Source organism: Equus asinus, chromosome 20, assembly GCF_041296235.1.
Source record: "Equus asinus isolate D_3611 breed Donkey chromosome 20, EquAss-T2T_v2, whole genome shotgun sequence".
NCBI classification, from domain to species: domain Eukaryota; kingdom Metazoa; phylum Chordata; class Mammalia; order Perissodactyla; family Equidae; genus Equus; species Equus asinus.
In genome coordinates this window covers 50,394,970-50,455,917 of record NC_091809.1, presented here as the reverse complement: position 1 = coordinate 50,455,917, position 60,948 = coordinate 50,394,970, and the positions used below count along the sequence as shown (strand labels likewise).

Below are 60,948 nucleotides of genomic sequence, written 5' to 3'. Positions count from 1 at the left end.
TTATTAATAGGATAAGGAGAAAAATCATGCGACTATCACAATCGATGTGGAAAAAATCTTGATAAAATGCAACATTCATTTATAATTTTAAGGAAAAATCATTTAGCTGAATAGAAACAGAGAGAATGTTTTCTTTTATTATTATTATTTAAGACCTTTATTAACGGGTGCTTGCAGTTTGTGGACTCTTTTGAAAAAATCAAATTGTAAACTTTTATTACAAATTTAAAATGAGACTCTTAAAAATCTCCACTTGACTAGGCATAAAACAATTTAAAAACCTTTAAAGATGTATTGAGAAAAACCAAGCTTTGAAAAAAGTTTGTCATTACCAAAAAGAGACATCTTTCCATATAAATAACAAAAACCCCAAGCTGTATAAACATTGCAGATAGTTCTAGTTATCTGGTCAACAGACAAAAATCAAGCATTTAAGGTCTTCAGCTCCAGTCTTTTCCTCATTTCTTATTGCTGGAATTTCATGTTCATCTCTTCTTGTTGGATGACTAAACCCGACGGTGGTGGAGATGGTAAGCACCAGTTACTCAGTCCCGCTCTGCTCAGCCTCGGGAGCTGACGAATTCTCAGCTGGTGGATCTGCTGCTTTGTCTCTTTGCTGTCTCGTGGTTGAGGATTTTCTGGGCTACTGCATCGGTAATTGAAGTTGCAGCGGTACCAGTGTGGAGGCGGCTGCTGACCTTGAGTCTCCTCTCCTTGGTTTTCCTTATCTTCTTCACTGCTGTCCTCTCTGAGCTGTCTTTGGCGAGGAAGGCCCCTGCGGAATGGTGGCCTCTATCCCTGATACATGTTCTGTCCCACTGGTCTACCTTGCTCTCCTGAACCCTGGTTGTCAGCCCCCTCTATCCCATCTCCCTGCACAGGAGGGTTGGAATATTGTGGTCGATGCCCAGGGAGTCTCTGCAGGTAGTAGGGTAGGCACTGTGGCCTGTGGTGGGGCTGGCACTGTTGGGCCTGGCCTTCGGGAGCACTGTCCAATCCCTCATTCTTTCTCCCACTCTCACTGCTCTGGTCATTCTGTTGTAATTGCTTGGAGCACCCCTGCTGTGTGGGTAGTCAATCTTGGTTCCGGTTTGCTGTGTATTGACTTCTTGCACTGGAACTCTAGCAGGTTCTGTAATGTTTGCTGACTCCACACCTGGTTATCCTCAATAATATCGAACTCCACAGTCCATCTCTTACGCTGTGAAGATAGCTCCTGGGGTTATCTACGGCAGTCTCGTAGGCAAATAAATACATCTTCCTTGGTGTCATTCCTATTGATGAAATCATATCCGTTTCTTACATTCAGCCATTTTACTGTTCCCGAAACTTTCCTTGTGAGGACTTTCTTGACACTGCAGAGGTGAGGGCACCCTGGCTGCAGCTCTGTAGGCCGCTGCAGGTGGCATCAGGCTTGGTGTGGGCAGTGCCAAGGGTGGGAGCGGCAGGGTGCTGGGTCTCAGCCTTGCTGCTTGTGGTTGCAGTGATGGTGCCTGGGGCTGGCTGTGGAGGCTGTGGCTCCTTCTGGGTGTCATGGTAACTAGGTTGGCAGAGGCAGTGGGGCTGCTCAGGGTTCTCTGAGAGGGAGCTTTCTTAAAGTGGTAAAGAATAGTTATAAAACGTTGACTAAGACAAGGATGTCTGGTATAACAATTACTGTCCAACGTTGTCCTAGAGATCCTCTCCAGTGCTTTAAGGCAAGAAAAATAGATACAAGCTACAAAGATTGTAAATGAAGAAATAAAACTGTCACTATTCACTGGTGAAATTATTGTGCACCTGGAAAATCCAGAAGAATCTACAATTAAACTATTAGCGTTGGTTTGCTGGATACAAAACTAATATTTTTTAAATGATACTTTTGTATGTCAGCCACTAACAGAAAATGAAATTTATGAAAGACACCTTTCATAATGGCATCAAAAATAGCATCAACTGGGGCTAGCCCCATGGCCGAGTGGCTAAGTTCGCGCGCTCCGCTGCAGGCGGCCCAGTGTTTCGTTGGTTCGAATCCTGGGTGCTGACATGGCACTGCTCATCAGACCATGCTGAGGCAGCGTCTCACATGCCACAACTAGAAGGACCCACAACGAAGAATATACAACTATGTACCGGGAGGCTTTGGGGAGAAAAAGGAAAAAATAAAATCTTTAAAAATAAATAAATAAATAAATAGCATCAACTACTGGGTCCGGGCTGGTGGCACAGTGGTTAAGTTCGTACCTTTTGCTTCGGCGGCCCAGTCTGGACCCCAGGTGCGGACCTACACACCGCTTGTCAAGCCATGCTGTGGCAGGTGTCCCACATATAAAGTAGAGGAAGATGGGCACGGATGTTAGCTCAGAGCCAGTCTTCCTCAGCAAAAAGGAGGATTGGTGGCAGATGTTAGCTCAGGGCTAATCTTCCTCAAAAAAAAAAGGAGGCAGACATTGAAAAAAAATATATATCAACTACCTAGGAATTAAGTTCTCTTCCATTAAGCCAAACATTACAGAGTTTTGCAAAAATGTAAAACAAAGTCAGCTATCTCTGTGCATTGACTCTTCAAATAAACTGGGAGATTAACATATTTACAGTGTTGAGGCTCCTAATCTATGAATGGGGCATATTTCTTCATCTATTTAAGTCTTATTCAATATTCTTCAATGAAGTTACAGAATTTTCCTTGGAAAAGTCTTGCCCTTCTTAAATATTTCCTAGGTACTAGATTTTTTTTGATGCTACACAGAATATTAAAAAAAAAAAAACATGTACTCAAGGGTCAAGATTTAATACAATTAATCGTTTTTCCTGCTTAATAAATGACATTAATAATGGAGCAGGCAGTTTTTAAACTGCAGTACATTGTGGTGAATAATACAATGACTACTGGTTCGGTCTGGTGCCACTGCCTTGATTCATGTTAAGGCACTACTAGTTTTGCCACCATTGTTTTTGCACCATTAGCACAAAAGTAAACTCAATGAAAAAAGCACATAATGTCTTATGAAAAATTTTGACCTCACGAACCCCTGAAAAAGTCTTAGCGATCCCTAGGAGTAGCAGACTACATTGTTGTAAAAAAAGTATGTCCGTGTGCACCAGGAAACACCTACTGCAATATTTGCAGAGCATTGCTTACAGTAGGCCAAATTGGAAATAACCCCAAAACCCTTCAACTGTAGAATGAACAAATAAACTATGGGCATCAGTGGAATACTATATAGCATTGAAAAAGAAATAGCTACAGCTCCATGAAACAGTAGGCGATGATGCCACAACCAAGGCAATCCAACTGGCAGCACCTGGAGAGTCCACGGAGCTCTCAGGGATCGTGTGGAAAGATAATGGGCTTTTATTCTCCTTCGATCCAGGCAAGAGTGAAGATTCCAGCAACAGAGCACCAGATTTGCATTTCCTTAAACCTGGGGAGAAGTTGGGGATTTTCGTGGTTTCAGAGAGGCGGAGGGAGCTTAGCCAACAGAAGGTGGTGAACCAACTTGGAGAGGGGCTCTAACTGCCTGCTTTGCGCAGTTCTAGAAAGGAAACTTTGCTGGATCCGGCTACTCCTAGGGGTCCAGGAAGAAATTGCACTGGTGGAATTTCTCCAAGTACCTTCTATAGACCTAGGAGCAGGGAAATACCCTCCTTAAACCTCAACAGAGGGGTAACAATTGCCAGTACAATCATCTCTGGTTCAAAAAAGCAGAAATGATTGTGTTCCACCACTTGTCAATTTGACACCGCTTGTAGAAACCCAAACAACCTGCCCTATATGGGGCTGAAGGGAACAAAAACCATAAGAAAGGAAAGCAAAATTACAAGTCACTTAAGGGATTCTGGGATCTTGAAAGGGAATGACTAAGAAGGAGGCGTGGAACAGGCAGGCCCACTGAAGAAGGGCCTAAACAATGATTACATGTAGATAAGAAATAGGAAATAATCAGAAAGAAAATACTACATATCAGAACTTATCCAGCATAGCTAAAGCTACTCACAGAAATTTTAGTGGTCTTAAATTTCCCCTTTTATTATTAATTAAATTGAAAATAGATAAGTGTTCAACTTAAAAAACTAGATGATATGATGACAAAGTAGACCAAAAGACGTTAGAAAAAATAATTAATAAAGACACATGTTTAGATGAATGTAGTGGAAAACAACAAAAAATTAGAGCAGTAAAAAGTCAAAAGGCAGTTTTTTGAGAAAAAGATCGTAAAATAAGATAATCCCTGCACAGTTGATTAAAGACAAAAGAGAGAAAGCGAAAGTACGTAATATCGGGGAAAACAGGAGTGTAAATAACCACAAATATTCAATACATGCAATAAATAAATATTATGTGCAAACACAGTTAAAACTCTAGAGGACACGGATGATTTTTCTAGTCAAATAACAACCCCCAAAATTGTCCCAAAGAGGGAAAGAGAATCTGAACAAACAATAACTGTGTGAGAAATTGGAAAGCTAACTAAAGAAGTTTCATTAAAAATGACTCTGGGTTCAGATGTGTTTACAGGCAAATTGTATCCAACCTTTAAAAAATTGATCATTTCTATGTTATTTAAAACATTCCAGACCATTGAAAAAGTGGAAAGCCTTCTAACTTATTTTATGAAGAATAAAGCTAGTTTAACTTAGCAAAATCTGACATATTGCAAAATATTAAAACGTTGACTAATTTCTCTTATGAAGAAAGACATAAAAGTTATAAGTGCAATAATAGCGAATAACACCTCTCAATGGTATGAAAAGACTCAATAAATCACAACGAAGTAGAGGCTATTCCAATAATATTAATATAAGTTCAACATCAAGAAATCTATTAATTTATAGCTTCAACCAATCAGTAGAGAAAAACCAAATTACAACAATGGATTCTGAAAAGGCATTTAGTAAATACTCACATTTATTCCTAATGAAAATGCTAAGTAAAATAGGAATAAAGTAACTCAATTAAATGTAATAAAGAATATTTTCTTAAAAGCAACAGCAAAGTAGTGGTTACCCCTTTGGAGCTGGGGAGGAAGGGAATAGGCTAGAGGGTGAACTGGTAGAACCAATAATATTGAGCAGGTTGTAGTTCTTAAGTGGGTGGTGGGTTCATAGGTGTTTGTTTTTTTATTATGTTTTATTATTTACATATCTGTCGTGCATTTCATGCATTATTTCCCACATAATAAGAATATCTAAAGAAAAAGTGAACTTTATACTAAGCAATGAAATTTTACACTATTTCCATTAAAAATCAGGAAGAAGGCAGAGCTATCATCAAGATTATTAAATATTATTTGGGAGAACCTAGCTAATGCCTGCCAAATCAAATAATCCATAAAAACATTAAAAGAGGCAAAATTATCTTTATTCGAAATTGCAATGCTTTTGTAGCTTAAAGCTCCAAGGGACCCAGTTTTAAAAAAACAAAAAATTTTTATAATTGATAACTTGATACAGTGACTAGATACAAGATAAATATATAAAAATCACTTTCCTTTCTTTGTACTTGATAATGAGTGAGAAATGCAAATGGAAACAAAAGTTCCATTCCCAAAAGGCACACAAACTGTAAAATATTGAGGAATACAGTTTATAAGAAAAGCACAGGACCTTTGAAAGAAGATACAAAAAACCCTACAATCATACAGGGAAACAGAAAAAAACGAGCTATTTAACCACATACAATTTTTTTTTTAGTTTCTGGCAAAAGATGTCATAAGGAAGTGAAAATTAAATAATATGGGGAAAATATTTAGAATGATATATTAAAGAGATAAAGTCCTTAATATACAAAGAGGTCTTACAAATTGATAAGATAGACTAACAGCCCAAGAGGAAAATGGGGCAAATGATAAGAACTGGCAGTTCACTGAAGAGAAAATCCAAATGATCAACAAATTTTCCATCTCATTGTGTTATGGAAATGCAAATTAAAGCAGATATGAGATACGACTTCCGCTCATTAAATTGGCAAAATATGTATTTAAATAATATTGATTTTAACAAATAGCCTGATTCAAGTCTCAAATTACTAGCTGTACAAACTTCGGCAAGTTACTTAGCCTCTCTGTGCCTAAGTATCTTCATCTTCAAAATGAGGGTAGTACTTATACCTACTTCACAGGGTTGTTGTGAGAAAGAAATGAGCATTTAGAACACGTGAAGCTTAGAAGAGAGCCTTGCATGGAATAGGCAGCCAATAGTGTTAGCTCTCATTATTACTAATATAATAAGTAGGGAAGTGCAGTAATGAGCACTTAATTTATTACTGGTGGGGCTGTAAATTTCTATCAGCATTTTAGAAAGTCAACTGGAAATATATATTAAAAAAATTAAATATACTTCCGTGGGCGAGGAGGGCAGGGATTATCTAGAAAGAGCCATGAGGGAGCTTTCTGGAATGATGGTAATGTTTTATATCTTGATAGAAGTTTGGATTACACCAGTGTTTACATTTGTCAAAACTTTCAATGTATGCTTAAGAAGCGAGCATTTTAGTATATGTAAATTTTACATTTAAAAAATCGTAAACAAGTACAGAACTCTACCCAATGATGCGCTTGCTGAAGTATTTAAGGGGTTGCCTGAAATTTACTTTGCAATGTATCAAAACATAAGTTGGTAATATGGGTTGAATTGTGTTCCCACCAAAATTCCTATGTTGAAGTGCTAACCTCCAGTACCCGAGAAGGTGACCCTATTTGGAGATAGGGTCTTTATAGAGGTTACCAAGTTAAAATGAGGTCATTAGGATGGGCCCTGATCCAATATGACTGGTGTCCTTTTAGAAGAGTGAAATATGGACACAGAGACAGACATTGAGGGAAGACAACGTGAAGAGACACAGACAGAAGACAGCAATCTATAAGCCAAGGAGAGAGGCCTGGAACAGATTCTTCCCTCAAAGGAACCGGCCCTGTGAACACCTTGACTTTAGACTTACAGCCTCCAGAACTGAGACAATAAATTCCTATTGTTTAAGCCACCTGTCTGTGTACTTGTTACGGCAGCCATAGGAAATCAATATAGTTGGATTGATGAATGGTGAGAATGGGTAGACAGATAGATAATAAAACAAATATAGTAAAATGTTAATGATAGGTAGAATCGAGGTGCCAAGTTCACTGGTGTTGACTGTAAAATTCTTCCAACTTTGTTTGAAATTTTTAAAATGTTAGGAGGAAAAGAAAGTATTACAAAAATGTTCTCGGGGTTGGCCGAGTGGCAAAGCGGTTAAGTTCATGCACTCTGCTTCAGCAATCGGGGGGTCATGGGTTCAGATCCCGGGCAAGGACCTACGCACTGCTTATCAAGCCATGTTGTGGCAGGCGTCGCACATATAAAGTAGGGGAAGATGGGTATAGACGTTATAGATGTTAGCTCAGGGCCAATCTTCCTCAGCAAAAAAGAGGAGGATTGGCAGCAGATGTTAGCTCAGGGCTAATACCCCCACCCCCAAAAAAGAAAGAAAGAAAGAAAGAAAAATGTCCTCTAGAACAAAAGAAAGTTAACTCCATTAAAAATAGTAGTTCCATTCCTAGAAGTTCCATGACTAGATTATTTCACAGAAAACATCAAATAGCTGAGGTGAGCAATCACCACAGTAACAATGGCATTTAAATCACACACATACACTGCCTCCCCACACACATCCTTACATGTTGACTCAGAAATTTCACCTTGGAGACTCTCTCTTATAAAAATAAAAATAGCAGCATGTAAGTATATACTTGCTTATTTCACTGTTGTTTATAATGACAAAAAACCTGGAAGCAACCTACTGTCCAACAGTAGGGGCATGATTGACTTACTGACGGTTCATCTGTGGAATACTATGTCGTTATTGTTTGAAGGAGGTACATCTATATTTTTCCTCCATTATTAGCCTCGGCCCTATACTGTGCTTCAATAAAACCTGCATTATAAAGAGCATTTTTACTTTTATAATAAAGGATTAACAGCAACATAGTTTTGAAAAATGAGGGAAATGAGCCATCGCTCTGCTGAGACTCTTACTCAGACAGGTTGCCTTGCCCTCCAGGCACATTCCTGCACCCTCAACCATTCAGGAGAGGGAGGTGGGCACCCAAGGAGAGGAAACTGCCTGCCCTGAGGTCAGATGGTCGAAGCAAAGAAGGACCCTACAGTCAGGCCAGGAAGGCAAGCCAGGGGGATGCAATGTGCTCCTCATCTCCTCCTGACAGCTGAACAACGGTGGGAGCAGAAACCCAGCTGGGGTTCTGGAGCTCAGGTCTTAGGGGACCAGGAGAAAAAGGAACAGCAAGTGGTTAGGCAAATAGGAAGAGTCCATAGCCAGAATAACCCGGGTATGGAAATTCTGGCTGTCCCACTACCTGTGAGTCTGGGCAGAGGCTTCATCCTATTTTGTCTTTTGTAAAATGGGAATAATGATATTTACCTCCTAGGTTTGATGAGAGGAGTAAACGAAGAGATGTATGTAAAATACATACCATAGATGCGCAAGAGTGACAACTGTCATTGTATCTCTTTGTACACACCCATTCATAGCAGGTGCACGGCAGTGGTGACCATCATCATCATTATTGCAATGTTTTACTAGTCTTCCCTGGAGACAAAAAGAGAGGGAGAACCTTGCTTCTGCCCTCCTTGCTCTCTGTTCCACAACCAGGGAATCTCCTGTTTCTCCTCTTATTATCTCCGCATGCAGCTGAGGAATGCAGTCTTTAAACAGCTTGAATGGCAGGAAGCCAAGGCGAGAACCCATCACAACAGTGTCCTGGTATTATGCAAATGGCTCATGTGTGCCCTGTGCCAATGAAGACATCAGGATTTGGGGACCAAGTTTAGGTATCTGGACCAGGGCTGTGTTCTGATTGTAGCATGTGTGTGTGAGAGAGACAGAGACAGAGACACAGACAGAGACAAAGAGACAGACAGAGACGGAAAGAGGGAGAGAAGGTTGGCTTGTTTCACCCAAGAGCAGAGTGAAGAAGGAAGCAGTATCATGATATTCAAAATGTTATTCATGGAGCCGGCCCTGTGGCCGAGTGTTTAAGTTTGCGCGCTCTGCTTCGGCGGCCCAGGGTTTCACTGGTTCGGATCCTGGGCGCGGACATGGCGCCTCTCATCAAGCCATGCTGAGGTGGCATCCCACATGCCACAACTAGAAGGACCCACAACTAAAAATACACAACTACGTATTGGGGGGCTTTGGGAGAAAAAGGAAAAATAAAATCTTTTTAAAAAAAATGTTATTCATGAAAATCAGAAAGCGGTAAACCTCATATTCAGGCAGATCAGTCCTGGAGGTATTCAGACAGGATATGGTCTGCTCTGATAAACTGTATGAAAAATGTCACCCACGACTATCATACATACAGGCTGAGTCTGGTTGGATGGGTGAGGCAGCAGGGGCCACACAGGGGGATCAGAAGATTGCAGAACTTGGGAATCAGAGAGGTTAATTGTGCATCCCCTTACCTATAGGACAAGCTACCTCTAACCATCCCAGACAGAAAGGAAGCCTCCTGTGTTTTAAAGATGCTGCAACCTCTCCTATACTGCTTGCCACCCTGTCTTTTTCAAAAGAAAAGAAATCTCCCAACTTTCTTGCTCACGTGGTCACAGTCTTCCTGGTCAGGAAACTCCTCCGCTGAATTTCCCTGGCTATCTTACCGCCGTCTTAAACCCTCTTTCCTCAATAGAAGTGGAGCACAGGAAGTCAACCTTTAAATAAACCACTCCCACAGAGATGCAGGCCATCTTTTCTGTCTTCCATGAAAATGTCCCAACCTCACGGGACATTTAATAGCTCTGCTCTAGTCATGAGCAAGTGCTCTGTCCTGTTCCCTGTCTCCCACTGCCCTTCGATCTGACTAACTCTGCAAGGATGATAGAGGAGAGAGAACGAGAACGGGCAGCTTCTACTGCAGGACTGAGTTTGGGGCGGTGCCTCGGGTTCACGGGGGCTGAGAGCTCTGACTCTCCTTCTGGTATCTACATGGGCCTTGACTTTGAGATTTACATGATTCTTCGATCTCAATGGCTTCCTGAACACCCTATTGCTGCCCTGTCACCTGCCTTTTCTCTAGAGCCCTGTACCCTCATCACCTACTTATCACCTTCAAGTCTGTGCCACTAGCCACAGTGGCCCTGGTGGATGGTCATTGGAAACAACCCTCTTCTGGAAGGTTGACCAGCCTCTTTCGGCTCAGCCGCTTGCCTCCCAATACCTGACGCTGGAAGCTGAAGTTAGTTTAGTTTTATCTCCCTTGGGGAAATTGTCTGTCGCTCCACTACCTTACAATTCAAGGGTACTGCCCTGGGTTGGCCCTTCCCATTACGTCTATTGCATAACAAGGGCCTTTGTTCCTGGCTGAGTGTCGACATTACTCAAATGTGACAATGCTCCCTTTGTTCTCCTCCTCCTAGCGCATCAGCGTCAGCTGTTCCACACCACTCCACCGTGAAAACCAAATCAGCAGGAGCCGGCTGGAAATTGATGCATGCAGCCTGAGAAACTCAATCCGGATGCTAAAGAGATGCCCATTATTGACACCTTCTCCTGACCGCCTCAAAATTGCTTGAGGGCTCTGTCGCTTTGTCAGCCGCACAGGTAACAAGCTGTTAAGTCTCACCTACCTTGGCCAATTGCAAGGTCATTTCTGGACTCACTTAAGTTTCCCAAGAGTTACAGATGCCCAAGCAAGGTAGTAACCTGAAGAGGTCATTGGGTCTATCCTCCAGCTTCCAAGCTAACCAACGCACCTGTCCACTGTCTAAGAAAAGAGGCATTTATTATCCCTTCAATCGTCATAAGATCTCCAGTGAAGAAGGTATTCCGTTCCCATTTAACAGATGAAAAAAAAATGAGGCTTAGAGGGAGCACAAGGCTAGTAAGTGGGGGCGTTGGCCAGGAACCCAGACTTAGAGTTTGTTTCTCACCCCCAGACGGGCTCTACAGACTTAGAGAAAAAAGCTCAAGGACATGTTCCCCTTCCCTGCTTCTCAGAGACCCCTGACAAAGAGGAATAGGGCTCAAAAGGGGGGCCTTGTCCCAGAGGCGACAGGGGTCCCAAGCCTTAACTCTGTGGAGCAGGCTCCTTGCAGAATGGGGCAGCAGAGGATGGGGTGGCAGTGAGCACGGCTGCGTTGAGCTAGCAGCAAATCCCCAAGACTTTGTTGAGAGCACAGTCCTATAAGCCAGGGCTTTCCTCTCACTACCCCAGTATGGGGGCACATGTGAATGGCGCACTCATGGGTCTCCAGCCCGAGCTGCAGCTGCCCTACTTAGGTCTTCCAGACCGAGAGGCAGCCAGGCTGAGGAGCCGGGAATCACTTCAGGCTTCCTTGCTGAAGTTGCTGGCTGCCTCTCAGGTCTCTATCCTCCCTTTGTCTGCCTCCCTCTGTGAGATGAAGCTCCCTGAGTTTGGGGAGCAAGACCCCTTCCTTGAGCTGGAGGACAGGGGTAGCCTCCCCCCATTTTGATTCTCGACTCCCAAACATCACTGCTAATGCCTTGTGGAACATTCAGGTTTGGGGGGTTGGTTTGGCTGTGTCTTAGTTCAGGCTACTACAACAAAGTACCACAGACTGAGTGACTTATCAACAGCAGAAATTTATTTCTCAAAGTTCTGGAGGCTAAAGTCCAAGATCATGGTGCCCGTATGGACCAGTTCTGACAAGAGCTCTCTTCCGGGTTGCAGCCAGCCGACTTCTTGTATCCTCATATGGCAGATAGAGAGAGAGGAAGCAAGTTCTCTCCTGATTCTTATAAAAACACTAATCCCATTCGGGAGGGATCTACCCTCATGATTCCATCTAATTGTAATTACCTCCCAAAGGCCCTACTTTCTAACACCATCACATTGGGAGGTAGAGTTTCAACCTAGGAATTTTGGGAAGACACACATTCAGTCCGTGTCAGGCTAGAAGGTTTCCTTTCCTTTTTTGTTTGTTATTAGCAACAAGAGCTGCTCCCATCTCTCTCTTTGCCTTTGGAGAAGTAAACTCATCTGAAAATCATCAGAGGTAGTGTCTCCCACCCTTCCAGCCCCCACCTGCCCCTCCCACCCATCAAAACGTGGCTTAGTCTGTGGCTTAGGAAGAGCATAAAACTGGGTCTGCCAGGGCTCCCAGGACTTGAGTAAGAGAAGGCAAGGGTGGCAGGGGAGGTAGAGACCCAGGTAGGGCGAGGGAAGAGAGAGAGGAAGAAGATGAGAAGGAGGAAGCTGGAGGAAGGAGTGGGGGAGGGAAGAGATGAAATGGAAAAGTGAGAAGAGGGGAATAATGATAAAATAGGGAAGGCATAGAGGGGAGAGAAGGGCAGAGAGCTGATAACAAGGGCCCACTATGTGACCCCATTGGTTTCAGGGGCAGATCGTGTAAGTTTCTCGCCCACTGCTCACTCAGGCCTGGCTGGAGCTGACAATGGTTTTCCTGGGGGTGATCCAGGCTGAGCAGCAGAAAATAGAGCTGTTCTTACAGTAATGACAACATTAATAGAGAAAACAGCTAATGTCGTAGGTAATTAGGGTTGAAAGAAAAGCTTGCTGCAGTGAGAGAGAAGCCATTCCACTGCCCATTTGACTTCAACTGGCATTCAGTGGGGGAATTTTAAATGCCTTAGAAACAGTATTTTTGCAATAGGAAGGAACCGTGGACATCTCAGGGGCTGCCAACCTCCTCATTTTACAGATAAAAGTCATAGAAATTAAGGGATTTTATCAACACCCCTCAGCAAGCTGGTAACAGAATCTGACTCCCAATGTGAGAGGTGACTGTGTAGGGCTGAGAGTCTGGGGGCTTTGGGGCTGGTCAGCTCTGAGTTCTAATTCCAGCTCTCTCCTCAGCCCAGCAGGAGAGGTTTGTTCTTCTCAAGTCTCCTCTAAGGGAAGGGTTTTGAGAACTGATGCAATGGAAAAACGGAATCGTTTCTCCCTGGAGTAGAGCAGGATTCAGTGGGAGGCTCCCTTCATGGTACTGGAGGCACTGTGAGAACAAGAACTCTATGGAATTAGTTCAAGATCCCAAGAAGCCACAGCTCGGAGAGCCTGCATCTTCCTACAAGGGAAAACGTTTTATACAGTATTCCACCCCACTCAACGGGGGCTTGAACTTTTTGCCCAAGTTATGTGGAACTGTACCAGTGTTTTCCTTGTGCTACCCCACCCCAGGTTCATGCCCCTTCCTCCCCATCCATTCAGCCCACCAGACAGATCTGCGCTATCCCGTATGGTAGCCACTAGCTAAGGTGGCTATTTAAATTTAAATTCATTAACGTGAAATAAAATTTAAAAGTCAGTTCTCTATGCCAGTTGCAGAAAGGATCATTGGACATTGATAGTATAAGGTCTACTTCTCTAGTCTTATTGTTCTTTGGATGTTTGTCTTACCATTTCTACTAAAAATTGCTGGAAGCCCTGCTGTTGGCAGTTTGCAGACTCCTGGGCTTGGTTCATGCCCGTCATTCGTGTTGCTACCTGGCTGTTGAGGGCCCTGCAGACCGAGGAGAAGGTGTGTGTGCCCACAGAGCAGCAGCTGTGCCCCCCTCCGGAGGAGCAGAAGGGCCCGCTGCCTGCAGGGGCTGACTTGCTGGTCTCTTTCTTTCTTCTCCCTCACCCCTGACTTTCTCTGTTCCTCCCTAGTGTCCCTGGTGACTGCAGGCTGCAGGTTAAATGGCTTGAACAGCTCCTCAGGCTCCAAGGTCCTGCTACTGAGTTGGGGAGAGGGGAAGAGCGGGGGTGGCAATTAATCTCCAATTTCCGAAGTGGCTCATCTCTCCTCTGTCTCCCTGGTTTCCCCCTCCTCACCATGACCTCAATTTCTAATCCAATATATGTGCTAACAACAAGGCAGCACCCATGGCGACCTGCAAATTGGAATCCAAAGAGAAAAGCCCAGACTCATGCTTCCAGGCAACTATTGGCTTCTCCTAGAAAGAGGAGGGACAGGAAGGAGGAAAGAGTTCCTTCTTTCTTCCCCAGCAACTGCTGTTTATTTTTCCAATTTTCTGAAAGGAAACAAGACTAGTGGAAGACCATTCTCACCAATTTCCTAAACCATGGAGAATGCTTATCTATCTTTCCTTCTTCAGTTTTTTGGTCCCAAAACTCCTTCTATTAGCTCAGATATGTTATTCATTCATTCATTCACTCATTTTTCTTAACCAGATCTGCACATGAGAATCACCTGGAGAGTGTTTTTCAAAGCACACAAACCCAAACTATAGGCAGACGAACTGAATCCGAATTAGCGGATGATGGGGAGGATGATCAAGGGGCATGGAGAGTAGAGGGGGTCATGGGCCAGGCCTCATATGTTTTGCAAAACATTCCCAGGTTATTCTGTTCCTCGCTCCTGGGTAGAAAGCCCTGCGTGCATTCATTTCTTCCTCATCCTTCATTCATTCATTCAACAAACATTCATTGAATGCCAAAGACTACGTAGGTAATGGGGAGACAATGGAGCTGACACAGAGGTTCTCAGGCTTGGCTGCACATTAGCAACACCTAGCCGGGAACCCAGACTTAGCGTTCTGATGCCCAAGCTGTGCTCCAGAGAAATTAAATCAGAACCTCTTGGGAAGGGATCCAGGTATCAGCATTTTTAAGATGTTGCAGGTGATTCCAATATTGCAGCTTACGGGTGAAAGGATTTTATGAAAGGATAGGTTTGAGAGGATGGGAAAGTCTCACTCAGCCTGGGTGGGGAGGTCAACAAAGATGGACACAGTCACAGCGCACATCCTGGCCAGCTAAATGTCTTCAGTATCCTTCATCAGGCAGCAATTAGGGCAGAGAAGACGGAGAGGACTGAACCAGGGCAGAGTTCAAAGGACATAGGTCTCAACACTGTCCCAAAGAAGGAAGAAGCTCACCTTAGCCCCTCAAGTTGGTCAGATCACAAACTGGAACTTGAAATGGCCTCACCCTGTTTTAACAACATGAACTCTGTTTTGAAGCAAGGTGTTCTTGTGCTTACAGAGACGCCACCATTTCTACGGGAACAGCCGTGGGACAGGGACAGGGGCAGACATCTCTCATCTCATTCCACTATTTTTACCCTTTTGTCAATATTTTTGTCCATGTGTTTGTCATCATTTTTTGAGCTCCCACCATGACTCAGGCACTCTGCCAGACAATGAGGGCCTAGAAATGAAAAAGATCTGGTCCCAACCATCAGTGAGCACGTGGTCTTGGGCAGGATACAGACTTGGCCTCAGTTTCCTCACCCAAAGATTGAGGGAACAATGAAGGGAAATCTCTGAGGTTCTGGAAAGCTCTAATGTCCCACGCTTCTATGGCTCTCTGATGGGGGTTAGAATGGAAACCTGTTCTTTGCCTCCTAAGCCGACTTTTCTAGTGGCTGGTAAATAATGCATACACTTTTGTGTTGTTGTGAGGCTGGCCCAACTGTCCACTTTGGAAAAGCAAAGTAAATCCAACCACATGTTTACAGCCAGAAGTTCAGCTCCGACGAGAGTTATGCATTCAGCTGAGCCCGTGGGATAGGCACATGGCGAGACCCAAGCCCGTTCCCTTTCCCTGTCAGGGGTCTCTGTCTCTGGTCTGCCCCGTCTCAGGAACAATGCTGTGCAAGAACCTCTATCTACTCGGGCATTGCCCAATGCATTTCTACTTAGACAGTTGTTTGTTTGTCTGTGCTGTTGTGGTTCTTCTGAGCCCAAAGTCCAGCCAGTTTGCTTTTGCCCAGCAGCCCTTAGAGATGGCTGCTGCTCAGGAAAGTCTCACCAGGCCACTGCTTCTTAGAGCAGGAAAGTGGCCTTCCAGAGTCGATGGAGAAGGTTAGCAGAGCTCATGTTCTATTCTGCGTGACACCAATTCTCTTCTATTTCATCATACAGTTTCAAAAAAGCTGCAAAAGGAAGGCTGTGCTCTATTGGGGAAGAGAGGAATTGGGGAATTAAGAAAGAACTGGGTTCAAATCCTGGCTACTTTACTTATAATTAGGCTGAGCCATGTGAGGTTGATGATTTTTTCCATTTTCTACCTACAAAAGTAGAAATTTAATATGGTTCAACTTGTAAATACACTTAATTTCTGTAAGTCCCAGTTTGTTCATCTGTAAAATGGGAATAAAGTTCTTATCTGGCAGGATTGCTGCTGTGAAGCTAAATGAGATGGGTAGTAAAGTGCCAAGACAGTACCCTGCATGTAAAAACTGAATACTCACCATATATTAAATGTTGGGCCACTGGCTGAAAAATGGCCACTGTCATTATTGCAATAAGCTATTTGATGGCAATCTGGTCATCCTTTCTGTCCTAAGCCCCAGGTCCCTGTAAAGCCCATGTCACATCCACAGTGGAGTGGGAACTGGTGTGGTGGGAGTCTGGGGACCCACAGAGCCAGGGTTGGTCTGAGCTCTGCCCTTTCTCATCTGTGGGGCTATAGTAAGTCATGCCTTCTAAGACCCTCGGCTGCCCCTCTGGTGAAAGGTGGGGGTCACTCTTCCTTGAGAGCTCATTTTGAGAATTAAATGACGACATATGCAAAGTTGCCAGCACAGAGTAGGTACTTACTAAGTGGCCTAAGGCCACAAAGGACATGGAGTAGGGACCCTGAGGGGAGCAGGGGAGGGGCTCAGGGGGGACAGGGAAGTTGGGGGTAGCTGGAAGCCTGGCTGAACCCAGAACTTGCCCCACTCACACTCTGGGACATCACCTTGGGGAGAGGTCTCCTGCTGCCAGGAGCCGGAGGCAAGGATCCCCTCCCACTGGAAACCGTGCTGGAAAGTGAGAGAGAAAGGGTGAGAAACAATTACCCTAGCCATCGGCTACCAGATGCCGGATGCAGCTGAGGCCAGAGCCTTAATTGGGGATTAGAGGCTGAACTTTACCGACGCACTGCTTCGGTGGCTTCATTAAAAGCTGGAAAATTCTCCGTGCAGGTACAGCAGCCTTTTGTGAAGTGACCTAGAGACTAGCTGGGCCCCAAGGAGCAACCTGCCCAGGCCGGACACGGCAGACATCTCCCCATTGTCCACTCTCTTGCCCAACACAAGAGAAGCCCACCCACCCTCGCCCTCCTCTACTCCTGCAGCACCTACCCTGAGTGACAGAGAAGGGACACAGACCGACCAAAGACTTGCGCCTACATGTGTGATGTCACTTGCCTGGGCCTGAGCAATCCTGGTGTCCCCATATTTCTCTTCTTTCCAGAAAAGAAAGGTCTGAACTTGGTCTGAACTTCCATCATTAGGTTTAGTAAAACTGCTTTAAAACTCAAAACCTAAAGGTTTCTCTTTAAAATGCAGGTAATAATGACCCCTCAGCTCTGTTTCACATGGTCCAGGTGGTAAAGCCCATTAACACGTCATCTTGTTTGATTCTCCTAATGAGCCCAGAAGGCAGGATGGGAGTTACTCTTCAGAGGTGCAGAGGCAGAGCTGGGGCAGGTCCAGAGTCGGATGCTGGTTCTGATGCTCAGTCCTTTCCCACGACTTAGTGTGGATGCATTTCCATCTCAGTGGAACCTGGAGTGGCTGAAACCCTGGGGCACCTGGGAGGGAGGAGATGCTGCTGACCAGGAGGGCGAGTGAAGGAGAGGATGTGAAAGGCACCGCTCTTGCACTCAAAGGATGTTTCGGAGAGTAAAGCTGGGAAGAGGGCGTAAGACCAAGAGAAGAATTTTCAAAGAACAGGAGTCAGAACTCAGGACCTCCTGGGAAAAGTAGATATTTCTACTCTCAGGCCCTTCAAGGAAAGACAACTTCTCCTTACCAGCTGGGTGTGGCCGATGGCAGGAGCCAGACGAAGTGACCTCAGTGAGGCCCTGTTGACTGGACCTCCAATGGCGTTGACCTCTGACCAGGCAGCCTTTCCTCTGGTCCTTTTGGCTCTGGAAGGGCAGTAACCAATGAGTGGACAATCTTGGAATGACACATACTTTGCTGAGGCCACCACAGAAGACACAAAGAGGGACGAGTCCTCTTCTGATTCATGGAGCTTGCAGCCTCAATGGGGAACCAAGAGGGACAGACATCTAAAGGTGAGTAGTGGTAACAAGGTCATCTTTAATTTATTTGCGACTTTGTCTAATTGCAAAGCACTTTATTACTTGGTATTTCAATCTCTTTTATATTTGTCTGTATATAAAGCATTTAGCCCAATGTGCCCTGGAGAGCATAAATGCGAAGCTACTGTTGTTGTTACTATTATTATTTAGATTGTTTCCCACTGAACTACAAGCTACTTGTGGGTGAAGCTGTTTTATTCACTTTTTTGTTCTCTGCACCTAGTCCTGTATGTTTTGAACTAAATATAGAATAAATGCTTGCAAATGTTCAATAATTGAAGTTCTTTCAAATTTCATGAAAAGTCTGCAGAGAGATATTCTTTCCTTTAAAGACAAGGAATCTGAGACACAGGGGAAAGTGACAGTTAGTGACAGAGCTGGGCTAGAAGACTTTTCATGCCAAATATAAAAGGAGGACCTGGGAATTCTGCACTGGGGGTGGTCAGGGAAGGCTCCCCAGGGGAGGTGTCACTTTTATAGGCTTTTTCACAATGAGTGAGCTTCAGAGAGACACAGAAGGAAGAGGAATCAATAAAGGGGAACTGCATGAATGAACTCCTGGAAGGAAGCAATGTGCTGCAGCGAGGGGTTTAGAGAACGAAGTGTCCAACCTGGCCAGCCAAGACCAAGCCTACAAGGGCCTTGAATGTCAGACTAAAGCCCATTAGGACTGGAGCACCACCTGGACCACCTTCTACCCAAAGACACCAACTCTGGGCCTACGTCCATCCAATGTGGAGGCTCTGGGTTGGCCACTAGTTCCAGATCCGGAAAGGACGGGAGCACTTTCATGCCTGGACAGCACAGGGCCATCTGCTGGGCAGCATGTTTCATTCATTAGCCCCAGGAAAAGATGAGCCATCTGCCTGGGCCCCTAATGAGAAAGATTGAAGCCCACAAGGTGCATGTTTATTACTGAGGGCACCACATTAACTGCGGGCTCTGCAGGGGAAGGGGGAGCTCTGTGCTCGGGGTGGGGAGCATCTGGAAGAGGTGGCTGGAGTCAGGTGCATATACTCCGAGCCCAGCCTCCAGGGCTCACTCTCAGCCCCCCTGAGGAATGTTCGCTCAGCTCTGCATTCATTCATTCACTCAGCAAATATTTCTTCAGTATGGACCGTGTGCAAGGCCTGGAGGTCTGTGCCCTGGAGGACCCCAGACTCTGGCGACTGCTGCAGACAGATGCACAATCTGACACTGAGAATAAAATCTGCTGGGATAGACTCACCCAAAGCACAAGTTCCCAACAAAGTCTAGGGGTGACCCAGGTGGGTAGGAGTTAACTGGAGCTCCTTGTAAGCCACTCGAGGGGCTGGTTCTTTAACTTCCCAGCACGGGAAGCCACTAAAAGGATCAGGAAGGGGAGTCAGGTGGTCAGATCTGCTCTGCCTCACCCCAGACTGTCTCCTGCCTCATCATGGGGCCTTCTCTCCTTTATCCTTCCACCTTGCCTGTCCTGGGGTCCAGGGTGCCAGGATGCTACCCCACGGGGCTTCTGCAGTTGGGGTGTCCAGTGGCTGGGCAAGTTTGAGGGCAGAACGACCAACGGTGGGAATCCTGCTACACGAGCTAAGTGCCCCCTTCTGTTCCCACAACCTGACCCCAAAGGGCTGCTGAGGCTCCCCCAGACCTTAGGGAAAAGGCAGCTGTGCCAGACCAAAAGCCATCGTAGGACCTAGAATCTGAGCTGTCATAGGATCTAGTGTTGGGACTAGAGAGTCCTAGAGACCATCTGGTGAGGGAGAGTGGAACGGCTCTGGGCAAGACTCTGCAAGGTCTAAGCTCCACGGGCACAGGAGCCCGTCATCCTATTCACCACTGTACACCCAGCGCCTGGAGGAATGGTGAATGAATGAATGAATGACTGTTTGGGTTTCGCCTCAGTCACTTTCTAGCTCTGTGACTTTGGAGGGTCATTTCACCACCTGAGTCTCCTTCCACATCTATGAAACACTGATTAGAAAGCATCCTGCATAGAATTACTGAGATAATTAAATTTGGTGGCTCCGAGTCTAGTACCACACCTGACACTCAGGAAATCCTTGAGAAAAGATGGCTCTGAAGGTGTGAATTCCTGGAGAAGGATTGTGTCTAAAGCAGGAAATTCAACCAGCTTGAGGGGAAACGATCCATTTCGCAGTTTGGTTTCCCAGGATGGTCACTTTTGTGACACTTATTTCCACCAAAATTGAGATTTAAGGAAGCACAGTGATTTGAAAAAGGTCATACCACGGGGTCTCAAATCTAGGTCCTCTGTCATTCTATCATTCAAGGACATTCAGCAGATGTTCACTGTGGCCCCATCAGGTGCCAGGCACACTCCGCATTCTCTCCACTACCTGCCAGCTTGGACAGGGTGGGAGCCCCCAAATACCCATCCTTGGAGACCATCTTGTCCACCCTCCTCCTATCACAGGTGAGGAAAGGGGCTCGACAGGTACAAGGTCACTGGACTGCGAAGTAGTAAAGTGAGCCCCAGGGGCCGGCTTTCTGACTCCTGGTCTGGGCTCCTCCCTTGCACAGCCCCCTCCTCTCACTCAGACCAAGGGTCTGCTTCCCAAGGATTTGAGAACAGCGGTGATCGCATTGCCCAGGTGTGTGGGGAGTGGAAATAAGAAGGGAGGGAGCGAGGCGGAGTGAAGAAAAGGACCAGCTAGCGAAACCAGAGCTCGTTAAGGCCCTGTTGTCCCCCAGGCAGGAGAGGTGATTCAGCAGTGCCCTCAGGGAACATTCCAGGAGGTCTGGGTAAGGCTGAAGAAACTCCAGGGGGGCCAAGCTCCTCCAGATGGGTCTCCCAGGGTCAGTCCCAGGGTCCCCGGTCTGCTCCTGGGATGTTGGGTCTAGAATTTCCACCTCCATTCCTATCCATCCTTGGGCTCCACAGGCCTGTGTGGATAGGCGGGACATAGAGGAAGGGAAGCAGGGAGGGAGGGAGGGAGAGGGGAGAGACAGTTAAGCTGCCAAATTCCATTCTGCACTATGGCCTCAGGGGCAAACTCTGTGTGTGTGTGTGTGTGTGTGTGTGTGTGTGTGTGTGTGTGTATTGACAGAGTTCTCCAGGGAAAGGGAACTAATAGGATATATGTGTGTTTGTATAGGAAAAGATTTAGTATAATGAATTGGCTCACATGCAATGGAGGAAGGCAAGTCCAAAATCTGCAGGGTGGGCCCGCAGGGGGAGACCCCGAAGAGCTGATGCTGCAGTTCTAATGCAAAAGCCATCTGCTGTGGAGCTGGGAAGAACCGATGTTGCAGATGAGATCGAAAGGGCATGTACTGGAAAATTCTCTCTTGCTTAAGGGAGGCTGGTCTTTTTGTTCTATTCTGGCCTTCAACTGATTGGATGAGGCCCACCCACATTAGGGAGAGCCATCTGCTTTACTCAAAGTCCACTGATTTAAACGTTAACCTCATCCAAAAACACCCTCACAGAGACACCCAGGAAAATATTTGACTAAATGTCTTGGACACCCCTTGGCCCAGCCGAGTCGAGTTGACATAAAATTAACCATATCACAGAGTGTGTGCGTGTGTATGTGTGTGTCTGTGTGTGTGCGTGTAGTGTTTGGGAGAGGGGTTGAAAGCATAGTCTCTCCCACACCTAAGCCAGCTCCCAGCACCAGGAAAGGTCCCTGCCATGGAATTCAGTCGTGAGAAACCCAGCCTCACCCTTTCAGCCAAGTCTGGGAGGACCACGCTTAGGCCCGTGATGTGAACATGTTCCCGTGCCAATGTGGCACTGTGTGTCTCCTAGATGCGGTCCCTGTCTGTGGGAGTCACGTGTCACTCTGTGTCCAGGTCTGGGAGTCAGGGAGTAGATGTGGCCAGATACTAGTGACAGAAAGCATGTGGCTCTCTTCACGCTGGCCAGAGAAACGAGCAGCTGTTCCTCACGTCCACACTGCCTGCCACTTTCCCAGTGCTAATGACACATCACTGTCCAGAAAGGTTCCCATTCCCCTGCTGTGCTGGGCTCTCTTTGAGAGGTCACAGAGGCACTAAGCGGGAAGCGCCAAGTCAAAATACTCCGCAACAGGCTGATGCATGGATCAGGGGACCAGCTGGAGACGCGAGTGGTGTATGTTTATCAAACCAGGAAACAACACACAGAACAGAGAGTCAGGCAGGCCCCAGCATTCTCAAAAGAGAAGCTCCTAATTATGCCACTGTTGGCCTCAGTCCCCTGGCCTCATACGTGACCCTCTTTCTTTTACCTAAGCTGCACCCCTCCTGCTGGAATTCAAGCCCGTTCCCTTTGCTCCAGTGTTGGTAGAAATGGACCACAGCCGGTCACCCTCCCTCCCCAAGGCCCTTCCCTTCCTCTTGACTGGCGATGCTACCTCTTTTGCACCCGCATTCCTGGCCCTAGCTGTCTATCTTCCCCAGGGTCTACTTGCCCATTTCTGTGCAGGGCCATGCTAGTTTATTTCTACAGCTTTGAATTTGTCTTGGTATATGGCCAAGCGAGGTTCCCTTCTTTGTTCTTCTTTCTCACAATTGTTTTAGCTATTTGTGCCCTTTATTTTGTATGACTTTTGCGATCATCTTGTCAAATTTCTGAAATATCCTACTGAAAGTCTAATTAAAATTGCATCAAATGTAAAGATTAATTGGGGAGAAAGGATGGTTTTACAGTCCTGAGTCTTCATACCAATGAATATGTTACATCTCTCCACTTGTTTCTTTTCATACAATTTTCTCCATAAAGGTCTTGTACTTTTGTGGTTGGGTTTATTGGTTTGGCTTCCCCCAGAAGCAGCCTCTGAGCAAAGGGTTCAAGTGTAAACAGTTTATTGGAAGGTACAAGAAATGCAGGGAGGAGCAATGCGGAGGAGGAAGGCAGCCAGTAAGGGTGTGTTAGTAAACCAGCTTCTCAACAGGTGACTGGAGCTGAATCCTGCAGGAAAACTCCAGAAAATGGTGCAATATAAATGCCCCAGAATTATCCCAGCCAAGGGACAAGGGATCCCTACATCCATCACTCATTGGTTAAGGGCTGCCCTTGGGAATATGTTAATTCCCAGGCACTTCCGTTGGGGGCATGCAGACAAGTGGGTTTCCACAACCCTGCCACAAAGAGGCAGGACCTGGTGTTATGAAAAAATAGTGATGACAACTGAGGTGGTCTGAGCAGAGCATCTGCTTCAGGCAGCTTGTAGCGGAGATCCTCTCTCTCTGGGAGGGAAAACTAGGACAGTGGGGGAAACCACAGACAGTTCAATATGCTATGAGCTTTCTGTCTAATCAAGCTGGTTGCAAAGGCCACCATACTAGCTGTTTTCAAGCAGAGACCAGACCATGTGTCAAGGATACACAGAAGGGATTTCATCGTGGACAAAAAGTTAACTACAGCAGTGACTGTCAATCTTTTCCTACTGAGGTCCCTATGGCCATGCTATTAATTTGAGACAGTCATACGAGCACAATTTCCACCTCTTTCTCTTTCACCCAAGAAGGCTATCAGAATGCAGTGAAGTTATCAACTGGAACTTCAGATCCACTGTATTGCATCCATATGTGGTTTTGATGCAATAAATCATTTGCAAATTCTATTACTTGGTTGTTTGTCCCCAACTGTGTGCAGCACACACCCCGAGTCCCAGCAAAACACCAGCTGTCCCGACCCCCCCTGGCTGGGATCTTCAGGGCCAGACAACCTCTGAGGGCCTGTCCCATGTCACCAGCTCCAGCAGGTAGACAGGCCAGGGTGATGGGCATGGGACCTGGCTCCCCAGTCCCAAAGCCTCCTCTTTCTCTTTTGGCAAACTGCTTGGCATGTTGAACAATTTCACATTCTTCCATTTGAAGTAAACATCACAATTAATTATTTGAGCCTGAGCAATCGGGGTTTTGAGCACAGTGGGCCCCTAGAGGGGCTGGCGGCTGGATAGCACCAGATGGATCCTCTTTATAGCAACGCTTTCGGAACATGGCTGCAAAGCGGTGATTTCTCTTTGGGAAGCTGAGACTGAGTGAAGGGGCAGGAGGGGAACCAAACAATTTCCTGTAAGGAGCGGAAACAACAAGGCACTCCTGACCCCAACGAGTCCATTTCACCAGCTGCCTCCATTCTGTCAATGAACCCCCAGAGCTCTCACGATTACTGGATGCTTCTCTTTCCCAGCTCCTCTAGCAAACGCCTGTGTGTGTTGGGAGGGCGAGGAGGAATCAGTCAGAGGACAGGCTGGTGGGTAGCGCCAACCCCACCCACCTCCACTCACTGATGGGCAGAGGGGTGGGGACAGGCCTTAGCTAGCCCCCCTGGAAACACTTCTGATCCCTGATCAAATGAAATCTATTGCTTATAGAAAAAATTTTTCCATATCACAACTGATGCTTTTGCAAATAAAGAGCACCTGGGGGGGAGAGGGGTAGATGATGGTGGGTGCCAGAGCAGATATTTCTTACCCTATCCCTCTAGGCTTCTGCAGATAAACTCCTGCACTCTGAGATTCATCTGGGGGCAGAGATGCTGTGTTTGATTCATTTCAGTAATATACATTGAGCTTCTACTGTGCAGAGGCAGGTGTTATCCATGGCACTGGGATGAGGCACCCTCAAAGATGTGACAGTTGAAAGGGAGAGAAAGGCAAAACACAATGCTAGTTCAGTGCGATGTGTGAACACAGCGATCCTTCCTTCCTCCCTGTAAGATTTCGGTAGTGTCTATCATGGACCATCAGTTTTCCAGTTGCTAAGAATGTGGTGCCATATATGACAAATAAAACCCTTGCTCTCGTGGGCTGTGGAGAAAAAGGAACCATCATACACTGTTGGTAGGAGTGCAAACTGGTGCAGCCACTATGGAAAACAGTATGGAGATTCCTCAAAAAGTTAAGAATAGAACTACCTTATGACCCAGCCATCCCACTACTGGGTATCTATCCTAAGAACCTGAAATCAGCAATTCCAAAAGGCCCATGCACCCCTATGTTCATCGCAGCACTATTCACAACAGCCAAGTCATGGAACCAACCTAAGTGCCCAGCAACTGATGATTGGATAAAGAAGATATGGTATATACATACAATGGAATACTACTCAGCCATAAAAAAGGACAAAGTCGTCCCATTCACAGCAACATGGATAGACCTTGAGGGTATTATGTTGAGTGAAATAAGCCAGACAGAGAAAGACAAACTCTGTATGACTCCACTCATAGGTGGTAGCTAACATATGGACAAAGAGAACTGATCGGTGGTTACCAGGGGAAAGGGGGGGTGGGGGGAGGGCACTAGGGGTGAAGTGGTGTACCCACAACACGACTAATAATGATGTACAACTGTAATTTCACAAGGTTGTTAACTATCATAATCTTAATAACAAAAAAAGAAACCTAGTTCTCATGAAGCTTGTATTCTGGTGGGGAAGGTAGACAATTGACAAATGAAGACACCTATTAAATAACTTGTATGAGTGGAAGTAAATTGGTTAGAGGGTCACTAACGATGCTATTTTATATGGGCTGTCTGAGCAGATGACTTTTGAGCAGAGACCTAAGTAAGATGAGAGAGAAGAAACAATGGGAAAGAGAATCTTAAGCATAGGAAAGAGTAAGGGCCAAGGAACAAGCACAGAATCTTTCAAAATAATTTGAAGTAGGTAAGTAAGAGACACCATGGAAGCTCGAGGCCAGGTCACCTACTTAGACCAGGACAAGACAGAGTGCAGAAGGGCCAGGAAGGCTGACCTCCACGGGATGCGTGAGAGGATTGTGCCTGGCGGGGGTTGGAAATGGAACTGGTGGGAGGAGAAGTCCACGTCCAGAGAATGGTGATGCAAGGTCCAGACACTGAGTCTGCAGACAACCTTCAGGGCACTGCAAGGGTTCCCTCCAGAGGAGCCCAAGCTTAAGACCCAAGGCTCCTGGAATGATTTGTGAGGCAGAACGTTCAAGAGGAAAGAGAACTCACGGCTGGAAGTCAGGATGCTCCTTTGCTGAGACATTCTTTTCCCTCTAGCCCTTGGTTGCCCCATCTATAAATGCAAGATGAACGCTCTTGCTCCTCTGTGCACGGAACTTGGTGAAGGTCATGGAGTCCCTGCCATGCACAGAGGGGATGCTGGTCCTCAGGAGTCAGAGCTGCATCTGCTCCCTCAGCTCCCACCCCTGGGGGTGGTTGTCAGGACCTGACAGTCCATTTGTGAGTAAGACCATTCTCATCCTCACCTGGTCTCCTATCTCTCAGCCTGAAGACTCAGACCCTCCTGACATCTGAAAGGGCTTCCGAGGAGCCATTCGCCTGTCTCTGGGCTGGGCAGCCCCTTACTGTGACCCACTGCTTAGCAGCACGTCTGTAATGATAATAATATCAGCTAGCACAGTCAACTTCCAGTGTGCCCAGAGCAACATAAAGCTGGCATTTCTTCCTTCCCCTTTCAAAAATCATCTCAAAGCAATGAAGCAAATGAGAGGCAGGAACATAAAACTCTATGTTCACAAAGTAGGAGAGACCTGAAACTTGGACCCATGAGATAGCTGGAAATGTCATCCCGAGAATGAGGACTCAGTGGCAAGAAGCGGAGAGGGGAAGTCCCAGCAGCAGAGCTCAGAAAGAACTTGCAAAATGCATTTCTGGAAGGCCAGAAGCCCTCCTTGAGATGAAAAACCTAAACCCCATGATTTCAAAAGCAAGAACCAAGTCCACGGGGTGGGGCCAGGAGAGTCTCTGGACCCAATTCCAGGAAGCAGAGAAGGTGGGCCAAGACCAGGCGTCATGCAGACAAGCCACGTTTGAGAGGAAAAGTGCATCTTCGTGACCGTGGGGAGGAGTGAGGCTTTGCCCTGTGAATTACCCCAAAGATGCCTGTCCTCTGTTGGCGCAGAGAATTAAAGCCCAAGCTACTCATACACGAAACCCTGTGTCCTAACGAGCAATTCCGGTGGCCTGGAGCCCCGCCCAGGCCTCCCCACGCACGCACGCACCGACTGCATACAGCTGGTTCCGGAAAAACTCTCTTCCTTCAAATGTGAGTATTTACAAAGAAAACAACACAGGGTCTATACAAAGAAAACACGAGAAAAGGAGGAAAGAAATAAGGACGACAAATACTAGATGAAGAGTCAACAGGAAAATGTTTCCACAGAACTGAATAAATTGTGACTAAATATTTCACCGTGATTTTAAAAAAGAAAGTAATGAGGCAATTATCTTGGAGAAGCAAAAGCACTGAAGAAAGATATGAAAGAAATTACTACCTATTATCTAAAGAAATAGAGGATTGAATGTATTATATAATTAACTAAGGAAATGGGGGATTGTCTAAGGAAATAGGGGATTGAGAGTATTATATGAAGTTAGAGTTATGAAGGTAATTGCCAGAAAAATACAAACTTTCCAAATTGCCCAAAGGAAAGAGGAAAAGTCCACATAGAGAAAGTTTCTAAAATAAAAAACCAGAAAACATAACACAAAACAATGACAGAACGAAGACCAAACATACATGTCACATAAATCCATGTCACTGAGCTAAACTCACTTATTAAAAGAAGACTTCAGATTGTATCACAAAGCAAACCCAACTTTGCTGCATTTTAAATCCACCTAAAATAAAGGGATTTGAAAGGCTGAAAATAAAAGGATAGACAATGGTATACCAAGCACGTCACAGAAAAATAAAACAGGTCATGACCTAAATGTCAGAGAGGCTGAATCCGCATGAAGAGCACTGAGACAGAGAATGATAATTCATAATGCGAAAAGATAGAACTCACAGTGAAATAAAAATAGTTCTATCTATGCATAAATGACAAAACATCAATAATTACAAAGCAAAGTAAAAGAAGCTACAAGAAGAAACAAGCAACAACACATCAGTAGTAAAAAGCATTTTTGTGTTGTTTTTTTGCTGAGGAAGGCTAGCCCTGAGCCAACACTGTGCTAATCTTCCTTTATTTTATATGTGGATCACCACCACCGTGTGGCTGACGAGTGGTGTAGGTCTGACCTGGGATCCAAACCCACAAAACCAGGCTACCAAAGTGGAGCACACCAAACTTAACCACCAGGCCACAGGGCTGGCCCCAAAACTCTCTCTGATGAAAGATCAAGTGGATAAAAATTAAGTTACTGAAGATCAAAATAACATAGTTTAATAAGTACATTTAATTTATATATTTCAAAATCTGTATCCTCAAAACAAAGAAAACATTTTCATTTGAAATGCACCCAAAGTAAAAAAGTACAAAATTCATTCTCTGGTCACACTGCACTAAAACGAGAAATGAATAATAAAACCAAAAACAAAAAACCCTCACCACTGGAAAAAACTGTTTAAAGTCTTTTTAAAACAACTCTTAGGTCAAAAAAGAAATGCAAATAAATACGGCAGAATAGCTAGAACATGATAATGAAGACAATATATACAAATCTGATGAAATACAGTTAAAGTAATATCAAGAGAGAAATTTATTTCCTTAAATAATAATAATCAATAGTATATAAAATAAATGAGTTAAACATTTAATTCTAGAAGCTATAAAAATAACCCTTAGGAAAGTAGAAGGAAGGATTTAACAGCTAAGAGCAGAAACAAATATATTAATTTAAAAAGGAAAATATTAGAATAAACTCAAGAGCTGACTTTTAGGAAAATGAATAAGTAAGTAAGTAATTTAATTAATAAAAGAAAGAAAAGGCAAAATTACCAAGTAAGGCGTATGGGGCAGGAGGGAGAACCACAGAGACAAAGGAAATTAAAACACTACTTTATTCAATTCTATGTAAATCCATTTGAAAATTTCAAGGGACTGAATAATTGCATAAGTCACATATTTTCCAAACTGACTCTCCAAAAGATAGAAAATCTAAACAGACCAATTATGAAAGAATAAATAGAAAAAGTTGGCAAACTTTTCTCTCCATAAAACTACCAGGCCAGGAATTTTTACAAGGTAATTTTCTAATCCTATTTTTAAAAGAAGAAGAAAAAATAGATTCTAAATGCCCTTAAACTTCCTTAGAGCATAGTAAAAGAAGGAATTCTTCTAAATTCTTTTGAATGAAGCAAGCATAACACTGATTCCAAAACCCAACTATAGATCAGCACCCTTATAAATGTCATTTGAAAAATCCTGAGTAAAAGGACAGACCAAGACCAAGTGAGATTTTTTGCAGTAATGCAAGGGAGATTCAATGTTAGGAACTCCATTAACACATTCACCATATTAATAGAGAGGAGGAGAAAGGGACATGATCATCTCCACAGATGCCAAAAAGGCATATGATAGAATTTGATGATGATTCTTTTATTTTTTCTTTCCAGTTCACAAATACCATATATACAGTGTAAGTGCAAATTTTAAGTGTACAATTCAATGATTTTTTTACATTTATATATGTACATACGTTTTGTATAATCACCAGCCATATCCAGGGACAGATTGTTTCCAGCCCTCCGGGAGACTCCCTCGTGTGCCTTCCGAGTCAATAATCCCTTCACCAGAGTCACCCTTGTCCTCACCTCATTGCCGTAGATTAGTTTTTTGTCTGTTCATGAGCTTCATGTAAAAGGAATCACACAGTATATGTCCTTAGCCACATTCATTCATTAAAACCTATTAGCTAAGTAAGAATATATGAATACTCCCTCAACATGATAGAATCTCTCTCTCTCTGAACCCCAAAGTTTAATGAGGAAACATCAGAAGCGTTTCCATTAATGACAGGAATGCAGAAAAGATGTCCACTCTCTCCACTATTAACACTGTTCCAACAATCCTAACTGATGCAATTAGACCCAGAGAGAAATTAGAGTTATAAACATTGGAAAGGAGCGGGTAAAATTATTACTGTTTTCATATGTGAAACTCCAAAAATCAAACAAGGAGAAAAATACCAAACACACCAAATATATTATTACACACAGAGAGAGAATTCACTAAGTTGGCTGGATACAAAATTAGTATACAGAACTTAAGAGCCTTCCTTTAAGCAAACAGCCAATTTGAAGGCATAATAGAAGAAAAGACCCCAATTACAACAGCAAAACATCCACATACAAATAAAGATGAAATACCAAGCAATAAAATTAATGATAAATAAATAAAACTCAAAAATACAAGAGAAGACTTGAACGAATGAAGAGGCATACCGTGGTCTGGCAACACTCAACATGATAAAGATGTAAATTCTGCTTAATCTTTGAATTTAAAATTAGTGCAAAACAGTACTACCCGGCTGTTTTGAAGTTCATATGGAAAAATGAACAAACAACAAAAGCCAGAATGTTTATAAAAAAAATAGTAACAAGGCGACACTAGTCTTTCTGTATATTCAAATATATTATAAAGCTACAAAAATTAAACCATTGTGATATGGCATATGAATAGATGGACAGATGGATGGAACAGAATAAAAAGGCCAGAAATAAACCCAAATCGCTTTGGAAATATAGCACATTATAAAGGAGGCATCTCAAGTTAGAAGGGATAAATAAATTGCTTGAAAGGTAATGCTGGGAAAATAGATGGAAACCCCCAAAATCAAGTCTTTTATTCATACAACACCTACACAAGAAGGAATTCCAAATGAATAAGTTGTAAATAGAAAACTGATACCATAGTAATAGCAGAAAAAAACAGGGGAGAACTTTTTTTTCTCATCTCAGAATATGAATGACCTAAGTACAATGCAAAACCCAAAAGCCGTAACAGAAAAACCGAAAGAACTCATCAACATGAACGTTTTTACAAACCTGCAAAGCAAAAACTACCATGAGTAACATAAAAACACAAGCTAAAAACTGATAAAATATTTGTAAATCATATCACAATTTCTTTAATACGTAAAGAGTTCACAAATCAATAAGAAAAGAGAAAACCTAGGGGCTGGCCCAGTGGTGTAGTGGTTAAGTTCACATGCTCCACCCCGGCAGCCCTGGGTTCGCCAGTTCAGATCCCAGGTGCAGACCTGCACACACTTATCAAGCCATGCTGTGGCAGGCATCCCACACATAAAATAGAGGAAGATGGGCACAGATGTTAGCTCAGAGCCAATCTTCCTCAGCAAAAAAAAAGGGAGGCGGAGAGGATTGGCAGTGGTTGCCAGTGTAGGTTAGCTCAGGGCCAATCTTCCTCAAAAAAAAAAAAAAAAAACACCTAACAGCACAATAGAAAAAATGGACAAATGATATGGAACAGTTTGTTGAAAGGGAGATGTAAGTGAGTTTTAAGCCTAGGAAAAAAGTGCTTAACTCCACACACAGTAAAAGAATTGCAAAATAAAACTATGCTAAAATACCATTTGTCACCTATCAAAATGTTAGATATTGCTAACTTACTCTCCATAGAGGTTACACCAATTTACACTTTCTCCAACATTGTATGATAACATATTTTCCAGCACGCTCACCATGCTTATACATTGTTGGGGGAAGTGTAAATTGATACAACCTTTATGGAACTTAGCGATAGCTAACAAAATTAAAAATGCATGTACCCTTTTGATCCAGAAATTCATCCTTAGCTATACTCCAACAGGAGTGAAATAATGTCATTTGTTCTTCATGGTACCACTGTTTATAATAGCAAAAGGCTGGACAGTAGGAGGCTAGTTACTTATCTACTCATGAGCAATTGTGGCCAGAAAGTGGGGGGAAAGTGCAACACAGTGTCATGAAGTACATCACCACTTGTGTAATAAAAAGAAGGAGGATATATGCATTTCTTTGGATATGCATAAGCTATCTTTTTTTTTTTTTTTTAGTGAGGAAGATTGGCCCTGAGCTAACATCTGTTGCCAATCTTCCTCTTTTTGCTTGAGGAAGATTGTCACTGAGCTAACATCTGTGTCAATCTTCCTCTACTTTATGTGGGATGCTGCCACAGCATGGCTTGACAAGCAGCGCTAGGTCTGCGCCTGGGATCCAAACTTGTAAAGCCCAGGCCACTGAAGCAGAGTGCATGAACTTAACCGCTATGCCACTGGGCTGGCACCATAATCTATCTTAGAAGAATACCCAAGAAGGTAGAAACATTTGTCACTGCCAGGGAGAAAACATAGCTACATTAGGGACAGTGATAAGAGAGAGACTTTTCCTTTACACATAATTTTGCACTTTTTGAATTTTGAACCATTTGAAAGCTTTACCTATTGCATAAATAAATAGACAAAACTGTTGTAATAATTATTATAGCTTCCATTTATCAAGTGCCTTCTTTGTCCCAGCCCTCTTCTAAGACTTTGCAAGCATCATCCCCTGTAATCCTCACAATAATCCTATAGAGTATTCTCCCTTCCACAGATGAGAAAACTGAGGCACAGAGAGTTTAGGCAACTTGTCTACAGTCACAGAGCTAAAAATGCCCAAACGAGGATTGAATCTTGGCTGTCCTACTTGGGGTACTTTGGAGTCCCAGCTGTTCAGCACTCAGATACACTGCTTGGACCACATCTATTTGTGGAGTGCCTACCAGTGGACAGGGTATTGATACAGACCAGCCCTATGCCCTCAACAGGCCCCTCATCTCATGCTCCAGCAGAAAGTCAGCCTGGCCCACCCTTCCCTTGGAGGGTGCCAGACTACCTGCACCCCTTGGGGACAGGTGCATGGACGGGAGGTGGGGCAGCAGGAGATGGCATCATCCTTTTCTCCTCCTCCTTAGCCCTCATATTCTCTTTGAACCAAATCTCATTTATACCCTTCCAAGCACCTCCCTAGGTCTCCCTTCTTTCTCATTCCAACTGCTTTTGACTCAGCACAGGCTGCCATCAAATCAAAACTACTTTTTGGCACCAGCCTCCTCATTCAGTGGGTGGAGGCCAGAATAATGTTTTCCCATTTATATTATATTCTACACAAGTAAATGTGTTTATTATAGGAAGCAATTTAAATGCCATTATGCAAAAAGAAGATGCCTTTCTAATGCTCTCCCTCGGTTTCAAAGGATTGAAGCATGATAAACTACTAGAACTTGCACGCTCTAGGCTTTCTTGGCCCATCTCCCACACAGTTTTTTCCTTTCCAATGTGTGGAATGAGGAGCTACATCCAATTTCCTGGTTGTTTCAAGGCACTTCTCACCCCTGGGGCTTCACACACACCACCTCCTGCATTTGGAACGCCCAACTGCAAATCTACCAGGCCCACTCCCGCTGTTGCCCCACAACTCAGCTCAAGTGTTCCTTCCCCGGGAAGCCCTCCCTGACCCTCGGTCTGATTTAAATCCCTCTCCTCTTTGACTCTATAGGATTCACAGCAAAACTCAATCCCAGTGCAGATCACACACGGTACAGGATTGCCTACTCGTCTGTCTGTAGCCAATGATCTGTGAGCTCCTTGAGAGCAGGCACAGCCTCTTGGTCATCATGGTACGCCCAGCATCTGCTACAGTACCTGGTACTAGTTTGAGTACTTGTTCCATCAAGCCCTGTATTATTTCCCTGAGCAGCTGCACTTCCAAAGCCCACATGGCAGACTGTTACATTGGTGGTCCCCACTGTACCACATTTCCTGGGAGTTATGCCCTTGCAGAGTCCCCTCCCCCAATGACTCTGGGCTTGGCCATGTGACTTGCTTTGGCCCACGAGACTTTAGCAAACATGATGCAAACAAAGGCTGGATAAGTGCTTGCACACTGGGGCTTGCCCTCTTGGAACACTCCCTCTTAGAAGCCGCCTGCTAGGCTGCAGAGCAGCTCAGAGTAGACTGCTGAACGATGAGAGGCCGCATGGATGGAGGATGAGAGGTCATCTTGGATGTTCCAAGCTCTATCCAGCTCCCAGCTGAATGCAGCCTTTTGAGTGATTTCAGCTATGCCTTGTCGAACTGAGAAAACCCACCCAGCTGAGCCCAGGCAACCCACAGAACTGCGAGAAATAAGAAGTCACTGTTCATTGAGGATACTATTTCTTGTGATAGTTTTGGGGTGACTTGTTAGGCAGCAACAGACAACTAAAACAGGCCAATCTGGAAACTCCCGTGTTCCTGACTCCTGACATAGCAGTACAGCCTCCCTGGCCCCCTGGCTGGTGACTGACGCTGGCCTCTGTGCCAAGGCCATTTGCGGGGATTAGGGTTTACAGAAAAAGCAAACCCAAGTGAGAGAATCGGAGCCCCCAGATCAAAGCATAACCATAAAATAGAATCTCCCAGAAAAGCTATAGCTGTGTCTGAGTATGCCCGGCCTTGGACAGAGACAAGAAAGGAAGGCCGGCCCACACTTTGATGTTGTCTTCCCCTGGGGCTTCCTCATCAGCACACCCAGCAGCGAAAACACATGAAACTCCAGCCTCCCAGGGCTTTTGATGTTAGAAAAAGCAAAGTCATGTTCGGCACCACCCCGCTCTGTGCAGAGACCCAGGGGGAATCCTGTGCTCTGGCCCCCTTCTCCAGCAGGATGGGGCCCACACTCCTGCTCCCTTTGCTCAGCATCCCTGTTTGCCGGGCACTGTGCACAAACCTGTGATTTTGGCTGATGGGCAGAAAGAGATGAACTGTCAATCCAGAGAGAAGACAGTAGCCTGGGAGCCCTGAAAGTTGGGGAGCCCTAAAGGGAGGGGGGATCCTTCTGTTGATTTATACAGTATCCACTCCTCCAAAAATAAGCTAGATTCCTTTTTTATGCCTTCTGGCTCTTACTTCAATCATAATTAAATCATTTTCAATGAATTTTTCTTCCCCAGTCGAAAGACAGCTCCTCGAGAGCAGAGGCTGTGTCTGTCTCATTCCACAGGGAACCACCTTGCCCAGCACAGAGCATGGCACATGGTGGGTGCTCAGTAGCTAGCTATGGAGTGACTGAATGAACAAATGAATGAATACCCAGCCTAGTGCCGTGCAGATAGCGTTTCTTCACAATGATGTCAACTAGGCTGTCTCCCATCTCTATGCCTCTACACAGGCTGTTCCTGTGCCTGGAATTCTCTTTTGCTCCTTGTCTATCTGGCACACAGCCTTCTTACTAGCTCTGGAATAGTGAGCCAGCTTCAAATCTCTTTGATAGTCAGTTGGCGCCTCCATATATGAGGGATAACACCCTGCCTTGGAAAGAGGGTGTCACGATGAGATCAGATCATGCCTATAACATGCCTGACACAGTTAGGACTCCATGATGCTGGCTGGCTCTCTCTGACTTCTGGCTGAGATGCCTATAACCATTTCTCTGTACCATGTTCTCTGCCCCCGGTGCTCAGTAGCTGGAAGTAATCCTGAGAGTTATCCTCACTGTAAAGTAGTTGGGCAGTGATAGGAGCCCATAGGTGAGCTAGATGCATGTTCCTTAGGCTTTAATGTGCATACATATCACATGGGGATCTTGTTAAAATGCAGATTCTAACTCAGTAGGTCTAGGGATGGAGGAGGGCTGAGATTTTGTATTTCTAACAAGTTCTCAGAGGATGGGATGCTGCTGACTCAGGGAGCATTCTTTGAGGAGCAACAGGCTACAGCACTGTCTGTGGGATGAGAGCAGAGAGAGCCATGGGGGTGGTCGCTGGACATAGGGATGGGCAACGGGGGTGGCCATGGTTCAGGCTGCTTTGGTGAACGGGTATCCCTGGCTAATGGGTGGTGGGAACCAGACACCAGTAGCTTTAGGGCCCCTCCCAGAGGCTGAACAACTGAACCAGAGAACAGCCTGGAGCATTTCATCTCCCAGGTGCTGGAGGTCAGAAGGAGCAGGGGAGTGCAGGGGAATTTTCTCCTGAGGGGTTTGCTCTCAGGCTTAGTACCTGAAGGGTGCGTTTTTCCAGCTACAAGCCTCTGAGCCTCTGCTCTTCACCCCCCACACTAGACGGCAGTGGAGAAGAACGCAAATCAGAGAAGGAGCCCAGGTGACAAGCATTATTCTGATGAACCAGAGGTCCTCCCCACTAATTCTCCTAATCTGGAGCTGGTATTGTCGAAAAGGAAGGGAAAAACCAAGGCCAGACTTTCCAAGGAGCTCAGTTAAGCCTGCTGGGGCCTGTCCGTGCGTGTGCGGTACGTTCTTTGTGACCCGGCAGCATCGGAGGAGAGAGATCAGAGCCCGACCCAGGTCAGAAGGGCCCTCCTTCTCCTCTGGGCTCAGGACTGGGGGAGATTAAGCGCTTTACCTGCATCATCTTCCTGGGGGCCTCTGAGGACTCTCATCTCGTGGCAAACACATCTGCAGACTCCCACGTGACAGCGACAGTGCTCAGTGTCTGTTGATTGAAGAAAACGTTATCCCAAAGCCTACCAGGAGTCCTGGGAGCTTTTCCCTGAGTTCACGTTTTATTTATTACAAAAACACCAACGTACGTATGGAAAATGGTTGACCACATGTGCGCGGGCAGTGTAAATTCAATGTGGACAGTGGGCCTGATGTGCCAACGGAGATGCAGATCCTCTGCAATAATTCCTTGCCCCCTGCGCTCCGTCGGTGTTATCTCATGTAAGCCTCCTTTATCTCCTTTTGTCTTCATGACAGCCCTTCGAGGTAGGTACTGCAACTCGCATTTTATAGATGGGGAAGCTGAAGCTCTAAATGGTTAAATAAGTTGCCCAAGTTTGCCACATGCAAACAAGAAGCAGAATCAGGTTTTCCACCTGAGCCTTTGGGACGCGAAGGTCCTACCTGTTTCCCCTATTCTCCTGGACTTCAGCAGCTACTTAACATAGAATCACTCTGGCGCCCTCTGGAGGTCACTCCTCCATCCTGCCCCCTTGTAAAGGTCAGTTAATCCCAAATTAAGACCCACTGGTTTCCTTTTTTTTGTAAGGTCTGGCACCCGGAGAAGACTTTTTTTTTTTTTTTTTTGAGGAAGATTAGCCCTGAGCTAACAACTGCTGCCAATCCTCCTCTTTTTGCTGAAGAAGACTAGCCCTGAGCTAACATCCATGCCCATCTTCCTCTACTTTATATGTGGGACGCCTGCCACAGCATGGCTTGCCAAGCAGTGCTATGTCCGCACCCGGGATCCGAACTGGTGAACCCTGGGCTGCCGAAGTGGAACGTGTGAACTTAACCGCTGCACCACCGGGCCATCCCCAGCCGAGAAGACTCTTAAGTGAAGGATAGCTTAGTAGTACAAAAATCTGTCCAAGAATGGAAACACGTGGAGAGCCTCTTAGCCCACTCCCACAGCAGAAAGAGAAGGGGAGGAGGTGACAGCCCCCTCCACCCCCACCGGTCCCCCAGGCCGGTCCCGCAGCTGTCTGTCTGTGTCAAATGTTCTGAGCAGAGGTTGGGGGCTTCAGCTCCCCACACAAAGAGAGTTCAGAGCTGTCAGCATCTTTCCCACAAAACACTAGGTGCTGAGGAGCAGGTGATAATTGTAGCCCTGTCACCCTCGTCACCTCTGAGCTGGCTGGGTTTTCTTTTTTTTTTCTCAAAACAAATGTTGTGCTGCCTGGAAATCGAAGTTGGAGTTCCAGTTGAGGAAATACACACATGCAGGCTGCTGCTCTTTCTCACAAAGCACAGAGAGGAAAACACCTCGGAGATCTCTAATCTGGCCTCCTGTCATGGGAAGGAGGCTGAGAGAGAAGATGGCTGCCCAGCCACTGCGTGAGCCCTTCCCAGGGGAGGCGTCCCCTCCCACAGCCACTTGGGATGTCAGAGCTCCACCTTTCTCCCCTTGGATGCAAAACTACCTTCACTTATTGATTTTCGTTCTGCCCTTTGGAGAAAACACACAAGAAGCCTCAGCTTCTTCCCGGCTGAGGCCCTTCACGTCTCTGAAGGGCTCTTTCACGTTCTGCCCACTGCACTTCTGAGCCAACTCTGTTCTCCAATTTAAATGCTCCCCCGCTCTTCCGACCCTTGATTTAGAAGAATTCCGTCTCCTCCCTCTTAGGATCTCCCTGTTCTCAGGACACACCACAGCATGTCTGTGTGAAACAGTAGCAATGAGACTAAAGTGTTCCAGAAGCATATACTCAGATTTTCACAATCTGATACAAACCAAAATAATTTCTCCTAAGAACAGATGTCGTTATGCATGATAATAAGATCCTAAATTAACCGAGTGTTTCACGGTGTGCCAAGCATGTGCTAATGTTTACATACGTTGTCTCATTCGGTCTTCACACACCCGATGAGATTTATGTGTCGTATCACCATCACTTTACAGATAAGAAAACTAAAGCTTCAAGATGTTAGAATCTACCCGTCTCAGAGCTAACGAAGCATTGAGAAAGCACTGAGATTTGTGTCTCTTTGTCTCCAAAGTTTCACGCTCTTAACCACTGTCTATATTGTGTACCTCAGACAAAGTCACCTAATGTTGTTTTAGATAAAAGTGCAGGTACATTCTATTAGAGTTCCTCTTGGAGCCACACACGTTCAAATTACACAAGCACGCACAGAGATCCACGCAAGTCCCTACAAGCTGTCGTATAGACGAATCAAATTCCTATCCAAAAAACCCTATAGAAATACCGTCATTTCCCGATCTAACTTACCTAATTGATTTTATTTACAACTCCTTTTCATTGCAAGGACTATCATTGCAGGCACAAGCTGCGAACATTCAATATATTCATGGTTCGCCTCAGCAATTTAATCTCTCAGAAGGCAGAGGTTGGGGATGGGGTGAGGCAACTATTTTGAACCTAATTCTCCTCCAACATGGGTGAACTGATTGGAGAAGGAAGAGGGAAAGAAATCATGAGCCGGGTCATCTCAAAGTTCGTGCTGTTCACAGAGAAAAATGCTGGGCACGGTCTGCCATGCACCTTAGTCTTTACGAAGGCAGATTGCAAAACCTTCGGAGGAAAGAAAGGCTGATCCCATGACCTTATACTCTCAAGGACGACAGCTCTGAGCGATGCCTTTCAAAAATGAAATTCTGACAATGCAATTGCAAATGATTCTGTATGGAAGAAACGTGCTTGCACAGGATGAATACAAAGGAGTGACAAGGACCTTCAAGTATAATGTCAGGGAGGCTAAAGCCAGAGTGAGTCAAGGACAATGACACAAAAGACCTTCCTGCATATAGTCAGAGCCATAAGAAGACATGAGGGCTAGATCCACCTCTCAAGGACCAACTGGATGACCTTGGGCAATTTTCCGACCCTCTCTGAACCTCAGTTTCGTCATCTGCAAAGATGGAATAATAATTCTCACACTGCAAGTTTGTTGGGAGGATTACAAGGGATGACGCATTAAAAACAAAAAACTAACCTGGCACAGAGGAAGGCTCTTAACTAGTATCAGTTGTCAGTTGCCTCCTCCCCTCCCAGGGCCGATGGTTTAAAATTAACAGCAAGCGGTACTCTTCAGGTCCTTTATTGCTTCCACCTTCCTGTCAAGGACAATGATGCTCAGGTCAGAAAATCTAGAATGAACATTGATAAGGAGAATTTAAGAATCTAGGTAGCACACGATTGTTAAAATGAGGTCAACACTCTTGACCTGGAAGAATTATATTCCACAGTTTGAAGGTAACTTGCAGAGTGTGCACCTGCTGTTGGGAATCCTAGAAAATCCCATAGAATGGGGAAAGGGACAATGGACATGCCTGGTGCATAGCAATTGCACAATCGGAATGTGTTGAATGCTGTTGAAAAGAGGTGAGAAAGAAACGAACGTCTTCATTTTCCAAAAGGGATAGAAGGCATCCCGGATAAAACTCCTGCGTATTAAACAGGTGGCTTTGGAGGAAGAGAGGCCGTGATGCCCAATATGGACCCATCAAGAGCCTGTGATGCCTGACATACTGCATTTCTTTTGTGATAGAGTTGTCAGAGGAAGAGCCAAACAGTGCAGTATGTCTGAGCTCACAATCTCAGATGGAGAAACTGGATGATGATGCAGTTGGGGGCTCCGGAACCAACGGGATGACCATATCCAAAGACAGCAGGCTAGCTGGATCAACGCCAGCCTGGGAAGCAGCTCCCAGAGTCCTCAGGCAGGGCTCTCATCTCATAGATGCATTCCTGATCAGCTATAAATGAAACAAGGAGGGGCAGTTCACGTGTTGCTTATTCAGTTAGGATCCAGCCACACTGTACCAGCTGAATTTGGGGTCAAAAAGCCAATCTTGTTTCCATAAAACCTGTTCTTTCTTCAGACTCCAGAGTCACCTGGGCCAGAAGCTTCGCCCTCTCACTCGTTCCCTGAATCCATCCACTCACCGAAGTCCCAGGTTTTACCTCCTAAACACTCCCCAGACGTTTCCTCTAGTTTCATTCCCACTGTCCCTGCCCCAGTGAAGGCCCTCTTCACACAAGGTAATAATGGCCAAGGGTCTGGAATCTGGTCAGAGACTGGTGTTCGAATCCCAGTTTGTGCTGGTAGCTGTGAGATCTGCAAATTACTGTTTAACCTTTCAAAATGTCAGTTTCCTTATAGGTAACATGCGGATAAAAATAACACCCACCTCAGGGGTTGTTGCAAGATAGATGAGATAATGCCGGTAAAGTGCTCAGCACAGTGCTGGCATGGGATAAGTACTCAGTCAACGTTAATGCTACTGGACAGTTGCAATAACCTCCCAACTGGTCTGCCCAACAGCAGCCCACTCCCTCTGCATCAGCTGCGTCTCACCAGAGGGGCGATGAAATCCACAACCCACCAGTGATTCTGCCCAGAGTAAATGCCACCACACACACTTGTGTACACACATCCACACACACACACACATTCAGCATTGCCCTAGGATGAAGTCCCAGCTCCTTAGCCTGGTACACGAGGGCCTTCCTGACTTTTCTAAACTGCAGCTATGACTACCTACTGTTTCCTAATCACGGGAGGCTGTTTCCCACTCTTTTCCCTCTGCCTAGAAGCTCCTTGTCCTCTTGTCCCTCCAGGGACCTTCAACTCATCGCTGAAAATCGAGACAGGTGTCATGTCCTCTGTGAACTTCCAGGTCCTCTGGAGCTGCACTGCCCCTTCCACCCCACTGGAGACATCTCGGAGCCTCCGTGCGCTCACTTGCAAAATGACGCTTCAAATACCAACTCCAGAGGGCGTGATCATGAGGATTAGGTGAGATAAAGTACACAGCATGGCTAGGAGGCTGGAAGGGAGGCAGAATGCTGAGAGGGGCTCAGAGCCTTTCGTATGAGGATGGTAGGCAGCTCTGGGGCCCTGCACTGTCTAAGGGGAGAGAGTGGAGACTTACAATGTGAGCTGAGGGCACAGAAGCCATGTGCTATTCATCTTTGCGTTACCAAGTACAAGAGACAATAAATGATGCTAAATTGAGGTGAAGCATCAAACAATAAATAAGTCAGTCGGTCTCTCAGGCCCCTGCTCCCCACAATCAATGTGGGTGCCACTCAGCCCGGAGTTAAACCAATAGTCACACATCTTTCCTTCCGCGTAAGGAAGTTACTTTCCCAGTCTCACTGACTGCCCTGCTTTCTGGCAAGGCAAAGACGGTCACACCACTCTTGTCTCCAGTTCACAGCAGGAAGAAGGGAGCGGGGCTTGGAGGTTAGATCCTTCCCCAAGGGGCCCCAGTCTGTCACCCACAGCCCCTGGCTTTAACTGAGGATTAACCAACTTGCTTACACTGCTTCCTGAGGACCCGGACAGCCGTGTGGACCAGCCGGAGAAGTGTGCTCATTGCTCGTGACAAGCAGAGAGGCACAGGAGAGCCTGGGATCCCCAGCAGACCAGCCTGGCCTCACCCTCTGGTGCCTGAGAGACATTCTATAGCTGTGTCTGCTCCGGGGCTGCTGGGGCTGCTGCCTCCATCATGCCCAAAGAAAAGCACCCCTCCACTTCCTCAGGAGCTTTGACAACCAGTGTGGATGGTGCTGTCCACAGGGATTTAGTCCCAGAGATTTCTTTCTTTTCTTTTTTTTAAGATTGGCCCGTGAGCTAACATCTGTTGTCAATCTTCTTTGTTTTCTTCTTATTCTCCTCAAAGCCCCCCAGTACATAGTTGTATATTCTAGTTGTGAGTGCCTCTGGTCATGCTATGTGGGATGCTGCCTCAGCATGGCCCGATGAGCAGTGCCATGTCCACACTCAGGACCCGAATCCACGAAACCCTGGGCCACCGAAGCTGAGTGCACAAGCTTAACCACTCGGCCATGGGGCCAGACCCCTCAGAGATTTCTTGAAGTTAGTTTCATGGATCAAGGAAACCCCTTATCTGCTCATTGCTGAAATCACCTGTAGATCGGTGTGTGCATTGCCTGCAGCCCCCACTCACTGAGCAAGGCTGGCCTTCTCCTTTATCACTCCCTGTAGCAGCTCTCCAGCCTCCTATAGTTTTCAGACCATACACACTGCAAAGTACAGGATGGCAGAGCTGAAAGGGAAAAGACGTGATCACACAAGGGAATCGCTGGTCAAGGTCGCCCAGAGTCAGGCTCAGACCCAGTCCTGACTCTCATCCGATGAACTTGCCCTGCACCACACTGCCTGCCAGGGATGGCACGAGGCAGTGCCCTCCCCACAAGGATGGGTGGGAAATCACCCATTTTTAAGAGAGTCCTGGAACTCCTACCAGCCAGGTCAGGAGCAACACTGGGACTGGGGCTGAGGACCTTGAGACTGTCATCATGATAGTCATATCTACCTTCTCCTCACTTTTTGCTGGGTCCTGTAGTTACTATCTCTTTGGACCTCACAACACTTTTTGGGGCAGGTGTTACCACCTCCATTTTAAAGATATGGAAAGTGAAACTCAGAAAAGTTATGTGACACCCATCCCCAAGATTCCACATTGGAAATGGACATCTTTAATTTCAGGGTCATGAGGCCACAGGTGGGCTGGGCCAGGCCCTGGCTTAGACGAGGTAGGGAAAGAAATCAGGTTTATTCCAAATGAAAAGAAGGAAAAACCCTCCATAAGCCCAGCTAGTGGGCTTGTTGCAGGCGGGGAGAACAGAGGGACCGAGCGAGACACTCCTCCAGAATAAGCAGAGGAGATGTCTGCGGTTCAGCTCAGGACAGCCTGGAGCGCCAGACTTGTTTCTGTGAAGCCATTATGCCCACAGCAAAAGCCTGCGTGGACCCGAGAGGGCCAGGATAGCTGCAGAGAGATAGACGCGGCGACCCAGAGCCGGGAGCACATCCCAGGTCCTCACCCAGAGAGAAGCCTGGGCTGCAGGCTCTGATACGCCCCAAAAGTCCCTCTGAATCTGGCAGTGAGGAGCGGGAGTTGGTCTAACATCCCATTCAAGCAGGATCAACCAGGATCAGAGTCAGCCACAAGGCCCTGAGGCTTTAGGTCACCTTAGGGTACATATTTGATTAACTAATTGGCTTTGAAATATACTGAGTTTCCCTTCTGTGCTTCATGATTTCTCTTTCTAAACATGTCAACCCCTATGGACCAAGCTGGGGTTGAGAATGGTTGTCCCTCTGGGTGAAGCGAGCTCGGGAGGTCAGAGTGCCCCTAGCGGCCAGGTGAGCTAATGAAAGCCCAGCTAGAGAGGGGTTCAGCCAACGCTGCCTGAGCACCCACTGTTTGCCGAGCGCCATTCCAAGTGCAAGGGAGAAACCATAAGCAAGGCAGAGAGGGCCCCTGTTCTCATGGAGCTAACGTGCAGAGGGAGGGAAGGAAGCACACGAAACAGTGCTAAACAAATGCTACGAAGTGAATTCAGAGCAAAGAGGGCATCCAAGGATGCTGTCGGCACCTCTCTGAGGAGGCAATGAGGTAACTTTGAGCTGCTTGAGGAGATGGAGCCAGTCTCGTGATGCTCTAGGGAGAAGGGACGGCAGACACAGAAGCCCTGAGACAAGCCTGAGCTTGGCATGTGGAGGAACAGTGGAAGGCGAGCGTGCTTGGCACCTGTGAACGGGGGCAGGGCAGAATGTGAGAGGAGGGCAAAGACACAGGCAGGCTGGTTAGCAAGGTGAGCCCCGGGGGGACCTTGTGTCTTTGACACGCCCTGGTGCCCAGCTGAGGTGCTGGCACAGAGTGTCTGCTTAATAAACATTTGCCAAGTGAACAAATCAATGAGAAAATGCCTGGATTAATGAGGCGATGAATGGACCAAGGAAGAGGAAAGTGGTTGCTGGTGGCTTTCCCATAATGGACCTCCTCCAACTCTCCAGCCCCGTATGTGCTCCCCCACGTGGTTCTCCTGGCAAGGACCCAGCACTGAAGCAGAAAGGACAGACCAAAAGGAGAGCTTCTGAGTTGGGGAACCCTAAAGATTACTTCAGTTCCTCTTCTTTGCAGAAAAAGCACACCTCTGGGAAGTAGAGACCAACCCTCTAGATGGAACAATGGGAAGTTTCCATGTAAGCCACCAGCCAGATCCTCTTCCCTGTAAAGAGCCTTCAGCACTAGGGTCTCCGAGGCTCTGTCAATGCCTGGAGCTTCCCCTGAGTTTACCCCTAAAGACCCGGCCTGGGCCTCGGGGCTTCTGGACTACCGATGCTAGTGACGGCTGGCACTGGTGTGCAGATTTTTGTTTTTGAGGAGAGGGTTTTAGGCTTTGCTTCCACTTGTCTGGCGGCAGACTGGGATGGACAAACGCCTGTGGGCCCAGCCTGCTAGGTGCTGGGCACTAGACACACCCAGGGATTTGAGGACAAAAGAGGAGCTGTCTGGAGTGGAAGACAGCCAAAGAAACAGAGCACAAAAGCCTGTCAACACCATCGGGCTGATCAATAGAAGCTGGGGCTTTTCTCCCAAGCAGCCGCAGAGCCACATCAATGAGGATTTCACTCCTGCTCTCCTACCCCTGTTTCTTGCTCTTTTGTTTGTTTTTTTACATGCACCAGAACACACGGACATTGAAGTTTGGAATTCTGAAAGCTTGCAGTTGCCAACAGGAGGATGAATTATTGAGGCGCTGTGCTTGTTAATAGTGCTCTCCGAATCTCTCCTGTTTACAAGACTACAGGCCTCCAGGGAATCCGCCCGTTCAAGCCAAATGCCTCTCAGGGACTAACCTGGAATCCATTAGGATGCTTTTCCCCAAATACTTAACCCAGGGGCAAAGGGAGAATGCAAGTGGCTCTGCTGTGGAGCCCCGGGCAAGCCTCCTCCAGCCTCAAGCAGACTCATGCAAACTCAAAGCGACCCACCCAGTTTTGGAGATCCTCATTCAGGTCACAGGGTCCGTGGTCATCATTCCTGTCTCTCCTGGTCATTCAAAGCTCGTGGTCTCAGAATCATACCATCCAGCCAAACCTCACAGAACCCGCACCCACCATACCGAAGCCTTGGACGGGAGCCCACAGCCTCTTCCTCTGGGACGAACACGGCACTTGGCACCCAGGGTTCTCCCTTGAAACTCTCATCCACCTCCCCTTTCTGGGTGCCATATACAGTGAACGTGTCTATGGCTCCGCTCCTCACAGCTGAACTGAAGATTTCCTGATTTAATAGTAACATACATACAATTAATTTAATGATTCAACAATCAACAATCATTCATTCTGTATCTACTAAGGGCATTCTTTGAGGCACCTGGAATACTGATTTGAAGAAATTAGACAAATTGTAGAGCATGTGGACATTACAGAAACCTCCAAAGAGGAAAGAAATAAAATATTACCCATTAGACAATCATCGAGGAACAGTAAGGTTAATATTAGCATATTCCTTTCCAGACATTTTCTATATATTTTTATTATGGGTGTGATCATATTGTAAAGTTAATTTTGTATCACGATTGTCTTAGTAGTCCATTTGGGCTGCTGTAACAAAAATACCATTGACTGGGGGCCTCAAACAATGAACATTTATTTCTCACAGTTCTGGAGGCTGGACGTCTAGGAGCAAGGTGCTGGCAGATTCCGTGTCTAGTGAGAGCTCTCTTCCTGGTTCATAGACTGCCGTCTTCTTGCTTCCACATGGTGGGAGGGGCAAGGTAGTTCTCTGGGGGTCGCCTTTATAAGGCACTAATCCCATTCCAGAAGCTCTAGCCTCAGGATCTGAGTTCTGAAGTAATTCAAATTCTTCAGAAAGTTGTAAACAAACAAGAAGCCAGAGAGCAGATGATAATTCTCTGGGTCCTCTCTGTCAGACGAATTATTCATAAGGTGGGAAATATATTTTGTGCACTTTTTTTCATAGACATTCAATAAACACCCCAAGGCGAACAATGCAGTTCCTAATGTTCAGTTTCTTGACACCGTCGGGCTCCTGTCACTTGCTGACTCACTTCCCTGCGTGCTCCCCTGAGCGAAGTCTTCCAGACCTGACCACTGCAGGGAATATTCCTGAGTACTCCTGGAGGCAAGGACCCACAGGACAGGAGAGGGAGTTGTGGATCACTTTGCATGGCCTCCTTATTTTTTGGAGAAAAAGCAAAGCTCAGAGAGGGAAAGCAATTTGCCAGTGGCCACCAGCAAGACGGAGTGAAGCTAAGATGAGGGCGATCTTGGGCTCTAAGTACACAGTGCTCTTACCACCTCGGAGCTTACATGCTAAATTTTGTGCACTTGATTCCCAGGAAAACAGTCTTTGAGTTTCCTCAGATTTACAAAGAGGTCCATGCCCCTCGGAGTGTGGAGTCACTTTCCGGAAGTGTCTAACTCGCCACCACTCCTCAGTTCCTCCCCTCTCACAGCGCCTCTGTGCCGCTGCCATCACGTATTAGCTGCATTCTGGCAGCACCTTCCCCGTGTCACGCTGGCCCGGGGTGTGATGTGCTCTCCGTGCTGCTGCCAGAGGGCTCTTTCTAAAATGCAATCCTACCCGCATCGCTGCCCTGCCTATAGCACCGCCGTGGCTCCCAGGGCACCAGAATAGAAACCCAAACTGAGGGTATCCCACAAGGTCCTCCATAATCTGGCCCTTCGCTGTCTTTCCAGCCCCCCAAATCACTATTTTTCTGCTTTTCCCACCCAGAGTGAGGACAGGGCCACAGCAGGGGGATTTGAACCCACATCTGTTTGACATCAAAGCACTCAAAGCACATGTTCTTTGGATGACAAAACTGTGCACCATCCCAGTGAGGAAGGCTCCTTCATCTCTGTCTTACCCCTCAATACATTCTCCTTGGGTGCTTTCTTAAACTCACTGAAGACCCAGCCATTCTGGCCATATACACAAGCTGCCTCTAGCAGTGGGGGTATGATGTGATTGATTCTGGTACAGAATTCAACTGTCACGTGGTAAGCAGCAATTTTGCCCCAGTCAACGTGCCAAGTGCTCAGATATAAGAAGGAATAAAACACAGCCCCCAATTATTAGCCATCAAGGAAATGCAAATCAAAACACAAGGAAACACCACTTCACACCTACTGGGACGACTACGATAAAAAAGACAGAGAGTAAAACGTGTTGGTGAGAGTGAAGAGAAATCAGAACCCTCGTACGCTACTATGAGAGTGTAAAATGGTACCTCTGCTTTGGAAAACAATCTGACGGTTCCTCAAATGGTTAAACAGAGGCACCATATGACCCAGTGGTCCCACTCCCAGATTTCTACCCAAGACAAACGAAAACACACATCCACACGAACATTCCATGTGAATGTTCATAGCAGCATCATTCCTAATAACCAAAAAGTAGAAACAACCCAAATGCCCAATGACTGAGGAATAGATAAAAAGATGTGGTAAATCCATACAATGGAATACTATGCAGCAATAAAGAAGGAATGAAGTATTAATGCATGTTACAACATGAATGGACCTTGACAACGTTATGCTAAGTGAAAGAAGCCAGACACAAAGAGGCCACATATTGCATGACTCCATTTATATGAAATGTCCAAAATAGACAAATTTCTAGAGACAGAAAGTAGATTAATGGTGGCCTGAGGCTGGGGCCATGGGGTAGGTGGACAGAAGATTGTTGGGCTGAAATGGAGAGTGATTGCTAATGATATGGAGTTTCTTTTGAGGTGATGAAAATGTTTGAAAATCGATTGTGATGATCATTGCACAGCTGTGAATATACTAAAAATCACTGAACTGTACACTTTAAATGGGTCAATTGATGGCATGTAATTATATCTCAATAAAGTGGGTTTAAAAATAACAACAGACGGTGGCCCGGTAGCATAGCAGTTAAGCTTGCATGCTCTGCTTCAGAGGGCCGGGCTTCATTGGTTCAGATCCTGGATGTGGACCTCCACACCACTCATCAAGCCATGCTGTGGCAGCATCCCACACAGAAGAACTAGAAGGATTTACAGCTAGGACACACAACTATGTACTGACGCTTTGGGAAAGAAAAAAAAAAAGAGGAAGATTGGCAACAGATGTTAGCTCTGGGCCAATCTTCCTCAGCAAAAAGCATACCTTTAAAAAATAAAATTAACAACAAAACACAGCGCCTGCTCCCAATGAGCCCTTTGTCTTGGCAGCCCTCTGCAGTGACCAACTTGTCCTGGTTTGCCCGGGACTTTCCCAGTTTTAGCACCAAAAGTCCCACATCCAGGGAAACCCCTCAGCCCCAGATAAACCAGGATGGTCCGTCACCCTACTGGAATTCCTCCCCCCAACCCCAAGCAGGGACAGAAGACAGAGCAGATGCCCCACCTGCAGGTCCTGGCGCCCCAACACTCACAAGAGGAGGTAGGAGGGTGAGCAGGTCATTCTCTCAGGGCAGGGGCGGGGGTGGGGAGAGGGGACGACTCCTCCTGGACCTGGACCTTGACTGACAGAGCTGACACTACAGGAGGGCAGTCACTTAGAGCAAGTTTATGGCCGGAGAGTAAAGCGCCACACCCCCTCAGCCCAGCTCTGCCTGGGAATCAGGCATAACTGTGGGCACAGGGCAGCTGGTCCCCACTCCGGGTCCTGATCGCTGAGCTCACGCAATTACTCTATTCACACACTCTGCTCTGTCATCCCCTCCGCCCTTCCTGCGAGAGCTCCCCTCCCGCCCAAAGTGTTGCCAGCGCTGCTCCAGGCCTCCAAGTGGCTCCGCCAGCAGCCTGGGCGGAAGGCTTTCCAGAGAGCAGATCTGAGACACTTAATGATGTAAAGCGTAATGATGCACTTGTAATCATCTCCCATTTTTACGATCCAATTTCAAATGTGGCAAATAGTCCAGCCTGGCCTGAGTGCCTCTAATTGCCGCTGGAGACTGACAAGGAGGACAACTGGATAGTCCCATCAGCTGGGAAATAGAGACAGGCCAGAGGTCAGGGTGTCCATCCCCACTTCCTGGCCCAGAACCCACTGGGATGGGACCACTTTTCCGAGGAGAGGTTGCTCTCCATCCATCACCCTTCAGCAATCAGACTGTTTTCCCACCTGACCTCACATGGTCTTCTTACAGATATAGTTAATTCCCTCTACATAGGCTCTGGTACCATAGAGGGCAGAGGACATTTATCGTGGGTCTGCTGTGCAAGAAATTATAACAGGCCTTTAAAAATAGTTCACAGTTTACTCTCCACACAGCAGCCAGGATTGTTTTCAAACGTAAGTCAAATCATGTCACATCCCTGCTCAAAACCCACCCGTGGCCTCCCAATACCCTTAGAACAGAAGCCTGAGCCCTCTCCATGGCTCCGCAGGACCTTGAGTGATCCGAGCCCTGGCAGCTCCTCCAGCCTCACGTCTGAGCACCTGCCCTCCCGCCCTCCGCTCCAGCCACCCTGACCTGCACGCTCTTCTTTGAACAGGAGGCAAGCTCTTGCTTCAAGGCCTTTGCACATGCTGCCTCTTTGACCCGGAATTTTGTTCCCCCAGGTACTCCCGTGTCTCTCTCCCCCACTTTCTTCAGGTCTTACTCAAACGTCACCTCCCTAAAGAGGGCTTCCCTGGCCATCCTATTAAATAAAATAGCACCCTTCCATTCCTCTCTGTCCCTTCACCCTGCTTTATTTTTCCTCGTTGCATTCATCATCATATTAAATATCCATTTGCTGTTTGTCTACAGCTCCCCCTCACAAGGTCCAGGAGAGCAGGAACACTCTCCTGTTTACTGCTGTATCCCCAGAACCTGGAATAACGCCTGACATGTGACAGGTGCTCCAGTAATATTTATTAAATGGCCGCTGTCATTCACTCTCCTTTATATGGTGGTAAACCAACCTCCCTCCACTTCCCAGATGAGGAAACTGAGGCTCAGGAAGGTTATGTTACCATCCAAAGTCATGTAACTGCTAAGTGGCAGATACGGAACACCAATCAAAATCTCTCTGAAGCCAAACCCCATGTTCTTTCAATTATTCCACGTTGCCTCATTTCGGAAACATAGTCTTTTGTGGAACTGTGTGGGCAGGGAGCCTAAAAAGGGAAGAGACCCTTCAAAGAAACAAGGAATCTGTCGCCCTCCACTACTCAGCTGAGGTTTTGTGACATTGAAGCCGGGGCAACACCAGCTAGAAATTCATCGATTCCAAAGGCAAGCACGCTCCGACTGCAACATGAAGGCAATCCCATCCTAGGACTGAAGTTGCTGGTGGTTAGAAAAAGCTCCAGCAAATCTCAAGGTGGCAGCAATTATACCATTTAAGGCTTAAATCCTTTGGGGGAGAAGGCTGGAAAGTAACGGAGACATAAAGGAACCATTAATATAAACACCACAACCAAACAAAATCAATTCAGGGCCTAATAGGAAACTTCAAAGAAGTTCCAGAAAATGGATCAGCTATTTGTTATTACAGAGAGCAGGGAACATTGTGTGGGTGTGTCACGGGCGATTAAGAGCATCAGGAATATAAAGATCTCAGAGTCCACTAGACTAGAAATTAGCAAACTTTGTCTATAAAGGGCCAGATGGTAACTGTTTTAGGCTTGCGAGCTATCCCGTCTCTGCGACTACTCAACTCCACGGTTGTAGCACACAAGCAGCCACAGAGGATGTGTAGACAACTAAGCATGGCCGTGTTCCAATAAAACTTTAGTCCCCAAAACAGGTGGCGGGCCACATTTGTCCGACAGGCTGTAGTTTGCCAAGTGCTGATCTGGAGCGATGTGCTTCTGTGACAAATGGAGAGATGAAATGACTGTCACAGCCAGTTATGAAAGAAGGAAAAGAGTTAAAAAGTCATTTGACAAATATTTATGGAGCAGGTATTACATATCAGGCTATTTTTTTTTTTTTTTTGAGGAAGATTAGCCCTGAGCTAACACCTGCTGCCAATCCTCCTCTTTTTGCTGAGGAAGACTGGCCCTGAGCTCACATCCATGGCCATCTTCCTCTACTTTGTATGTGGGACGCCTACCACAGCATGGCTTGCCAAGCGGCGCCATGTCCGCACCGGGGATCCAAACCAGCAATCCCCAGGCTGCCAGAAGCGGCACGTGTGCGCTTAACTGCTGCACCACTGGGCCAGCCCACAGGCTATTTTAAACACAGGAGAGGCAAAGATGAAGAAAATAGAAGAGATCCGGCTCTCCCAGACCTCGCATTCCAATACAGGTAGCAGACAGGAAAACAAATAAATGATTGAGATCATGTCAGACAGGTTCAAGTGCTGTGAATGCAATGAAAAAGGATAATGTCTCCAGAGGTGGCTTTGGGGGTGGGGATATGTGAGGGAGGGGCAATTAAATTGGTTGTCAGGGAAGACAGTTGAGCCCAAAGCTAAACGACAATAAATTGCCTTCCATGGAAAGATCACATCTATTAAGCACCTCTTGACACAAACACTCATTTAATCTTCATCACCGTCATTACAGATGGGAAACTGAGGCTAGCAGCACCGACAATCTTGCTCCTGGAGTGACTCAGAAGGATTTCCAAGCCAGGCCTGTCTGGCTCCAAAGGATTTCTTCCACAGCAGTGTCTCTCTGCCATTTCATACTAAAATGACTTAGGAAGCCCCTCGGGAATTGAAAGCATCTCAGTGTAACATGTTTAGTTTGGGGCCCGAATGTGTATTAAAACGCAGATTAAATTCTAACTCGGTATTACAGCATCCAAAACCGCTTCGATGACCTGATGCTTGAAATCACCACATTTTGCACTTTAAAAATTAAACTGGCTTCTTTTTTTTTAATTTGTCATATTTTGTTTCTAAACAAACTAGGAGAGGTTTCAGGCCGCTCCTTTCCAGCATCTGTCTGCAAACAAAAGCTTCATGAATAATATTTATTCTCAACAAATGAAAAGCCGAAATGAAATGCATTTCTCTTTTTAATATTGGTTTTTTAAGTACTAGAAGCGACTCAGAGCGCTACAGCAGAATTTTGAGCAGCCAAGAGCAGCTCGCTGATTTGATCGAGATGACTATGAGGCCAATAATCCTTGCTTCTTTTTGAATTCCAACACGAGTGTTCCTTATGCTTTCTGTCTTCGACCAGCGGTTTCTTAGGAGTAAAAATTAAACAAAATACAAATGATGGCAGAAAAGGTTTGATCCGCTTGGAGTGTTCACGCCCAGCAGAGCAGGGAGCAGTGTTTGGCGGAAGGACAGCCCACTGCGCATGCTCGCTCCATACGTACCTCGCGCTCCAACTGTTCCTTCCAGAGAAACAAGAATGTCGAAATCATCGTTCTGTTCGTTGACTGTTGGGAGCCAGAAATGGAGACAGGGACCGTTAATGCCCCTGGTGAAAATGCCCAGTCCCATCGCTCATGCCCAGGGTGAGGAGAGTGAGGCTCTTAGGGGGGCAAATCGGAAGGGGGCCCCCTCTTCTGCGCCCACCCTGCACTTGCACCGTCCCAAGACGGGGGCCTCCTTCCGTTTGGCACCCTACCTGCCTCACTCACCCACCAATCCCTAGACCTGGCCCTGTCTCACTCACACACACACACACACACACACACACACACCACACACACCGAGCAACTCAACCTTTCCATAAATCACCAGTTAGGAAACACTGCACCCCACCTACTAACTCCCCAAACCTCCCAAACCAGAGCCGAATGTAACCGACTGGGCCTGCAGTGGTGGGCTGTGCAAATGTGCGGTGGTGCTTCCCAGCTTTCATCTCCTCGTGCTCCTCACCTCCATCTGCGTCTCTCTGTTGGGTCTAATGTATCTGTTTTTATAACACCTTGGCTTGTAACAAAAACTTTTTTTTTCATGAAATTCGCTCTTTTTTCTTTCTTTTTTTCAGGAAGAAAAGGACTTTAGGAGCACAGCACAAAACAACAGACATCACTGGTTGCTGAACTCCCCCAGTGAACACACGCAGTTTTTAAATTGTGGAGCTCTTGAACCAGAAGCATTCCCAGAGGTCCTCTTGTCCAGGTGCCGACCCTAACCAGTCATTGCTGTGCAGTGACATCCCCAGACTGAGCACAGGAAGCCTGCAGACAGAGCTTGGACAACCCTAATTACAGGATATTGGCAAGTGTGTGTCACTCTAACATGCAGGAGCTAATATCTGCCCTGTATACTTCCCAGGGGGTCAGGAAGACCCAAATAAAATAATTTACACAAAGCACTTTTAAAAAAAAGTCCTGAGCATTATAAAATGAAAGAAGTAATTTAAAATTTCTAGGAGTAGTGAAACTTTAGAAGCCCTTCATTACTATCTCAGCATATAGTCAACTTCATGGGGAAAATTTATCCTTCCTTCTAATTACCTTCTACTGCACATCTTATTTGTCTTCTGGAATTAGATCAAATCATATTCAAATCCTGATGCCACCATTATTAGCTGTGTAACCCTAGACAAGTCACCTAACCTCTCTGATCACCCATCTCCCTATCTGTAAAATGAGAATGCGTTATCTACCTCAAAGGACCGTTATAAGAGCTGAATGAAACAGTAGATATAAAGCACATGGCACATTGTATGCCTCAAGAAATGGTATTGTTAAGAAGTAGTTTTATTACACAAACAGAACTTCAGAGTTACGAAAGGTCCATTTCATCCTCTTGTTCTTCTCCAGAATCAACACTGCTGTTGCCTCTAACTATTCCCAATTCTCTAATCCCTGTTTTTCAAACTAGTAATTCTTGAGCTCTTTGGGGTTCTTAGCCTTCCTGAGAATCCAATGAAAATTTCACACCCTCTTCCTCAAAAAGTTCACCGGCAAACTTTTGTGCACAATTTCAAGAGGTTTAAGAACTTTCTCAAGCCCATCCACATGCCCCCCAGAGAGTCCATGGGCCCCAGTTGGGCACCTTCCTTTGGAGAATTCCCCTGCTGTCCCCCACCACCCCATAGCAGTACCCCGAAACAGCCCTTTCTGGTGGGCTCAGGTTTCTGAGAGGGGCCTGCCGGCCCTGAGGTGACTTCTGGTGCAAATTACCGGCAGGTCCAGGGATCTCGAGGAGCTGGGGTTTGGGCAGAAATAATCAAGCTGAGGAGAAAGGCACCTCAGCACAGCCTGAGTCTGGCAGAACAAAGGCCCAATTAGCAACCTCCAACTTTCAAAATGTCAGGCGCAGTTTGTTGGAAATCCTTCTCAGCTAAGAGGCATTAACACCACCAAAGGGAGAAAGCTGAGTCAGGGGCGGGAGATGCTGAGGCTGGCCGGGGAGGCATCCAGGGGCTCACAAGGACAGGTGTCCCTTGACAATGTCGCAAAGACCCCAATGGGCAGGTCTGGGAACTCACACACCAATGTCCCTCCTTGATGGTAAGATCCACATCCCTTTCACACACAAAGAGGCTGTTGGGAGCAGGCTATTACCACCTCCAGCCATGACCACAGTGAATCGGATCCATTTGGAGACACTGGTTAGCCATATTGTGAGTTCACACAGGGGTCCAGCTGAAGGGTCCCCTAGAACCACTCGGGAGAGGTGTCTGAAGTCAGACAGATGCCTGGCTTGGCATCCAGCTCCTCCACTGCTTCATTAACAGACCTCGAGGGGCCACTGCACCTTTCTGAGCCAAGCGTCCTCGTCCATAAAAGGTGGACAATTCCCATCTCTTGGGGTTGAGTTGAGCAGTAATTGAGGTGATATCTGTAAAGAGCCTGGAATCTAGTAAGCCCTCAGTGAAGGGCAGCTGGAATACTGCAGTCTCATTGAGGTATTACTAGTGTCACCCATGGGAAAAGGGATTGCACCAATATTCTCATTTACTAAATGTGTTAAAAGACTATGGTGTGTAGTTGAAATGGCAATAAGATGAACGCAGGACTGAAGGGAGAAGAGCCCATTTCCAGACAACTGGTCTCTCCATTTACTACCATTTGTGATGCTATCTACTCCTGCGGCCTCTAAGGGACTCCCTCTCGCAAGGAGTATTTAGTGCAGTTACTCTGTGGTTGAGAGAATACAACTGCTTTTGGGGGAGAACTTCTACGCTTACACTTTTGTTCATCCAGACTGACCTCTGCCGTAGTTAATCCTAATTAGTGAGATTTGTCTACAAGGAAAGAAAACCCAATTGACTGACTGTCTGTGAGCTAGAAGCTTTCACAGCTATTTTAGTTAAGCTGCACAAGCCTGCTAGGTAGGTATTCTTATCCTTACCATAAGATGAGACAGTTGAGCTTAAGAGAGGTCCAGGGACACGCTTTTGGTTTGAGATCACAAATAGACCTCTGGGATTTTGACACAAGTCACGAGGATGCTCCATTCAGCAAACTGCCTTAATCTGTTTTCCTCAAAAGGCGACTTCAACCTCCAAAGCCCTAGTAACAGCTGGAGGGAGCTCAGGCCCATTCAGAGCAGCTGTGTGAGGGGCCTGAGGAGGAAGGAAGAGGCGGACCCCCCTCTAGCTCAGTGGTCCTGTTAAAGAGAAAAGGCACTGGACACAAATTAAACACGGCAAGGAAGACCTCACTCAAGACTGTCGCAATAGGGGAGGAGACTGAACCCAAATCTGAAGATGACAGGGGCAGCTGGAGCTTTACAGCCAGCAGACAGAGTGAAAAAGAGGACGGAACGCGACTAAGAGGAACGTGGTGAGGTATCAAGGGTGGGGGTGGAGAGGTGGGGGCGGAGAGGGACTTGATTGGATATCAAAGGTGGGGCAATGAGGAGCTTGACCGGATATCAAGGGTAGGGGGATTGTCCCTGAACTGGTTCAGCAGGCCAAGAACAGAGCCAAGGACAGGGCCTGGTTGAAAGGAGAGCTCAGAGGAGCCTGACTAAAGTTTGGTTGAGGAGCGAGTCTTTGTCAGTTTAATGTGATAGACTGCAAAAATGGCCGTAGTACTCTACCCCTTTCTGTCCTGTGCCTTTTGTAACGTGACTCTCCAGCAATTCCCATCAGGAGGTGGAATCCATTGCCCCATCCTTTGAATCTGGTCTGGTCTTATGACTTGCTTCAGCCAATAGAAAAGGGTGGAAGCAACATGGTGCCCATCCTGAGCCTAGACCTCTCCCTCTCTCGCACTCTTTCTCTCTCTCCCTCCCCGCTGCTAAGCTAGCTGCCACATAAAGAAGACTATGCTAGCTTTAGGGATGGAAAAAGAAGCATGGCCTAGTCCCAGACCCCCCACTTGCTCCAGCAACATCCCCCAGAAGCAGAGCCACCCTTCTGATTTGTGGCTGATCGAAGACGCATGAATGAGCCCAGCAGCAACCAGAGGACCTGCCTAGCAGATCCCAGCCCAAAACACTAACCTATAGGATCATGAGCCAAATAAATGGTTATTGTTTTAAGCCGCTAAGTTTTGGGACTGTTTGTGAGGAGGTGATAGATAGTTGATACGATCTCAAACATGTCCACAAATTAGAATCATTTGAGGAACTTTAAAAAATCTTGATGCCTGGGTCTTTCCCCTACTCCCTGCTTAACTTCTCATTTGTTTAGCCTAGCGTGCGACCTCAGCATCAGGAGTCTTAAGGCTCCTTAAGCAATTCCACTGTGTAGCCGAGATTGAGCATCACTGCCCCAGCTCCCCTGGCCCAGGCCATCCTGATGCAGCTCAGCTGGACTCTCCAGATGTGAGGAGGCAAGGTGGGAGGAACCCAGGTCACTTACGACTTGGGCTCTCACGAGATCCAAGGGTCTGTGAATCAGAGGCAGTGCTTCTCAGACTTTACTGTACATGTTCATCCCCGAGGCTCCTGTTAAAATGAAGACTCTGATTCAGTGGCTCTGGGATAGAGCCTGAGATTCCGCATTTCTAACACACTTCCGGGTGATGCTCGTGCTGCCGTCTGTGGACCATACTTCAGTTGGTCTGTGAGATCTTCCTCGGGCTCTGACTCACTCCTTCCTGGCAGCTCTTCAGAGGCCTGGCAGCCATCTCTGAGCTGAACTTTCTCACAAGACTGTTGTGGCCTGAGAACAACCTCCAAATAGTGAGATTCAAGGCGGGCTGTGTAGTTCAGGCCCGAGGGCTCCTGTTGGCTTTTCAGACTCCCATGGAATCAATTCTGGGACAGGGGCCTCTGTTAAATCCAAAGAAGGACACTATATTCCTTTGTTAGGGCCGCCATAACAAAGTACCACAATTGGAGGTTAAACAACAGGAATGTATTTCCTCAGTTCTGGAGGCCGGAAGTCCAAGACTGAGGTATCAGCTGGGTTGGTTTTTTCTGAGGCCTCTCTTCTCGGCTTGCAGATAGAGCTTTCTTGCTGTAACCTCACATGGTCCTTCCTCCATATGTATCTGTGTCCTACTCTCCTCTTCTCATAAGGACACCAGTCGTAGTAGATTGGGGCCCACACTCGTGACCTTATTTTAACTTATTCACTCTTTAAAGACCCGATCACCAAATACAGTCACATTCTGGGGGTTAGGATTTCAACATGTGAATTTTGAGGGACGTAATTCAGCCCATAAGAGGCACCCACTTTTCTCTTCCCTCCTGTGTGGAATCAGCAACATGACCATCACTGGCTGGCCACAGTCCCGCCCAGCAGAGGCTGGGATGGGAGGCAGGCGCAGGGCTGGGAAGCTCTTTCCAGGGCAGAAGGACAAGTACAACAAAGCCATGTTGGAAAGTGGGCATAGGCTGGTGTGGCCAGAGCGTACATTGAATACCTGTGTAAAAGTGGTATTTTCTCTCCAGAACAACCACACCATAGCATGGATCCATAGTACGAAAACCCATGTCTAAGTAAACCAAATTCCTGCAGCAAAACTTGATTTGGGCTGGGAAAATGGTCAAGGGATGATCAGAAAACACCCAAGACCATGCCAGGAAACCACACGTTCCTGCGATCAAAATGGAACAGGACTCCTGAGATTAAAATGCTGCCAAAGCTTTGAGTTGAGAGTGGGGAGCTTCCCTGGGCATCGGTGCAGCGCCTGGTGCTCTGTCTTCTTAACCTCTCACTGACCTAGATAACCTCTCTGAGATAGGTTTCTTCCTTTGTAACATGAGGTTAATGCCACCTCCCTCGTAGGATTCGGCAAAGATTAAATCATATGATGTATGTGGCTAGAAGTAGATTTATCAATGTGTAAATGTAGCAATATTCCCAGTCTCCATCCTTCTTTCTCCACCTCCTCACCCCTCACCCCACCCCATCCTGCCTTGGAGAATTTTGCTCAGCTCTTCTTCACCCCACTCTTTCAGGAGAGTTCCATTGCTGCCCACTTGTTGTCTGGCTTTCTGCAGTGCAATTCGGAAGAAGGGAAGGACAGAGAGAGAGACAGCTCTGGAGAGGTGGAAGGCAGGAAGACAGTTCTTGCCTGTTGGGTCAGCCCCAGGACTGTCTTTGGGCATGGAGAACCTGCATCATGGGCAAGCAGAGGAGAAACTAAACCTGATGTGAGAGAGAGAAAATCAACCTGCCTGGTAAGGATCCCAGGCGAGAGAGGCAAGGGAGGAAAAAGCAGCAGAGAAAACACTGAAGCAGCAGGGAGCATTCTGGAGTACCTGCCAGGTGGGAGCTTCTGAAGAAAGCGCCAGAGTGTGGGAGATTGGGAAGAAAAGGGAACTTGGAGAGATTTCACTGTGCTGCTTGATTCAGTCATCTTAATGCTCTTTGAGAGATGCCAGTAAAGATTGGGATTCCTGTTTAATTACTTTTGGCTGCAGAAGTTGCTTCCTAAAACATGACTCAGTGTCGAGACTGGTGAACATGAGGCCCGGGGTTTTATACAGGGGAGATGTGTCTATATCTGTAACCATAGCCATAGCCATAGCTATATTTTTCTGATCTCCTTTGCACAGTTTCTGCCACTTAGTAGCTACTACAAATGATAGCTTATAATTATTATTATTAGCCACTTGCCTTCCACTCTGGGGCCGAAATCCACATCCCTCTGAGAAATGACTTGATGTTTTGGAAGTCTCCCGTCCCCTGTCTCTCCAGTCCTCATCTCCCTCAAGATTCATCTGTAGGAAGTTGTTTTGGGATGACTGGAAGAAAGACAGTCGTGGCTGGTTACCACGTGTCTCAGCCTGCTGAAGAAACCAGACGGCAGGTTCCACTCCAGGGACCAGGGACTCCAAGACACCAGTTCTGTCTACCCTAGCAGCTCTGAACGATACACTCCTGGGGACAGCAGAGCCCTTGCAGAATCTACAAATCCAAAGGCACTCCAAGCATTGCCGGTGGGCTGAAAAAATATATTACCACATACACCAGCTATTTTTGAAATGGATGTACTGCTACTGGAATCCCAGTACTTTCTATTTTCTATCTTCTTCATAAATATATACTTTCACACAATTTCAATCGTGGAAAGAGAAGACCCTAATTTTTTTTTCCAACATAAAGAGGGTTCTTTTAAAGAAAACATGTTAGCAATCTCCAATATAAAGTCCCTTAGGGCGGGAGTTGTTCCGTCTCTCGGTTCTAGAACTCTCCAGTCCTCACCTGGCAAATAGCGATTGAGTTTTGTTCTGTGCGTTGTTTAATATCAAGCGTCTCTCAAGAGACTCACAGCACCTTGAGGCCAAGTGAGACAGTGAGACAGTGATGGCCTGAGGGAAGGAAACAGCCCTGACTGCATCTCTGGGCCCTTCCTCCGGGCTGGCTTACTTCTAGGTCCAGCTCTACCATTAACTAACATCAGTATCACCTTGGCCAACTCATCCCTCCACTCAAGGTCTCAGTCTCCCCAGCTGAACAGTGAGGGGGGCTCATTAGATGGGCTCAGAAGTCCTTCCAGTGTTGAGCTTCTAGTCAGCTAAGCATGGGCGAGCATGTGGAGGACAGGGCACTTTTCCAGCCTTGAGCTTGCAAGGAAAACACCCTCAGAGCAAAGTGTGGTCAAATGCAGAACAGAGCCCTGAGCCCTGACATGGGGCGCGTGTACTGAGGGGTGGGAATGAGGGAGCAGAGAGTATGGGGTGGTATTAAGCAAAGAGGGCTTCCTGGGGGAAATGCCCTGGGCCTTAGAGCAATTGTTTGCTGAGGAGCATGACAGAGAACACGCTGTGCCAGACAGGCTTAGGCTACACATGACGTACGTGAGGTTTTTAAGTTTTCACCCCAAAAGCCACATTATAAAGAATTCCTCTTTCTTTTGCCATTATGCAAATCATCTTGGTATCGATTGATTGCATTTGCATGTGAAGAGGGATGCTGGGTTTGTAACTAATGTATTTGCATGTTCATTTTAATTAATCCACTTGCAGGAAGAGGATGATTAGAGAGGCAGGTATGGAAATATGACACTCTCCTGCTAATAAAATCTGGCACCTCCGGAGGCTGGAGGCCAAATGCGGTCTGACAGGTGGGATTATTGCAGGCGAAGTCGCAGCCCCTCCTGAGGTACCTGTCAAAGATTCACACTGGCTGCCACCTGAGGCCGCTCACTGTCTGGCCCAGCCTGCGGAGGGTCGGTGGGTGGAGCACTGAGGAAAGCAGGCGAGCTCTTGGATGGATAGATTCTGATGGCCCACCCCAGAGGAGAAGAGGTGGAGAAGAGCTCCTTTCTCTTTACACCATTGTGTTTTTTTCTTCCATGTGGCTCAGCAGAAGCCATCAAAAAGCTATCTCGTTATTGTCTGTGTGCTGGGAATAGGCTTGTCTAGTCAAAAGAAAGCCTCATGGCTGTTTAACTATCTCTCTTGCTCTTTGCTCTTTGAAGCTAGAGTTAATATTATGCCTAATTTGCATCCAACATTTAAATTTACTCATTAAACTCTGAAAGCCACAGCACCTCTTGACAGCCCAGTCTCTGATAAAGACTGCAATCCTTTCAGGAGAACCTGTCCCTTTTCAAAGAACATAACTTCCTAAAACACATTTTACCCAAATACAAGGTTTTTTGCATAAAGGAATCAGATGACTTCTTTCCTGGCTGTCCCCAGGGAGAGGTAGGGAGAGGGCACAGAGGTGGGGGAGCCCTGAGACCGAGGGTGGGTTCCCAGAGTCCCGGCCGCCTTCACTAACTGTTGTGGAAATAAGATCTCAAACTCAGAATGTTAAATGGTTTTTGTTC

General features: G+C 46.3%; 1 pseudogene; it reads right to left on the bottom strand.

Annotated features, from left to right (window-relative positions):
* Positions 1-541: 541 nt before the first annotated feature.
* On the bottom strand, positions 542-29,464 carry LOC123278950 (Y-box-binding protein 1 pseudogene; annotated as a pseudogene).
* Positions 29,465-60,948: the final 31,484 nt, after the last annotated feature.